At 37.4% G+C, this 62,550-nt stretch overlaps 3 protein-coding genes and 1 long non-coding RNA gene across 6 annotated transcripts; 2 read left to right on the top strand and 2 right to left on the bottom strand.

Moving 5' to 3' along the window:
- Positions 1 to 29,084: 29,084 nt before the first annotated feature.
- Positions 29,085 to 35,093, bottom strand: LOC148274199 (uncharacterized). Of its 2 annotated transcripts, none has more exons than XM_088237453.1 (2): positions 31,069 to 35,093; positions 29,085 to 29,332 (listed from the first exon to the last, which is right to left on the bottom strand). In XM_088237453.1, exons 1-2 carry the CDS (start codon positions 34,478 to 34,480, stop codon positions 29,115 to 29,117), a joined length of 3,630 nt encoding a protein of 1,209 aa, XP_088093579.1. In that variant the 5' UTR covers positions 34,481 to 35,093; the 3' UTR covers positions 29,085 to 29,114. The 2 variants fall into 2 exon arrangements, with proteins under 2 accessions (XP_088093579.1, XP_088093580.1); XM_088237454.1 differs by having other exon boundaries at positions 29,131 to 29,332; positions 32,786 to 35,080.
- A 226-nt stretch (positions 35,094 to 35,319) lies between these two features.
- LOC148274198 (uncharacterized) lies at positions 35,320 to 46,380 on the bottom strand. The gene is made up of 4 exons (XM_088237455.1): positions 46,028 to 46,380; positions 45,754 to 45,889; positions 41,570 to 43,570; positions 35,320 to 40,456 (listed from the first exon to the last, which is right to left on the bottom strand). Exons 1-4 carry the CDS (start codon positions 46,042 to 46,044, stop codon positions 40,217 to 40,219), a joined length of 2,394 nt encoding a protein of 797 aa, XP_088093581.1. The 5' UTR covers positions 46,045 to 46,380; the 3' UTR covers positions 35,320 to 40,216.
- A 2,459-nt stretch (positions 46,381 to 48,839) lies between these two features.
- Positions 48,840 to 50,726, top strand: LOC148274197 (uncharacterized). Of its 2 annotated transcripts, none has more exons than XR_015824357.1 (2): positions 48,840 to 48,949; positions 49,195 to 50,726. It is a non-coding gene; the product is annotated as an uncharacterized LOC148274197 (long non-coding RNA). The 2 variants fall into 2 exon arrangements; XR_015824356.1 differs by having other exon boundaries at positions 48,841 to 49,047.
- Positions 50,727 to 53,161: 2,435 nt separating this feature from the next.
- GPHR (Golgi pH regulator) lies at positions 53,162 to 62,441 on the top strand. The gene is made up of 7 exons (XM_088237452.1): positions 53,162 to 53,314; positions 53,546 to 53,709; positions 56,793 to 56,899; positions 58,163 to 58,266; positions 60,288 to 60,409; positions 60,843 to 61,039; positions 62,094 to 62,441. Exons 1-7 carry the CDS (start codon positions 53,273 to 53,275, stop codon positions 62,282 to 62,284), a joined length of 927 nt encoding a protein of 308 aa, XP_088093578.1. The 5' UTR covers positions 53,162 to 53,272; the 3' UTR covers positions 62,285 to 62,441.
- Positions 62,442 to 62,550: the final 109 nt, after the last annotated feature.

The following is a 62,550-nucleotide window of genomic DNA, read 5'->3' as shown; positions in this document are numbered from 1 at the left end:
GAAGATGTCGCGAAAGCGATGAAACCAGTCACTGGATATTCCAAATTTGTTGATTAAAGTATCACTCGTGTTTTATTTATATAATAAATTACAATGAACTTCCATCAAGAATTTTCACTTACAAACTTAAATGTCTTAATCATATCCTTGAAATGTGGATGCACCGTGTTTAAAATTATATTCACGGGAAATACTCGCCCACTTTCGGGTACTTACTATTAAAGACGCATCTATGCTATCGTACTAGCCTATTGCAGAATGCATCATTGATCTCGAATTTTCTTGAATCCTGGGATTTTCAGTTATATATCGTCTGCTTAGAGGTAAAACTCATTATTTATTTCTTTATTTGACGGACTTATGCAGTCCATTCTAACAATGGTAATTACAATTTCTTATAATAAATACAGGCACTAATATAAATAAAATACAATTGAATTCAATTAAAGCTAGGACAAAAAAATAAAAATTACTACCTCAAAACGAGATCCGGTCTAAGTGAATTTTTAAATCTATAAAGACTTACACCAAAAAAGTCCAGATCCTGTCTCGAGTTTACAATACGACACGATCGGGACATTGGTGCATGCGAGCTATAAGTTGTGCTGTGTTGATCGAGGCACAGCACATTATTATTTCGCAACAGGCGGATCGGAACATTGAATGCCACTTGTTCCATTGACGATGGTACACCAATTAAGCCATTCAGCAAATTAAACATAAATATGGAGTCAATGTTATTTCTACGTTTTTGTAGACTTGAGATTTTGAACATTGACTCCATTTCTCCGTGAGTGTACTCCCCCCTCTCGAGGCCAATCATCCGTGCTACTTTTCTTAGCAAATGATGTTGCACTGATTCGATATGATTTATCCGGCCTGCATAGAAGGGAGACCAGATCACGGATGCATATTCTAAAAGAGGACGAACAAGTGAGCAATCTAGTGTTTTTCCCGGGTACATATTAGTAAAGTCACTAGATGTCCTGCTAACAATTATTTGCAATATTGAGTTGAGTGTACAAAATTCATTATCTACATTCAATGTATGATATGCAAGTCATTATCTGCCTAAAGTGGCCGTACAATTAAAATAAAATCACACAAAAATCATTACTTACATTATTTCGAATTTTAGTGAGAAGTAAAATTAATTATGATTTTTACCTGTTTTTGAAATCGATATAAATTTTGCAGGTAAAAGTCACTAAATGACTTAATGAATTTTACTTGTCTATGGTTTAAGATGTATCTATTGCTTCCTCCTGACAATGGCCCACTAAACGCCATCTTTCGGGGGTATCGCTTTCTCTTAAATATCAGCGCGATAGAAAGAGAAAGTAATTTCAATTTATCCATTTTATAAACTCATTAATTACATTATGAAATATTTCAATTCATACATAACACGAAAAAATTTATACTGAAATTTAAATATACAAAGATATTTTTAAAAAAAATCACTAATATAATAGATGTCGTTATCCGAAGAGATACGGTTGAATAAAGACATTGCTCTTTCTCAGATGGGCCATGTAGTGAGCCATTGGCCATTAGCCATTCAATAATTAATAACATTAATTGACAAAAGTAACTTTTTTTTCCGGGCAGATATAATTTATTAATTGCGATTTTTCAATTTTAAAGCAAAAACAAAACTATAATTAGGTAAAAATTAACAAAGATCTGTAGACAAATTCACCGCACTTGCCAAAAAAATTTTTTTTTAATTCATTAAAAAATAAGTAAAATATTTGAGAAAATGTAAAAAAAATTTGAGCCTCATTATCTCAGAAGCATGATTTATGCAAATAATGAGTTTTACCTCTAAGCAGACGATATAATAATTAATTTGTTTACATTTCATTTTGATTGTAGAAATTTGCATCTTCTTGTCAAATACTCGGAGATAAATAAATTAGCAGGTACTGAGTCTTGAAATCCGACTCCAACGTCATCAGTATTTATCCTCCCTGAAGTTCTACGCACTGATTCCTTTTTGAAGTTCTTTGGTTCTCGAAGACATCTTTATTACTATGTACAGAATATTATGTCATTTTTATAGAATTTTAAATGCTTTACCACTATCCCCATATAATGTATGAATCTGATTAATGTAATCACAGAAGATGTGTAAATGTACCACTTCTTTCGGCCAAATTTTAATTATTATTATTTATTATTTTATTAACATAAACGGCAAATCTGCCTTTTACAAAAATTTATAATACTAACATATTTGGCCTAATATTTTTTTTTAAAACTGAAATTTCCTTTTACTCAAGATTTATAAAAAAATTAAACCTAAAAATTATACAACATATTCAGTAGAAAGTTTAAACAATTTAAGAATAAATGTAAAAAAACAAATTAAATACTAAAATATTTTAGAGTAATCAACAAGAAAATCATGATTACTCTTTCATACAGCTGGGCAAACAAAAAACTGTATATATTATGAAATGCATGAATAAATAAATATAATTACCATTCACCATCTTTGAAAAAGTTCAAAAGGTTTTGGTGACGCGAGAGAGAGGCGCAAAAGTTAATTCCTCGATAGCTTAGAGAGCGCATGAACCGATCCAAGATGGTCCAACAAGGTCTGCCAACACACACGCTATTAAGGACGTTTACTGCCACTTAATTTATTTTTTTTGCACCACAACAGGCCAGGAGGCCCAATTACAGTGGTGAATTACATCGCATTTTAATTTTTGTGTTCTCTCCGGGAATCGAACCCGGAACCTTCCGTGCGTGAGTCAAGCGTCTTGACCACTACACCACGGAGGCCGTTTCAATTAATATATTTTTTTTAAATTTTTTTTTTTATTATATTGAAAACATATTATACATAATTATATACAATATTCCCAAGGAGTTTTTTTTAATAAAACTCATTTAGGGACATACAGATAATAATTTTTTTAGAGACATTTTTAAATTTTAAACTATAATATTATTTAACAAAAGCAGAAAAATTAAAATTATGATATACTACAAATTAAAAAGGGTATGAAAAATACTTGAAAATAACAGAATAAACAGAATACTAGGCATGGAAATAAATTCAAAATAATGTTTACATTATGCAATCTGGGAAAGAAAATTGAAAAAGTTTAAAAATTACATGTATGTATATATACATACTGAACTAGTACAAAATAAAATCATTTTTTTTAATTAACAAAATATGCGCACACCCAATACAGGTTAATTTTATTTATCAAAAACGTTGAAAAAATTGAAATTATGTATACAAGCCAAAAAAAGTATATAAAAAGAAAAAAACACAAATAACATTTAAATAGTATTAAAAATTACATATACAAGCAAAAACGGTGAAATATTAAAAGGTATATGTTCAAGATGCGCATTCTCTAATATAATTGAAATCGACTCGCCTGTTTTGAAGCGTTTTCCGTCGCTCCACCAGATAATACATGCGGGAATGATGCGGATGTTGGGTTCTTTCTTATTCCGCTTTGTGCATCAGTATTTTTGAATATTGGATGCGGTGATGGTAATAATGCTGACACTTTAGCAGTAACTTTATATAGCAAGATAGCGGTACGAATATATGTTGTTGTTAGTTTTTCATGCGGATCACAGAAGACTTCATTTGTTTGAAGAAAAAAATACAGCTGTCAGTTTTATTTGAATATGGAATTTGTCAATTGTTGCAATGCGGTAGGTACTGCCAGGCTACTCAGGTTCCTACTTCTCAAGGAAACGCCGACAACCAAAACATATAAATGGCAGTAAACATTCACGCGTAACCAGGTTTGTTCTATAGGAACAATACCCTACACTAAATATATCCGATACGTAGGAATAACTATTGCCGAGTTCATGAAGTCTGTTCAATACGGCATTACAAGTATACACTGCCCGTGAATTGTTACTACAAATCGGTGGCACCTGTCTAGTCATTCTTCCAGGCACTTCTATGTAATGAAATCGTAATAAATATTAAAAAATGTAATGAAGTCGTCGGTTGTTTTGCGTGTTTTCTCCACGTTATTAAATTCCTTAACACAGCCAACTTTCGGTTATAATTATCACATCGTAACATTTACTAAAGCGATTTTGATAGAAACCTGATAATTTGGAGGAAGAAGAAACTCGGTTCATCCACACTACTGCAGCGTATGCCAGCTGCGCTACGTAGGTCCCCTTATAGAGCGTTCGGACTCCCGCACCCCCAATACCCCGATTTGCTCTGCTTATCCTTCTAACTTTCATAAAGAGGGAGCAGGCTTTCGTGAAAATCGATTTTGCGTGCGCCAGAAACGAACCTGTCGTGTCCAGCTGCACGCCAAGGTATCTTACCTCGGTAGTTTTTGCCCCCGGGGGCTACTGGTAGCATAAAAACTCCGTACAGTAATTCAAAATTGAATGAGAAGCATCCAAAATGGTACACCCCGCGTGTGATGTTTTTTGTTAGGTAAATATTGAAGAAGCTGAGTATGGCTTTTAGTGATTAGTGATAGTGACCAGTGATTCGTATTTATGAGGCAAATAATGATGTCTGAATAGAACATTTGCATGCTTGATCAAAGGCTGAATTTTCGCAACGGGCCGTATTCTTGATCACTTGGAGGAGGCAAGAATTTTGATGAAAGAAGATATCTGTACCTTGCCGTCATTTTTCTAAACTATGGAATGTACCGATGATTGGAAGACCAATATGCCATAATATTTGGTCTGACAGTCAATCCCATCTCTGTGATTATAGCCATAAAAACTTTAATTTCTTTTACTGTTGTCGGATACCATTTTTTTTACTCTTGAGTTGGTAGATATGGAATTGGAATCGATAAATTGTTAAGCATATCCGTTACTTTCAACAAAAAGCCAATATTAATGTCACAGAGCCGACTAATAGATCTGTAGAAAGAGTGAACTCGCCTTTTTCAGGATTTCGATGGATCTCGTCAACTCCAAACTCAACATGTTAAAATGTCTATTTTTGGACTTATGGCGATTTGCACTTAATTTTTTTGTTATAATGATGTGCGGAAGCGATGTATTTTTAATTATATTATTTCAGTAGAACTCAGTTTATCCGAACTACAGTCATCCAAGCTGCCAAATATCTAAATCGTTATTACGAAATAAAAAAATAAGCAGGTTATGGGAGTTTTACTGCACTATGTTTATGAAGCGTTTAATGCAAATTGATTGGAGTCACAAATGTCTCGAGATTTGATATGACAAAAATTGGACATTGGTACATTCAGGCCATAGCAAATGATTCAAAACGTTTTTATGGTCGATATTAAGCTCCTGGGGGATGCTGCAGAGTGTGTAGCTTGAGAAGCGTGTGGTGTGGCTAGCATGGCGGGTGGTGGTGATGATGTGTGATGATCTGTGGAAGTGTTAGGGTGTAAATGCGCACTATTAGTGAGTGGTGTAGAATTAATGTAGGTCGTCGGTGTACCTATTGGTGTGGTTGGTGTTAAAATGTGTTAGTGAAGTGTTAGGGTGTGTTCGGGATGTGTTGGTGAAATGTTAGGGTTTGAGGAAGTGTCAATAAAGCCATCTATGATATCCACCTGGAACATCAACTCTCTGAACAGGTTGGTTTTCTAATATGTATTGATATGAGATGGGATGTCGACCGCGCGAAAAATAAATAAGCTAACACTTTGATACATTGACGTTAAAACGATTTTTTAAATAGTATTCTGCCAAACGGTTTAGATCATCTTGAAGTTTATGACAGTCAAAGGGATTTTTAACTTAGAGGTATATTTTTTTATCAGCTGCGTACATTAAAAACTTTGCATTCCTAAATACAACATAAATATCATAGAGTTACGCGTTGTAAAACAATGGTCCCAAGTGCGATCCCTGGGGTACTCCGGAGGAAATATCAGTAAACTCAGATCTAAAACCCCAAAGAACAACAGCTTGGCTTCTATTGCTGAGATAAGATGAGATCCACCTGTGAAAGTCATCTTTTACACCCAAGTTTAAAATTTTTCTCTAAAGAATTATGTGATCCACACGGTCGAAAGCTTTTTCGAAGTCTGTGTAGATTACATTAACCTGCTCGAGTTTGTCCATGCAACGAAAAACATAATCTATATCAAGGTTAACTATGATTGGATAAATTCTATATTTACTTATTAAATCTTTGAATTTACGCGACGTGAACTGGCTTCCATTATCCGTGATGATTGTCGCGGGGACTCCATGTGTCAAAAATATATCGGTTTCTAAATGTTGGATAATGTTTTCTGTAGACGATTTTTTGAGTGGGAATAACCATAAATACTTCGAGAAAACGTTTACCACGGAAAATATTTACACATTGCCAGATTTTGATCAGGGAAAAGGTCCCACTAGATCAATCGAAATACATGACATAGGTTTATCTATTTTTTTTTGGATTTGTTATCAGGCTCAAAGGTGCTTGTTGACAATGTTTATAGGCCTTACATTACTCGCAATTATTGATAAAGGTTTTGAAGGTGGAAAACATTTTCGGCCAATAATAAAATAGTTGGATTTTCTTTAGGGTTTTGAATATTCCCATATGCGCCGGTCAGTTGCAGTGTGGTTTTCTTGTAAAATTTGTTAACGGTCCTTTTCTGGAACAACGGTTTTCCAGTAGTTTCCGGTGTGAAAATTGTCTGAAGGCTTGGAAAAGCGTAAGAGTTTTCCATTTTCTATACTGAAATTTGGGAATTCCTGCGTTTTATCTCTACACCCCTGTGGTAACTACCACGCATCTTTTACTGAATCTAAACTTGTCAAAGCAGTAATTTCAATTCTAGATAAAGCGTCAGGGACTTTATTCAACGTGCCTTTCCTGTGTATTTCATCAAAAGAATATTGCATTAATTCTGTGCTCCAGCGAGCTAATCTCCCGGTAGGATTTTGGAGTGAAGTAAGCCATTTTAGACTCGAATGGTCCGTTACAATAGTAAAGTGGGATCCTTTTATATACGATCTAAAGTGTCGAAAACTGCCTAAAGTTCTCTCTCGGTAACCGAGTAAAATCGTTCGCATTTCGACAACGTCCTAGAGTAATAAGCTACGGCATACTCCTGCTCGTCGTGAGTTTGTCCCAACAATGATCCAATGGCAACAGCGCTTGCGCATATTGTACAGCACACAACAGGTAATGACGATTTGATCGGCTACCTTTGGTTGGTAATGAAGGACTCTGTCTTTTCGTAAGCAGCGAAATATGGCTTTAAGAACGCCAAACAATCGCTCAATGCAAGATCTCGTCTTACAATGAGCTTTTGTATAGCGTTCTTCGGAAGAACCTTCCGTGGCATGCAATATGGGTGTCAACATCCAAGGTTCACTCGCATACCCAGAGTCCCCTGCAAAAAAATATTATATGTTATTTTACAAGCCAATGTGTTACAGAAATTCTAAAACTATCTACCTAATCCGAAAGCAATAGAGAAAAAATATAATTAGCTGAGCAATGTAATTAAAAATAAATAAAAACAATATTATCCTGCAAAGTAAACCATGCTTAAGTTATATTAGGAATAATAAAGAAAGAATAATAATTATTTGTTATGATTCTTACCCAGTAGAAAGTAAGTCCCCATGTGATTATTATGAAGTCTTGCCATTTCCACTTTTACTACACTATCGTTCCATATAAATTGGTCGTGGACACTTCCCGGAAACTTGGGGTTCACATTCAAAATTCTTAATGATGCATCACATACCTGTAAATAATGTATTTATTTATTTACTTTCAATTTATTACAATTTACACAAAGCGAGTTTGCCAGCAGATTCTCCTAATAAGTATGTAAATAGGTGCGACGGTCACTGTAATCGATATGTATCTTTTTTTGGCGACCACGTGCCACGTGTGTATTGGATTTGTTCTGAGGTTTTGTTACACGATGTTGATGATGACAAGATAGCTCCTGCGATGGTAGCTGATACGTCGTAACAACTTCTATATACACAGAATCACCCAAAAAAAGATACATCATATTAATAAGTGTGTAATTACCTAATTTGCTACTATGCAGTAGGCTTTATTTTATTGTATTGTATTTATTTAGATAGTTGTTATTTACTATCCGGTCTATAACCTTAGTTAGACTAGCAATGATACAATAAAAAAATTGATATAATGTATCTACCTACTCTTGACCTCTATTTATGTATTTTGATCTGTTTTTTGTAAACTAATAACATAAAAAAATAAATGCTAACTCACCATCTGAACGTTTAGGGAATGAAATCCTTTATGATTTTTGTAGCATTCCTCGTGCTCAGTGGGAGTAAAAATTGCGATATGAGTGCAATCGATACACCCGAGCACATGGGGAAAGCCACATTTCCTCATAAACTCCCTTTCTATTTGTACACGAGCGGCAGAAGTTCCCGGGAAGGATATCCACGTCCCATACAAATTCTCGATCACGAGGCCCATAAAAGAATGCAACAATTTGCAGAGGGTGGATTGTCCTATGGCTACAAAATAGTCTTGACTGGTCCCCCTTGGGTAGCTGCCCGTAGCAAAAAACCTAATTGGCGCTAGAATCTGAAATGAGAAAAGTACAGTTTTGATTGTCTGGCATGATATTGTCATTGTATGGAAATGAATAAAACAAAACCACCCAAAATGAATAACTTTAACACGCGGTTAATAAAAGCATTACTTACTTGCACATACACCGGTAATCCAAAAGTTTAATTTCTTCTCATATGACTCCCTAGCGTGCGCATTAAGTCTCGAGCCATTTCACGAGAGATTCTAAATAATGTACGAAATTCAACTTCGGTCAGTTCAAGAGGATTGGTTGAATCTCGCACACGCCTTCTTTCAATTTTTCTCGAGTGCCGTATTGCATTTAGCCGGCGGTCGGCAAGCCAAATGTTAAGAAAAGCAGTCGCCATAGTAATTGTTTGTAACTTGAAAACGAAAATACAAACCGGCACGAGATTACGCGCGTGTTGACTTTTTTGATTTGACGTTTGACTACGGAACTTATCTATGGCGTTTTGCAACGCGACCGCGATAACTTCAGCGTGTTCATGATTGTTCGTTGTGATCGCTCAAATACTTAGCACGTTTTTTAGCATGTCGATAGCCATGTTCGTTGTGATCGCTCAAATACTTAGCACGTTTTTTAGCATGTCGATAGCCATCTGTGATTGAGCTCCAGGGGTTATATCGAAAACACTTTTTGATTAGGACGTTACTTTATTTACTCTAAGTTACAATATATTACTATATTTACTAGAAGTTATTATTAATGCCTCGTGGCGTGGCTGGGACCTACTCGCTTCAGCGAGGCGGCGCACGAGTGCATACCCGTGTACACACGTGCTAGCCTCCTCGCGTGAACTACCAGACTATCGCTCGCTCGTCGCTCCCCGCGCGACGTTCGTCTCTCTTATCTTCTGCCCCCACAGCTTGATGCCACGATAGTAATCACAGTTTGATGAATAACCCTTTCTGTGCAATGCGGTAATCTCCCCATTTACCCAGTCTCTCGAGCACCTCTCTTGTTTTCACACCTTGGTCATAAGTTGGTGTAAAGGGCCAACAATGCCGGTGATGCTGCTTTTGAAAAATTCCAGGTGTATTTCGTCAATTCCTGGTGCCGTTCTGTTTTTCAAGTTTGACACGGCCCATTTTAATTTAGCCAGTGTCGGAGAACCATCAAAAATGTTGACTGCCCGCGGAATGTTTGATGCAGTCTCTATTGAGATATCGAGGGTAGAAGGAGGAAGGGGGCGATTAAGTACTTTCTGGAAATGACCACGCCATATTTCCTTTACGCGGTCTGTGTATGATTCGATCACTCCATCTGAGTTTTTTATCTAACTTCTGGGGTGATCGTGCGTTTACCACAGCTCTTACGCGTGATTTAAAAAAGTTTCTGTGTGTCATTTCTTCAAGCAGCTTGTTCCGCAGTTACAATGAATGAATCTAGATGAAGGCGTTTATCCAGTCTTGCAGAACGCTTGACTAAACGATCCTGGTGTCTACGGGTGTCCACTTGGTTAGGGTCATCTTCACTATCTCTCAGTGCTTTAAGTTTGGCGCGTTCCTCTATTTTCTCCCATGTGCTATCCGAAATCCAAACGGCTCTTCTCCCTCGTTTCGGGCCAAGAATATCATTCGTAATATAGCGTAAGAAACAAGTACTGATTTGAGATTTCCCCACTCCACTTCAACAAGGTCTGTGGTGGGGGGTTGGTCGTCAATCAGCTGAATGTGTTGACTGACAATATCCTCGAATCTCTGTCTCGTGTCATCAGATTTTAGTTTCTCCACGTCGACTGTCTTTCGCCGAGGAGGTTTTGGAAGACGTTTTAGCTGCAGCCGGATCTTAGCAACGACCAACTCGCGGTCACTATAAATGTCGGCTCCTCTGTAGGTCCTGACATCCAGAAGTTCTTTTCGGTTAGTACAGCCATAAAGAATATGATCTAGCTGCGCTTTCGTTCTTCCATCAGGAGAAGTGTATTTATAGATAGATTTATAAGCAAATAGGGTTCCACCAATGAAAGATCGCTGACGGTGACACACTATCAGTCTTCTACCATTATCATTGACTTGCCCGAGCCCGTGCCTTCCCATCACCGATGGGCCAAGTGATGAGCCTATTCGAACCTATTCCGACTCTAGCGCTCAAGTCTCCCATTACTATCGCACGGTCTCTTCGTGGTAGAGATGCGATAATCGCATGTAGAGAGTCATAGAAGGCGTCCTTTACTAGGGCATCTGCAGTTTCTGTGGGCGCATAGCAATGAATGATAGTGATCGAATCGGTTCTGAGGGTGGCGCGTATAAGGCGCTCAGAGATGGGCGCCCATTTGATAAGGCATTTAGCCGCTCTCTCTGAAAGCAAAATCGCTACACCTTGGCGGTGATACTGCTGTCGACCAGAATGTATACAAGTGTGGTTTTCCAATAATCTCTTCCCAGATCCTTTCCAACACGCCTCGCCCATACCAAGAATATTTAAATCATATTTGTCCATGATACGAGTTGCGTGGATATCTTTTCCAAGGACCTGCATTGTGCACACGTTAGAGTTATTGGATAGGAGTGCTTTTTTCGAATTCATTGTCCTTTTGCCGGGTTAGGTATAAAGGATGCCGGTGTCCGGGGCATTTTGTGGGGCTTAGTAATCAATAGATTGTAGGAAGGTAAGGTGATTAGCCCTACACTCCCGAGGCCCGAGGTCTGCGGGCAATTGCCTTGTAACCCCTGAGGTCGGCTCAACCTACCTACTTAGGCGTGGGCCACCTTTCGATTTCCTTTCGTCAAATTTCTCAACGCGAACCTGTCTGGCATGGGGGCCCTTTTTGGTAGATACTACCGCCAGCATAGCTTGGTGAATCGTTGAAATACTTAAGCCTCCTGACCACAACATGGTATATATCTAGAGGTTTCCAAATTCGCATTTACAAAGGTGTTTTCTTCTGCAGCTCGGATCTTGTCTTTTTCTTTTTCAGCATTGTATTCGTTATTTCTTATTATGTGGAATGAGAACTCTGACTCCATTTGTTGCTTTTGCTCGATAGAGCCTATTTGCTATTTTGTACAGGCTCCTACCGAGTCTACCCCTCTCATGTTAGTTTTTTTCTTTTTTAATATTTTCATATGAGAGTTGCTTATTATGTACAAGGTTTATCTACAGCCTTGGCCAAATGTATTAGGCACCCTTAATGTTTTTATTCAGTGGAATTTAAAAAATAATAACAAGTGTAATATTAAACTGGTATATTTATAGACAACATTTAATATTTTGTGCACAATCCTTTCGCCTGTATAACGGCACACTGAACATTTGTGGTCAATATTAAAAATAAAGATTAGTCAAAGAAATGCAAAATCGAAAGAAGATTAAAAAAAAATAATTTTCGAAGAATGGGAGAAAATTATATAAATAAAACACGAGTGATACTTTAATCCACAAATTTGGAATATCCAGTGACCGGTTTCATCGCTTTCGCGACATCTTCGAGACTGGTATCTTTATTAAAGAGTTAAATGTATTTATACAGAACAGAGGTAAGGATAGATAATTCAAAGTTATATGTAAGTAAATTCAATAAAGTTATTTTTATCTTAAGGATCATTATCAACTAATTTTCTTTGGGTTAACTAATGAATTGATATAATGCTATTTTAATGAGTTTAAGTATTTTATTTTATTTTTGGTGTCCCATCCTTCGTGAGTGTGGTTTTGTAAATAATGATTTCTGAAAAACAAAGGGTAAAAAGTCATTACTAAAATTATATTACAATGGAGAATGCACATGTGTTATCTGTTCATTAAGTAATTCGACGTCGGGTTTATTTTTCAATCTATTAATTTCGAGAATTTCTAATTTGTCAAGTTTATGGCCTTTGGGTGCAATATGAATTATTTTTTAATTCGAAGGAATGTTTGTTTTCTATTAAATGATTGGCAAAATTTGAATTATCTTTATTATTAGACCATGATTGTATGTGCTCTTTTATGCGTATTTTAAAGGCTCTACCCGTTTGGCCGACGTAGCATGTATTTTTACAGTCGTTACAATTAAGAAGGTAAGTTCCTGAGTTGGAAAATTTATCTTTTTTGTCTTTAGTATTTACCAACAAATTAGCTAAGGAATTATTATTGTAAAAGGCTGCAGTGCATTTATTTTTATTTAATATTTGTCCAATTTTATCACTAGTTTTTCCAATATACGAAAGTTTGGCCTACCACTTTCGGTCTTCATTATTATTGTTTGTTGTCAAACTTTGGGTTAATTTATTGTTTACGAGACGCTTTTGTTTCTTTCTTATTAGGTTATCAACTAATGTATTGTTATATCCGTTATTTATCGCGATAGATTTAATTATGTTTAACTCATTGTTATAATTATGTTTGTTAAGCGGTACGAATAACAGTCTATGAATTAAGGAATGAAATACAGACAATTTATGTGAAATATAATGTCGCGAATTATTATGTATAATGTTATCACTATACGTTGGTTTCCTAAAAATATTGAAATGCATTTTGTTTGATTCTATATTTAACGTTAAGTCTAAGAAGTTGAGTTTTTCCCCTCCTAACTCCATTGTAAATTGGATTGACTTATTAACGGAGTTTAATTCTAAAAGGAACATATCAAGCTGGCGTTTCGTTCCGACCCACAAAATAATGATATCATCGACATATCGACGATAGAATTTAACATATTGAAATAATTTTAGGTTTACTATTTTATTTTCAATAAAGTCCATAAAAAAATCTGCAAGTACAGGTGAGATCGGACTCCCCATCGATAATCCACAAGGTTGTATATACAATTTATCATTGAATTTGAAAAAGTTTTGGTCAATACAAAGTTCTAAAATATTTTTCATTTCTAATTTCTCTACAGGATTAATGTTTTTGGTGTCCATGTGATTATCTAGGGCTATTTTTAATTCTTGTGTTGGAATATTTGTAAATAAGCTAACTACATCAAATGACACTAAAGTAGCGTTATTTGGCACTACAATATTTTTTATTTCGTCAATTAACTGCATCTTTTATTTCGTCAATTAACTCTTTCGATTTTGCATTTCTTTGGCTAATCTTTATTTTTAATATTGACCAAAAATGTTCAATGGTATTTAGGTCCGGTGACTGTGCAGGCCAACTAATAAGTTTAATTCCCCTTTTTTTTAACCACTCCATACTTTTTTGAAGTGTGGCATGGAGCGTTGTCTTGCTGGAACAAAACATTCTTTTGGGACTCAATATCGAATAATTTTCGCATGGAGGGTTCCAAAACATCATCCAGCATGGTAGTATAGGTGTCGGAATTCATTCGTCCCTCGCACACGAAGAGTTTTGCTACGCCTGTGGATGTCATAGACCCCCATATCATGATGCTTCCTCCACCATGTTTTACCGTAGGCACCACACAGTCAGGATGATACTCTTCACCAACTCTTCGACGAACGTACACAGAACCAGGAGACCCAAAAACCTGTAAAAGAAGAAATAAAAAAAATATTAAATTATATTGTTTATTTTTTTATACTTGTAGGGAAAGGGTGGGATGGTTGATCCCTGTTTTAGTTTTCATGAATTATCTCAGAGTGTAATAGCTATTTTGTTCTTTCTTTGCACCAGGTTCATAATGTGATGTATTACCTTCCACTAGGCGTGCATTTAGAACCTTTTTCTCGTGAAACAAATGTAGTAGATCAGTTCTTGTAAGACACTCGCGGGGATCAAGTATCCCTGTCCATGAGGGATACTTGATCCCCACGAGTGATCCCGGTGATCAAGTATCCCACCCATAAAAACAGCATTAGTAATTATAGCCAATTAAGAATGGAAATTATATTATTTAGAAAACAGCATCAAATTTTTGTCTAAACTTGATGCTAGCTGTCCTGGTCGTTCCGCTGACGGACGGCTTTGACGAATATTCACTTTCAAGGTATTTTCATTGTGACTAAAAACTTTCCCAACATAAAACTTAACTGTTTTTTTGGTGGAAAACTTGACTAAAACGTAGTCATCATTCTCTGGTTCGATGTCGTCAATAAGCTCTTCATCATCTGAAAGGAAATCAGAGCCACCGCTACTATCTGGAAGGCTGGAAAGATCATCCTCATCTTCATCAGTGGAATTGAAAAGTTCAGTGTTTCTAAGTTGCTGAAGTTTTTGTTCTTTTTTCTTCATGATCGCAGCTTCCTCAGCTATCTTTTTGAAAGCAAGTTCTTCAATTTCTGCCTTTTCAAGTGTATCAGTCAGGATACGAGAGCGCCCCCGTTTTCTACCTCGAGATGATTGCACACGAGGTGCTGCCTTTGGATATGGCATGATGTCTTGTGGTGAAAGATATTTTACAGATATATTCGATGTTAGAGTGCAAAGTTCCAGGACCCCAGATGATGTGGGTTGTGAATAAACTGATGTACTAGGTGCTGACTTTATTGGATCTGGAAGAATATTTGATGTTGGAGTGCAAGGTTCCAGGGCCCCAGATGATGCGGGCTGTGTAGAAACTGGTACCTATATTTTTATGAATAAATTATTTTTATGTATTTATTTTCGATCAATATCACTCACTTCAATATTAGTTTCATCGGACCAAAGTGTTTTGTCCCAGTCTTCTGTCGTCCAGTTTTGGTGTTCTCGTGCCCAGATAAGCCTTCTTTTCCTGTTGACCTCAGAGAGCCATGGCTTCTTTCTTGCTTTGCAGCCTCGTAACCCAGACTCCAAAAGACGTCTTCTAATGGTGCGTGGTGAAATTTTAAGACTAAATTCATTTTCCAGCTCGGCAGACAGCTTGGAAGATGCACTTTGTCGATTTTGCAGCGACAAGTTTGTCACAATTCGGTCCTCGCGATTAGAAGTCATCCTCTTCCTGCCAGTTTTTGGCCAGTTTTTAAAGGAATTAGACTCAAGAAATCGTTTAAGTGTTGTTTGCACTGCACATCGGGAGCATTTAATTTTTTGGCTATTTTAACCTGACTTCACCCTTCCGAATTCAAAAAAATTATCTGAGATCGCTCACTTTCACTTAACTCACGTATTTTAGGCATTGTAATATGTAATAAGTAAAGGGCAAAAGAAAAAAATAGAAAAACTCGCTCTTTCAACCTGTTTTAACTTACTGCAGACACTTCGCACATAAAACTAACTCGCAAAACAAGTAAATTGAGTATTTTTGAATAAACCACGCCCCTAAATGGAGAAAGTGGGGGGTAGCAGGTAGCAAATTCCATAAAAGTACAATAGAATTCAAAAGGATTAAAAGGATTGGAATGGGTACCGTCCCATTAGGTCCAGAGAAATCCATTCCCATGGATTTTGAGGCTTGTGACTACCGAGTGGCGCAGCGTCGCCCGCTGGGGTGGCTTTCGTTAAAGCACACGTGAGGCATCGTCTTACGTGGTCGCGGATAGTCGAGCATCCCGGGCCAGAAATAAAGTCGCTTTATTACCCGTACGGTTTCGCGCATTCCCGGATGACCGGCGATTTCGTTATCGTGATAGGTAGCTAGTACGCGTGGAATTAACCTCTTTGGTACGTACAAATTAAGCTCGTCTAGACCTCTAGTTTTCCATAGGACTCCGTCAATGACTTAATGCGCACTTAGGTACCGAAATTGAGTTCGATTTGGCCCTTTGCGGTGGCATAATTCTTGAATTTTTCGTATTCGTACCTGAGCGCCGTTATCGCTCAGTTGACTCCTTTTCGCCTGTTCTGCAAGTGAAAGTGTTGTATCTATCCCTTCGTTACGATCAGGTCCGACTCGAAGGGCGGATCCGATAACATCTCTCTCCTCTTCTATACCTACTAAGGGCACCGCGGCCCCCGTTCTCGGATTCGGTGGATACATTGCAATATCCTCATTATATGGGGCATCTCCTACAGGTGTATTCGCTGGATTTCGTGACAGTAAGTCTGGAAGTTCATTTTCCTTTCTCGCGCAGTGTTGTATTTTGAAATTAAAATCTTGGAGAAGTAGCGCCCATCTCGAAATTTTCACGTTTTTCTGCTTCGTTGAATGTAGGTATAATAAACCCCGGTTGTCCGTTCTTAATATAAATCTTCTAGCCTCTAAATAAACGCCATATTTTTTTATGGCCCATATGTCCGCTAAGGCTTCTAATTAATTGGAGTGAGTTTTTTTTTCCTTAAACGTGCGATCGCGTATGAAATTATTTTTTTATTACCACACTCATCAAGTCGAAATAACACTGCCCCGAGACCTTGTTTTGAAGCATCCGTTTGAATGACAAAACTCCTTCGAAAAATCTGGACGAGATAAATGTAAGGGTTGCGAAAATACGTTTTTAATATGGTCCATGGCGTGTTGAGCTTCAGCGTCCCATTTATAGGTACTCGGTACTCAACAAGTTGGTCAGCGGCACTGCCAATTCTGCATACCTAGGAACGTACTCTCGAAGCCAATTGCACAATCCGAGAATCCTCCAAGCTCCTTCCGAGTCCGCGGTGATCTTGTGGCTCCAATTTCTAAACTATGCGTCTCTTGAAGATGGTTACCTGTATCGTCTATGAGGTGACCGAAATAATTTACAGACTTGGTAGCAAATTTACATTTCTCTGGGGCGCATTTTAAACCAAAGTGGGAAAGGCGCTCTAAAACCAGGCGGTTTTCAGCCAATACAAGACTTTCTAGGCATTCTCCTGATGCTAGAACTTACTACTTCTAGTAAATCAATACAGTTTGTGGCGCAACTGTCGGCGGCGTGTGCCCAGCCACGCCGTGCCGGCCGGCGTCCTTCTAGACGAACCGCCAATTTATCCCAGGCAGTTTTCAGCCAATACAAGACTTTCTAGGCATTCTCCTGATGCTAGAACTTACTACTTCTAGTAAATCAATACAGTTTGTGGCGCAACTGTCGGCGGCGTGTGCCCAGCCACGCCGTGCCGGCCGGCGTCCTTCTAGACGAACCGCCAATTTATCCCAGGCAGTTTTCAGCCAATACAAGACTTTCTAGGCATTCTCCTGATGCTAGAACTTACTACTTCTAGTGAATCAATACAGTTTGTGGCGCAACTGTCGGCGGCGTGTGCCCAGCCACGCCGTGCCGGCCGGCGTCCTTCTAGACGAACCGCCAATTTATTGCTGTGTCTAAAACTAGTCATATATGTGTTAAATGACTTTCCCAGCTGTTTGAATATATTAATATGTCATCAGTAAAAATAATACAAAGTTCCCTAATATAACCCGCCAACACTTCTTGCGTCATCGTGGACTGCAATTTTCCCGGTGCACCTGACAAGCCAAAGCGCATAACCTTGAACGCATACTTTGACCCATCAGGCATCGTAAACGCTGTTGAGTCGCTAGATTACTTATCCATAGGAATCTGCTAATAACCACTCTTCATATCCAATACCGAAAATATAGTGGCACTTCCGATGTCCTTGAGCGTTTCGTGAATTAACGGTAGCGGTGAAACTCCGAATCGACAAACATAATTCAATTTCCTGAAATCAACACAGAAGCTATATATATCGGAGTGTTTCCTAGATGCCATAACAACAGGTGAACTACAAAGCGAATTGCTCGGCTCAATTACACCGTCAGCCAACATGCTTTCTATTTGTTCGTATAACTGTCGTTTTTTCTCCCCTGCGATTCGGTAAGGCGGTAACCGAATTGGTCGTGCATCTGTTAATTGAAGTCTCATTGGGCTGACTTTCGCGACGCCGTTGTAGTTTGCGAATACGTGGCTAAAGTCGCCGTAATTCGGTTTTCCTGCCGTCTGCTGGCCCCGTTATCTGTGGCAGGCTCACCTCTACATGATTTGCACTTGTCCGATCTGGCAATAAATGTGCCGCGGATCGGCTACTTGCACCAAAATAAAGACAATTGCGGTGCAAATCGAGAACGGTGTGATTGCTTCTCATCCATGTGTATCCTAAAATGACTTCTTCACTCAAACCTTCGGTGACAAGAAATTCACTTTTTAATTCCTGCCCGGCCAGTGTAAATTTAATGTCTGCGACGGTGTTTAATTCCAATACAGCGGAGTCATGGGCCATCTTAATACGGTGAGAAGGGACTTTTATACATTCACGGGAGTCGATTAGGGTTGAATTGACCAAATTGAATGTAGATGCAGAGTCGATAAGCGCGTGTACGACTCGAGGTCCAATCTCTTTACGCACCCTCGGTAAGTGAATTTTCGCCACCGGTGACGATAACACAGCTGAGATTCCCACTGGGTCGGACATGAGATTCTGATTCGGCCTGAAATGTAGGTCAGTAGGTTCCCGTACTGTTGGCGAGAATCCTACTGGATTCGTAGGGGTGTCAAGGTGTGATCCGGGGCCGATTAAATCAACTGGTGTAGTTTCGGGTTGGATCACGGGACATTCCGCTGGATCGTTCTCTCACTATAACGGTTATTCTGCCGAGGTATAGGAGAGTGTCCGTGATTGTTTCTTACTGGGAGCCCTGGACTGGGAGATTTCTCCCGTCCGGGCGGTTGGCGTTTCCCAGACTTTGTCTATTAGCTCCTACGTTTCTTGCTGGAAAGCGTTCTCTCAGCACTGGACAATCGCGGTGAAAATGTCTCTGCGGACAAAAGTGGCACTTAGGTGGAGGTCTCTGAGTATTTGTTTACGTTGGGAAGCGTCTTTCGTCGTTAGAGGGTTCCTCGCGTCGCATAGCATTCCGTGGTGTCTCCTGCTTATATCCTCCACTCTTAAAACATTAAATTCTTTGAAGAGTTCGGTAGTTGAGAACAAGGATGATTTATTTGGTTTTTTTTTTCTGTAGAACATTTAAGGGTCATCTAAGATGAGCGATAAAAGCCCCTCCCCATCCAACTATTGCATATTGAATGATTGACTGTACTAGAGCATAATAAACTGTCTTCAATTGATCCGTCGATAAGATACCTCTAAGCTTTAAAAATATCGCTTAAGTTTCTTTTATTAGATATACAAAAAAACCACTTGGCTGTGCAAACAACGGCTGCTTCGGGAAGTCTAATGCCGAAACCCGGGCCTTTAACGCGGCCATGGTAAACTTACCCGGTCCTCAGCATTGTAGCAACTCCCTATACCGGGGCCTCATTAGAGCAATCACATCGCCACAAACGTCGTCCGCGCTCTCGGTTCTGGGAAATAATCTACGGTACACGGCATGTTTCCTTCGGACAAAGGCCACTCCACTCTCATTTTCCCGCTGAGGATCTCCATACATGTTCACAATGAGGGAAGCACGGGCTGATTCTGCGCTGTACCTCTGCAAGATGACTTCCTCGAAGTCTTCCCAGGTCCAACGTCCACTAGCGTGGGGTCGGAAGAACTCCCAGGCTTCCCCGCTCAGTTGTCGGACGGCTCTATTTACTTTTATGGACGGGCTTGTGCCCGCGGCAGCGAAATATGCCTCGCAAACCTCTAGAAATTCCCGAGGGTCTTCTTCCGGCAAACCCGAAAATGTGTCTTCCAGAACACGATTTCCCCGACAAGTAGATTCTTTAAATGTGATCCGTTCCCCGTTCTGCTCTTTCACGTCAATGCGAGCAGTTCTATTCCTCGTTTGCGGCATTGTGAAATATTTCATAAGAAGGTAGGTACAAAAAAATATTTTATAAAACCAAGATTAATTAGTAAGAACTCTACCACAAAAACAAGTGAGGTGATTTTTACAAAAATGGCGCTATATAAATTATCCAAATATATATATATAAACATAAGAACACAGTAATGTTGATATAACGTGGTATAAAAATTATGATTCCCAAAAAAAATTCTAAGAAAAACAATTAGACTACCTATACGATAAACGTCGCTATTAAAAAACAATCAAATTTAAACTGAAATATAGCTAGAAATATATGAAATACGAATATACGCAACTGTGATTATATTTTTGGTTAAGATAAATTCCTCTATGATTTGATTGCGCAATAATGTATCCCCGTAAATTTACTGATCGTTCTAATTAATTATTTAATTAATTACTTGTCTTCTTATCTCGGGGTAGCGGACCTGCGATTTTTCAAAGTCACAGAGCCCCACGTTGGGCGCCACTTGACAACCTCGAAAAGTAAGTTAAAATAAAAATATATAAAATAAAATTTTAATCTAAAAAAAATCATCGATGAAGAGAGTGAGAGATGCTTGGTTTTTGTCGGGCGCCAATTATTCGTACAGAATAACAATTAGTTAAGCTTGCATTCAGTATAATTATGTCAATGTGGAGGGGTAAGATTGAAATAAAAATAAGTTGCGTAATTTAAATGTAATTTAAATTAATTCTTATATTAAAATTTGACTAACCTAACTTAAACAATAAACTTAAAATTAACCTTACGCCCTGATGCGGTGGCGCGGCGTGGTGACGCGAAGGCGGCGTGGGTCCTTGTCGTGGCGCGTGGGCGCAGGACGCGATGTGGGCGGCGGCGTGGTGCATCGTAGGGGGGGCAGCGTCTGGCGGCGGCGACAGGGTAGCTGGGACGGCGGCATCCAGCTGCGGTGAGGTGTGCCGCGGGGTCGGCTCGGAATGAGCAGCGGTGTTGCTTCCTGTCCCATGGCGGGGCGCGAGGAATGACGTCGGGTGCGTGGAGGGACGCAGGACGTAGGCGGCTCGTCCTGAGCAGCGGCGCGGGTGCGTGGGTTGCGTCTCGTGGTGCGGCGACGTGGGGTGCGTAGGATGCGTGGTAGGTGGCAGCGTTGGGGCTGAGGCGTCAGGGCTGGTTAGTCATCGTGGGCTACTGACTGGGCCACGGGGATGGCGAGGCACCCGCTCGTGACCCTCGGGGACAAACTCACCCACGTAGTGAAAGTATGGTGGCACAGGAGAAGAGACAGCGGAGAAGAGTTTGAACCAAAGAGAGTTCGGGAAGCGGGTGTCACGGTTTTTATAATCTTCCGGGCGTCCCCACTCCCGGGTTGGGATGATGCCTCCCGCTTCCGTCTCTCTGATTGGCGCCCGCTTCGGTTAAGGGTCGATCCACTTTTCCCGCCAAATTTCTTCCTTCTCGTGGCCACTTATATTCTTAAAATCCAACTTATTCTAATGAACTTAAAATATAAAATTGACCTAGCCTTATAATTAACTGATATTATCTACCAGAATAATCGGCGCGCGTGCACGAGAATATGTATGAAGGTAGAGGAAGCGAAATCTATATGCTCAGATAGTGACGTGGCGTTCCATCCTCTCTGCCTACTCTTACGGGGAAACGGCGTGATAGTTGACGTTATATGATTCTACAAACATGAGAATAAATAAGCTTTTAGTGTAAATAAATGTTACATTGATTTTAAAATATTTATATTATGTTAAACTCGCGTTTTTAAAATTGTATCTAGCTTCAAAAATATTAACATGTGGCCGGTTCTTGGAGGTACCTTCTCGGTAAGAACAATAGGCTCTCGATTGCCTGAGCGGACGGACATTCATCACTTAGCTTCAACGACCCTTCGAAAGGCGCATTACGGGTCCTTGTTAATTACAAAAAAAAAATCTAACGGTAATTTTTTAAGATAGACGCGTTTACAGAGAATTATTTTTATAAAAGAAATTATAGAATTGCTGGATTTGGCACAGCGGTACTTTCGGTCTATATCAAACTTTTAATAACATTACATTTTTTTTATCAAAATTTCTCAATAACATTTTTTCTCAAATTAATTTAAAATATTTTGATATTTTCTATTTCCTTTACTTTTTCAGGTAACTCATTGTACAGCTTCAATCCCTTGTACAATGAGTTTTGAGATTCTGTTTTTCTCCTCATTGCTAATCTTATCTTTTTTTATCCCTTGTTTCATATGTATGACATTGTTGGTTAAATTTTAATATTGTTTCTATTTATTCATCCCCTTAATTATTTTATGTTTAAAAATCGCCACATTATATTTAATTTGCTGCTTTACTGTGAGCGAGCCAGTTTCTTTGTGCATCCTTTCTAAATTAGAATAGATATTTCTTTTGAGTATAATCCTCATTGCCTTATTTTGAAGAATTTGTATATTTTTAATTTCTCCTTCAAATATGCTCGGTCCGACTATTGAATTTGCATGTGTGCTGTCCCACTATGGAGAACGAAAGTATGGAGATAACTAGAGACATCTAATTGATGTCAAAAATAATCCAGAATTTGACTGCAAAAATTTGGACATTCCCAAAATAATGTTAACGTTAATACTATGATATGTTAATTTTATAACAAAACATATTTTCGACTCTGACTTCAGACTTGAGACACACTCGGACTATGATTTGTTGTTATTTTATTTTAGTATAAGGTCGTACTTTTGTATGAATTAAGCCGCAAAATATTTTTCAGTCTACACTCACTTAGAAGGTTGCAAAAATTCTTACCCATTAGTACTAAATGCGCCCTTGTACAAGCATTACTACTACCCATTCTAGATTACGCTGATGTTTCCATGACTGATTTAAGCTGTGAGCAACTCGATAAACTTGAACGACTTCAGAATACATGCATAAGGTACATTTTTGGTCTTAGGAAATATGACCACATTTCTGATTATCGTAGGCAACTGAAATGGCTCAAAATTAGACAGCGGAGAGACTATCACTCCCTCTCACTTCTGTTTAATGTACTTCATAGTCCTAACGCTCCTATATACCTGTGTGAAAAATTTCAACGCTTATCAGTTCATGGTTTACCTCTTCGTTCTCATTCTCAAGGCACTCTCTTAATACCCATACACAATTCCTCTTTCTTCTCTAACTCATATAGTGTCCATGCGGCTCGACTGTGGAATCATCTCCCATCCACCATCAAAGATGTTACTACATTATCTCTGTTTAAATCACGTCTGAAGAAACATCTCCTTTCTCTTCCTTAATATCTCCTCCTTTCCTTTTTCCTCTTTCCTCTTTCCTTTTTTTTCCTTTTTCCCATTGAGTAATAGTTTCGATTTAAGGTAATTTATAAACAAATACGTTTATTTCTATTTTTATATATCTTTAAATTTTTAATCTTTTTTTTCTATTGAATATGTTCTGTAACTTGAATTACAAAAATAAAACTTTTATTTTATTGGTTGGTTGGAAGAAATTGCCATTTGGCAATAAGCCCGCCAATGTACAAATAACATTATGTACAAAAAGTTAAATAAATAAATAAATACTTTTGTATAAAAAATGAAATATAAAAAATGTATGATATTAGGGTCAAAGCACCGGTAAATGACCATTTGTTAATAAACACAATATAATAAGAATTGCTCCATGTGTCCACTAAAAAAACTTTTAACACTAGAAACTATGACAAAAGCGGTAAGCGGACACACCTTTTAGTAAGAAACAAATCTATCAGTTTTGAACTGTGAGTTGTCAAAGGGTAATAGTGCGTCTTCCCGCTATTGTTCTGAGATTGATATAAGAAAAGGTGTGGTTAGTGTTTTATTTGATGATATTTCTTTGCTTTGACGCTCCTGCTGCTGCAACCAAATATTCTGCAATTTACCATTGTCGATTTTTATTTATTATAACGTAAATGTACAAATTATTTACAAAGAAAGCCAAGTACAGCGACAAAAGCGTCCGTTAGGACCGTTACGCGTCTGTTGTCAAACAAAACAAAATGGCCCCCAGCAGAGTAAAGTTGTCGCTAACCAACAACGCTTCCGTTCTATAAAACATGGCGATAGGGCTTTTTTGGGAGGTTTGGATGCTTTTTTGAAGGAAGAAGAGCTTGGACAAAAAGCAGTACGCGAGACATCAGCAAAGGCTGCCTGCCTATAACCAATAATAATAAACAATTGGCTGTAGGTCGAGAATCTCAAGCGCAGCTTGTCCGTTAAATGTCTGTTTTTAAACCAAACCAAACAACGCCTTTGTTCTATGCAATAGAGCGGAAGGACGTCTAAAGCTTATTATTATGGATAACTTATATAGCGCCATTTTCGTAATAAAATACCTCAAGGGCGCTTTACATAGTGATTCTACTGTTAAATCGATTTAATTGAAGCTTTTAAATTTGTAATTTAATTAAAACAATTTATTTTGTTGTCACATGCTACGGATTTATTCAAATGATTTAGAGAACAAGCGGGTTTTAAGTTTTTTTCCGAAACATCACTTCACTTTCACAGCCTCGCACCTCTGCTGGGAGAGCATTCCATGCCATAGGGCCTGCGACCGCAAATGCGCGTTCACTAAATTTAGTGCGCTGTTTGCGTAGACGTATAATAACTTTTCCTCTCGCCGTAGACGTAGCTGATCTAAGCGTGAGACGCCTGTCAGCTAGTTCATCTGGAATGCATAGTTCTCTTAGATATTCCGGAGCAGAGTTGTGCAGTGACTTATACATAAGCCAACATAGTTTGTATTCGACCCTCTGTGGAAAACGTAGCCAGTGTAGTTCCCGATTAAAGCGCGTTATTACTCTGAGTTTTTGATCAATAGTCTATCAAAAAAAATAAGTTATATTATGCAACCATATTTTATCGTTACCTTCTATTAAAATTTATAAATATGTTTTGTATTTGTTTAATTTTTACTGTGTTCAAATAGTTTATGAAAATTTATCAAGTGTTAAATAAAATACATTGTTACTTATACCTGTTTTTCATTATTGTAATATGAGACCAAGAGCCCTGTGTCGAGTTGGAATACAACACAATGGAATGTGGAAGCATGCACATTATTAAACAATAGCAAAAATTAAAATTAAAAATCATTACATCTATATATTATTACTCTAGAAATGATTGATTGCGTCTGTCCTGTACGGGCTTATTTTTCCCGCTGGTGAAAAAAACATTTTTTAGTATGTTTTTTTATAAATATATATTTTTATTTATTTATTTATACTTTTACATTGTTTGTATTTTTTATATACAGAATAATCCCTCACTGGGGTGGGGTGTCCCGTGCCGAGGGAAACATTTTACAAAATGTGAAACATGCCTAAGATTAGCTATTTAACAAAATAATAACAATAAAAAAAACGTTATTAAACCAATTAACCTATATGCCCACAAAGACTTCAGCGTCTGAGCGTGGGCCATTCCTTTTTTAATTATTAATAAGATTATAGCATATAAATATGGTATGACATGACCGTGAAAAGAAAAACAAAATTAACATATGCTGATATTACGAAAACAGGATTTATTTGCAGTATGCATTTTATTTTTTTAAATGTGTATCTGTTCCTTCCATGCTAATCCAAGCCCTGAAACCTACTTTAAACTGTACCGGTGAATTAATGTTTTGTAATTCCTTAGTTAGAAGACTGAAGGATCTTGGACCAACGTGTAAGAAGTGCCTCTTGCCTTGAGCAATGTGTTTTTAATATGTTCATCCAGGACATTTAATACTCTCGGGGCCACAAAAGATAAAATTACAGAACAACTTCGTACGAGCATTCTGCTGGGATCTCCTCTTGTAGCCGCATGACCAGAAATGTGTCAATGACTCTTTTTAAAAAAATAGTCTAATGTCTAGTACGTAAAATACATATTTGTTACACAATGAATTCCCGGGTCGGGGTGTGAATCAAGTCCAAAATTGTCATTTTGAGATATATCTCATAGCAAAATGCTATAGCAAAATTATTTTTTTTAATTTCCTACATTCATATAATGATGTTCGTTCATAAGCAACAAATGACTATTCATCGTATAGACTTTTGATTGTGTGTCTAATATGCTGATTTATGTATATATTTTACTATATTTTTTAAAAATCTGACTTGACAGTGTCAATTTTGGACTTCGGGATTCACACCCGACCCCTGGAATTGTTTTAGACTTTTTACATAGATATACAAAAAATAATTGATACAAACACATTGTTACAAATCCCAACTGAGTGTAGGTAGCTTGTACTAGCAGTATTGCAGTCATCTTTGAGAAACCATCCAAGCTGATTTCAATCAATCGGTAAGTTATTTCAGCCCGAAACCGAGGTGGAACCGGGGAGGATAGAGCTCGGGTTGAGCTGATACATCGCAGAGGGCGGTCATAGTCACCGCCAGCCAGCCATTCACACGAACGGAGTCCGGTTGGATTACGTGGACCACTTGAAGGTGCTAGGTCTTACTATAGATCGCAACCTTAATTGGTCCAAACGCGTTGACAGTGTTTGTATCGGACATCAACGCTCGTATAGCGAAAAAGACGGAACGCGGCGGCAAGTGCCGATAATTTAAAACAACATCGAGCCTAGCGGCCCTTCTTCGGGCTTATAGACGGAGATGATTGCTGCACGGGGAAAAATGTTCGACAGGGCACCGAGAAATTGTCAGACCCCGATGACAGCTGGAGCTTTTTGAGTCGTCGCTAGGGCTACACGCGGCGCTCTAATAAGAATAACCGGCACCGGTGTTTTTACGAACTTTTTTATATGTTGGTTTTTTATGTTTATTTCGGCTAGGAGTCTCGATTTCGTATTCTAATAAGCTGCCCCTTTAATAAAGACGGTTAATTATGTCACTTGCGGGGGCAGGCGTTAGAATATCGAGACTTGCCACAAATATGTATAGGATTGTGAGGTTCTAGGCCTTACTAAATACCACTAAAACGTGTGTCACCTTTTTAATCAGTATGTAGGATCTTTTCCCGAGTTATTTATGCATTAATTAAGACATGGGGATGATGCCTACATACTTCATTTTTATGTGAAATATATACCGAGGAAGTTATTTGACTTCAAAGTAATAATGTAAAAATAAAATATAAAAATGTCCAACCAATAAGAGGGCGCGCTACGAGTTAATCCGGGGTAGCCCGATCCCTTCTCGCTCTTTCCCGCAGCTTATGTATGCTGTCCCGTACCCTGTCCGACCGCGACACGGTACAAATGAATTAATAAAACCTGTATGTTTTTTGTAAATAAAGTTGTGTATAAATCAATACTAAGCGTGTTTTATTGGAGTTACGCCCTCCGCCTTCGACTCCGCCGCCTGCCCTTCTGGAAGGATATCAGCCGGACTACAGCAGCTACAGAGCCACCCCTATCTACAGTTCAACTATACATACGGCGAGGAGTCGTGTATAGTGTTTGTAAAAAAGCCGCAGGCATTACATTACAAACAGATGAAAGAATTAAAGGAATATAGATTTTGAAATATGGTCAGAATGGTGAATTTTACAGTGTGTAAAGTGGCCACTAAAACTAGCCAATTACAGGTCATAAGCCATAGGTGGATGCCTAGTCTTCTATGTTACCTTCTCTAAAATGTTCTTCATCTCCGTTGTAATATGTTAATAAAAACAGCTCCCCGGGGTATTGAATCCAGTCCTTGTCTACGAAAATTCAGACAAACTCAAAATATTGTTGAGAATTCATTAGTTGAGTATACCTTGATAAAGAAGCTTCTGTGGCTTTGAAACCGGTCGGTAGAAAAATAAAAAATAAGTGGTTGAAAACAAAGATGTTTTATGTTTATTTTGTTAAGTTTGTTTTTTTAAAAATCGCGCAATAATAAAACATAAATTAGATAAAAGCAATATTTTTCAAGGTATTTCTAGACTAAACTTTGGGGCCTCGATTCTCATATACATACTCAAATTGAACTAAAATTTGTTGAAATGATTTAAAGATAATAGATTGAAAATGAAGATAGCTGAAGCAAATTTTTTTTTTTTAGTTTTTGGATGAAATACAAGCATTTTAAATCACATAAATATTTGTACGCCATTTCAAATTAAGGCTAAACTTTGGCCTTAAGCCTTAGCTTTAAGGACATAGCTGTCACTTTAATTAAACGAACGCCTAGATGTGGAAATAATGTCGCTAGGTTCTCTCTTATTAACAAATAAGAGTATCTAGGCGTCAGACACAGATTATATGCGTCAGAAAGTTACCACTCTAAAAAAATAATTTAGTTATTATATTTTTTCCATCTGTTTTACTATCTTTCCGAGTGTATGTATCGAGACGTTAAAGGAGCCGGCTTTGTAGTCGATCGGCAGATACATACAGACGATCGTTAAACGTACTATCTAGGTGAATTTCAAAAGTGATGCAAAATTCATGTTCAAGCGAGCATTTTTTGCTTGAATTGGCATTTATTGGAATTTATAATCGCTTTAAAGTTAGCACTTTTTGTTACAGAAGCCCATTTAAAATAAAAGTGAGAACTATTTTTAATGTTAATGACGTAAAGAACGCGGAGTAATTGTTTGCGGTCATTCCATTGGCTTGTTTCGATCATATGATGTCGATATGACAAGTAGGTAGATTATACCGACGTAAGATACAGATAGTACAGAATTTAAGTATACCGTCTCGATATATACAGATGAAGATAGCGTTCATAATCGAGGCACAAAATTATCTTCTTTAAAAAAAGGAGAATACATTTCTATAAAAAAAGGTTTCAACTAAAACATTTCAATAACAATTTTTTTAAGTACATATTACCGAAGGCATAATTTTACGTAGAAATAAAGAAAAATTTCACAAAAAAATATGTGATTTAAAATGATTGCATTTCTTTTCAAAAACAAAAAAATAAGATTTTTCTTGAGCCATTTTAATTTTCAATTCATTATCTTTAAATCATTTTAATAAATTTTTGTTCAATACTTTGTCGTAATATGAGAATCGAGATACCAAAGTTTAGTCTAAATTTGAAATGGCGTAATCTGCCGGTCGAAAAGTAATTATATTGTAAACAATAAGAGGATCTATCCCAATTAATAAAACTCGCAGTTCTTAAAACACAGTTTATTACACAAAGAGAAAATAAGCACGGAGCAACACAACAACGATGCGTACGCGGTGAGTTCTGCAGGAGGAGAGAGAGGGCAGAGCTTCAGGCTGCTGGCCCTAGGGGTGGCGGAAGTGTCTGAGTGTTGCCATCCTGACGGGGTTGCCATCGTTATACTCGGCCATCCTGCATCTTGATTGTGACCTCACAACATAAAGCAAACAACATAATTAGTTCAACTAGAAAAAAATAAGAAGGGGTACTGAAAAGTAACCAGAATAACACCACTAACGGCCACCTATTAGCGACACATAACACAGTGTTATTCTAATAACATTTCAGTTCTGGTGATTACTAGATGGGCCATCATATAGCTGTTTCACACAGTCAGCTCATATGTGCGCACACCATCTATCAACTACACTTACAATGGGAGATAGCATCATATAGCCAGTTCACACAGCAAGCTCATATGTGCGCTCACCATTGTATTCCAACAATGCACAAGGTGGGATATTCCATCATATAGCTGTTTCACACAGAAAGCTCATATGTGCGCTCATCACCCTTTAAAACTCCACATCCAATGGGGTCTTATCATCATATAGCCAGTTCACACAGCAAGCTCATATGTGCCCTCATCATTGCAATCCAATAACAGACAAAATGGGGTCCTGCATCATATAACCGCCACATCCTGTGACTTATCATATATGTGCACCCACCATATTGTACAATATATAAATGATATATATAATATAGAATGTATAATATATATTTTGTTAGTAATGTATAAATAAATAAATAAAAATGAATAGAATTGTATAAATAACAGTTTACATGATACAGCCATTATACACAGGCTCAGCGAATACATAGGTAGTCACATATATGTCTAACCTTCAAGAAGGTCTATCAAATCATCTCTATCCACATCACTACCTTGGCTGTCAGATTCACTGGAATCATCAGGTACCCCTTTATAAGGTCTCAAAGCATCTGGCGCTGCCAAAACCACAAACTTTTTGTAGCCTCGCATCCCCTTGATGCTTCTTATCTCGTAACGGTCAATACCCGAGAGAACTTTAGTTACCTTATATGGCCCACCATACACTGGATCTACCTTGTGATTGACTCCCGCTCCCCCTTGTACGCCACCATGTTTCCATAGTACAAGATCTCCTAACCTATACCTGTGCGCTTCCTTGCGACGTCTATCATATTGTTCCTTCATACGTTGGGCTGCTACTTCCATGGCTCTCTTAGCTTCGTTTCTTCGCTCCATTAATAAACACTCTCTGTCTGAAGTCTCTATTGCGCTATCTTGTTGATGTATGTCACCCAGCAAATTACTACTGTGTCCAAACATCAACTGAAAAGGGGTGTATTTAGTACTAGCACTAACGGTGTTATTGATGCCCCATATTATATCAGGTATGCTCAGATCCCAAGATCTTGCATCCATGTCAGTAGCTCGCATGGCATCTAACAAGGTCCTGTTCATCCTTTCCACCTGACCGTTTGCTCGAGGGGTTGCAACTGCATTAAGGACATGTTTAAACTTTTTCTCAATTGAAAATTGTTTAAAATGCCTACTGCTAAATGATCTTCCTCTATCTGAGATTATTCTACTGGGAACCCCAAAACTGCAAAACATCTCATTTAATTTTCTTATGGTCTCTACCGACCTTAGAGTGCGTACAGGGAATGCAAACACAAACTTGGAAAATGAATCTACCGCTACTAGTAAATAATTATTCCCTAGTTTACTCTTGGCAAAAGGCCCTAAATGGTCCACATGAACGGTGTTCATAGGGACATCTAGTTTGGGTATCGTGTGGAGCTTTCCTTCCTTTTTGCCATACTGACCCTTAGCAAATGCACAATTAATGCATGCATTAACATATTTCTTTATATCATTTTTGGGAACCAAAACTCACTTTTAACTAATTGTTCGCATCTATTCAGTCCCGGGTGCCCTATATCATCATGGAACTTCCTTATTAACATCCACTTAGCCATTCTGGGAACGACCAATCTGTCACCTGTTAACGTCTTTCGATACAACCTCCCATTATTAACATTAAAGTCATTTTTAATGTCTTTATTTGCTGTACCACTTCTTAATTGCTCTATGATTGAAGTGACTTTAGGATCCTGTAATTGTAAGGTGAGTAACCAATCATCTGTCTCAATCATATTTACAGTTATTTCCAAAGGGACAGGGTTTCGACTTAAAGCATCTACATGCTGCATGCGGTCACCAGGACGGTATTCTATTTCCATATCATAGTCTTGGATCATAAGCCACCAACGGGCTATACGTGGTACCATATCCTTCTTCACAAAGGTTGATCTAACTGCGGAACAATCTGTGACTACCTTGAAATGAATGCCCACCAAGTATACACGAAAGCGTCTTATGGACTCAACAACTGCTAGTGTTTCTAGTTCATAACTGTGATAGAAAGCTTCTTCTTTTGACGTGACTCGACTAAAATAAGCTACTGGTTTAATTTCTCCACTTAACTGATTTTGCATAAGAATTCCGCCAAGACCTAGTTTGCTCGCATCTGTATGTAATTCAGTGACTAGTTCTCTGTCATAAATAGCTAAAACAGGTCTGGAAACTAGCGCGGACTTCAAGGACTCGAATGCCTTAATCTGCGTAGGGCCCCATTCCCATGCTACATCTTTCTTAGTTAGCCCTGTGAGGGGGCGAGCTGTGGTAGCAAAACCTTTAATAAACTTTCTAAAATAACTTGCCAAACCAACAAAACGGCGTATTTCATGAACATTTTTCGGAGCCACAAAATGTTCCACAGCTAAAATCTTACCTACTCCTGGGGCTACCCCATCACTGGTAACCTCGTGACCCAAATAGGTAATCTTCTGCTGTAGAAAAGAACACTTCTCAATCTTTACTTTCAGATCCGCATCAGCTAAAAGTGCCAATACTATCTTCAATAAATCCAAGCCTTCCTTTACTGATGATGACGGGATCAGGATATCATCCATGTAAACCAGAATACTTTCCTTTGGTACTTTGCTTAAAGCTTTCTTAATAGTACGCATAAATACTGATGGTGCATTAGCTAATCCATAACTCATACGAAGATATTCGTACTGTCCATCTGGAGTTATGAATGCCGTCTTGGGTATCGATCCCTCTGCGATAGGAATCTGGTGATAGCCTTGGGTCAAATCTAAACTTGTAAAATACATTTTATTAGATAACTTACAAATTTGATCATCTATGTGGGGTAACGGAAATCTGTCTTTAATTGTGATGGCGTTAAGCGCTCTATAGTCAACACACAATCTATAGTCACCAGTCTTTTTACTTACTAAAATTACCGGACTTGCATAATCTGAGTCGGATTCTCTAATTATCCCATTAGCTAGCAAGTCATCAACCTTTTCTTGGACAATCTTTCTCTCGGAGAATGATAATCTGTATGGCTTATGGTACACAGGTTTATCCGAGCTTGTCTTGATTACCATCTCTCCAAGATGTGTGCACCCAAGGTCAGAGGTTGAACTCCCAAAACATGAATTGAAAGTGTTCAGTACCTTTAATAGCATTTCCATCTCCTGAGTACTAATGCGTCCAACATCCAAATCAGTTGCTTTCAAAGAATAACATAAGGTACTTACAGTTTCACCAGGGGCCTGACCTTTTGGGGCTCCCTCACACTCAAGAGCCCTGGTCAGCAACTGGCCTTGGCTCCAGGTAATCGGCTCCTGACCAAGATTATGCACCGTCAGATGAGGGTCATCGCTGCTCAAGAGGGCGCCTGGCATCATGTACGCCTTAGGTCCCATCTCGTAGCATCGTGGTGCCGTTGTCAAGCATTCAGTACCTGAAATGTTAACTTTTACCCGGCAAACCGTGTTGGGCATGATCATAATATCTTCCGAACAGGTCACCGGATACGATATATTAAAATCGGTGGCTTCAAGCCGAATCTGTTGTCCAAAGTCAGTTTGAATGTCTTTGGACAGCTTGACAGTTTCTCCTCTGACCACCAGGGAAACGCCCTCCATATTGATAATGGGTTGCCCGATCAATAAGTCAATTCCCTCCATGTCCACATCTGTGACCAGCGCGGTAGTGTGTGTGGTGACATCGTCCACTGTAACGTTGAAGGTCACCACTCCTTTGGTAATTACCACCCCTCCTGTGAAGCCTTTAATTGCAGTGGACGAGGCTTCCATCTCCAAGGCTAGTGCGCTACATGCCTTCAATGCCATTATGTTGGATTGGCTTCCAGTATCTATGTAGCCTCTTAGCATCCTGCCATGAATGCATACCTCCTTGTGGTAGGCCCGATTTGCCTGTCCTAGGCATACCAAGCGGACAGCTGTTTCCACCTTCTTACGTCTAAAGCAGGCCTCTGCCACGTGTCCCATCTTCCCACACACTCTACATTGCTTTATTTCTCTGGTTGGCATTGCACTACCCCTACATTCTTTAGCAAAGTGGCCTTCTTTACCGCATGTAAAGCATACAACTTTCCGTTTTTTGAATTCTCTCTTATCATTAATTCGTCCATGAGGGACACGTTGCCTCGATGTGTGCTTCGACACATCCCTATGTCTTGACATACCCATTGACGGAGACTGGTAATTGTCTTGGTACGCCAAGAAGCCAGAGTACAGCTCATCCGGGGAACTACATCGGAAGCTCTTAGCGTGGGGCTGTAATTCCACTGGTAATCCTCGGATAATTACAGCGATCGCTGCCAGGTCGTCCAGGCGGCACCTCCTCACCAGCAGAAGCTTTTCATGGTAAAAGTGAGTCATGGACTCTTCCGGCCGTTTTCGCCTTCTCATCATCTCTTCCAGGGTATCGGCGTAATCTATGCATCTGGGGAATGCTCCTTCCAGGGCCTTCTTCCATCCTTCCCAGGACATGTCATACTCCGACAACTGGTCATACCAGCGGCGAGCCGACCCTCGGAGCTTCGTTTGCATAAAGCAAGACTTTGAGTACTCGTCCCAGCCGTGAACCTTGCCTAGGACGTCAATTCTATTTAGCCATCCGACTACCGAACACGTCTTGTCGTCGGGATCAAAGCTGGGGACGATGTTGTCTCCTCTGACAGTTGGCGCTGACGTAGACGCTCGTGGTGCCGATGTTGACGGGGTGACGGCCACCGTAGCTGGTCTTGGCGCCGATGCGTCCCGCTTCTCGAGGTATCTTTCAAGCATTCCCTCTAAGCGCGTTTCTAACAATCGTTCGAAGACGACCCGCGACGGTTCCATGTCTTCGTCCGAATCGTCGTGATTGCCGTGAGCGCGTTCGGTAGTGTTCGCCGACTTGTCAAATGCACGTCTGCTTCGCGGCATCTTCGAGTAACCGACGAAAATAAACGAAGCACGAGAATTTAACACTAAAGGATCAAGTCGTCCGACAATCGATGTGGCGATAAAACGTCTAAACACGATCGAATTGTGGCGTTGCTTGAAAAACAAAACACAGAAGTTTGGCGACAAGCGTCCGAAACAAACACAGAAATAAATCTAAATCGTCCGACAATTGATGTGGCGTAAAACGTCTAAACACGATCGAATTGTGGCGTTACATAAAACAAAACACGCAAAACACATAAACAAAATGGCGGCTAAGCGTCCTTTTTTCCGATCTCAAAATGGCGGTTGAGGGTAAAACAAAACAAACAAAATAAGATTTAAAAACTACGACTCGTGGTTAATCCCACTTCTGATGTGTAAACAATAAGAGGATCTATCCCAATTAATAAAACTCGCAGTTCTTAAAACACAGTTTATTACACAAAGAGAAAATAAGCACGGAGCAACACAACAACGATGCGTACGCGGTGAGTTCTGCAGGAGGAGAGAGAGGGCAGAGCTTCAGGCTGCTGGCCCTAGGGGTGGCGGAAGTGTCTGAGTGTTGCCATCCTGACGGGGTTGCCATCGTTATAATATTTTAGTTACCTATATAAAACTTTTAAGTATATTTTTTAATAGAAATACTTTAATAAAAATATTGCTTTTATTTAATTAATGTTTTTTTACTTTTATTATTGCGCGATTAAAAAAAAAACATTAATTTAAAATAGCAAAATCGTATGATTTCCTAATTTTTCGTGCGTTTTACCCGACTACAGCCTTAAATGAGATAATAATCCAGATGGTTGAATACACAATAAAAAAAAAACAACACATTGCAAGAGAAATGGCATTTATTATAATAATTTATGTACAAAATAAAATCATATTTACAAATGGCTTTTTCTTTAATTTAAATAATCGATTTTTACTTCTAGGCTATGGTTTCCTAAGAAAGCGGCGCCGTTATCTAGCGGCCGTATGTCGTGATGCAGTGAGCGAACAAGGAGGCCGTTCTAACGGTGACCAGCGATGTCAACTTCAGAGGAACATTATAAAATTCATTGTTATAATTTGAAAATCCATTGACTCCAGTTAATCCTTAATTAATTAATTAATTGATTCATACAAATACATACAAATCAAATATATTACAAATAAATAATAATAACGTATCCCAAACTCTATGAGGCCAGGAGCCCTGTGTTTAGCTGGGATACAACATAATGGAAAGTGGAAGCACGCACATAATTAAATAATGGCTAAAATGAAAACTTACATATGTATATTTTAAAGGGCATCTTTGCTATAGAGTTTTATGTTCTTCATATAACTGTAGGATTTATAATGCATAATCGATGGCACACGCGTGCTAAAAACATTTCACCTGAAATAGTGCGTTAACCGAAGAAAGCAATGTCATCATTTTCTATAGAATCCAATACGACATATAATGCAACTCTAACAGTATGGCACATAACATCAGGAGCATCGTTCTGCAGTACATTAACATCGTCCCCACCATGAAGAAATGAACTACAAAGGAACGTCGCCTATAAAAAGATTACGGGGCGTGACAACGCCAGTCAGCCCAACAAGTTCAGTCGACCAGTCAAGTCAGTCAGTCTAGTTCACTCAGTTCCAGTGCAGTTACTTTAACTCGTATATTTGTAATTTATTCGCCATGTAATAAACAAACATCAAACAGCAACCTCGTTTCTTCTCTGTCAATCTCCAACTGGGGTAGGAGCTCAACCCTTAACAATATCATCCTACATAACTGTTGTAATTGGCTTAGACCGTGTATATAATAAATAAATAAAATATAACTGAGACATACTGCGGCGGAAAATAGACAAACTATCATGTAGAGGAGAGAGGTATTTAAAAATCATGCTGGTGTGCATTTTATTATTATTCCATGTCCGCTCCCTAGTTGGAGCATATGGTGTCCACAAAGATCCTCCAAGCATCTCTGCCGGCTGCCAGCTCCTGTACATCCTCCCAAGTCAGGTTTGCATCCCGTAGTTCCGACACGAACTGCCGACGAACAGTCAGCAGTGGACGTCCAGGACGCCGAGAACCTGATGTCTTGTAAAGTAGGCAAGCGCGGTTAAGGCTCTCGGGAGGCATCCGCAGCACATGGCCAAACCAACCGTATCGCCCCCGCTTGATGACAGTTGTCACCGGAGTTTGCTGCGTCCGTTCTCTTATCACTTCATTCCTCACAAAGTCAAACCACCGCACGCCTAATATTCTTCTGAGACGCCTATTTTCAAAACTCAGAATTTTGCTGCTTTGGGCCCGAAGCCCATGGCATTTTATTATTACTCATGATTTTCTTTAAAATTAATAAAAATTTCATCATTTTTAAGTCCAAATCACGTTTATATTCAATTTCAGACACAAAACACACTAGTACACGAGAAAAACGTTTTAAAACTGTTTGTACCGCTGACAGCCGTCCTGCTAATGATGGCACCGCTGTTTGACATCGACGCTCTCTAGGAAACCTGCGTCATCTGGTTTGTACAGACGTTTTGATGACGTCGTCGGCCGCTCTGTGACGGCCGTTAGATGACGGCACCACTCTCTTAGGAAACCATTGCTTCACATTCATTGTTTACATGATGAGAAAGTCATGATGGGTTAAAAATATCACTGCGGTACAGTTGCACGACAAAAGTAACATTAAAATAATATATTGAGAAGGAAATATGGAAGCCTGGGCATTTCTTGTCATTGACTGGCTTCAGTGGCCACTTTACACACGGCGTAATAATCACCATTCTGCCTATCTTTGAACAGCCATATTCCTTCAACTCTTCCGTCTGTTTTTCCTTCATTGATACGGGTGAGATTATATATTGATATTATACAGGGTGTTCTTAAAACCCTGTCACATCCGAAACCACAATGATCAGTATGGGCAAGAAGACATTTTAGCATATTTAGAACCAAGAATTTTTTTTAAAATAAAATATTTAAAATTGCAGAAGTAAGCAACCATTCGTTCTAAAAAATAATTTTATGTGCCAATATGCCTTTTCACTCATACTGATCATCATGGTTTCTGATGTGACAGGGTTTAATGAACACCCTGTATATCAATATAAAATCTCGAATATATACCAATAAGATTCATCTGGCTGAACCAATTCACCTCATCTACTAGGCAAAGCCTGAAAACGATTTACCATTTTTTCACTTCCTCATTAACCAATAAGTTTATTCAACAATGTTTCGGGTATGTCCAAATGTTTGCAGACAGGCTGGATTTCTTCCCTATGGATTTGTTTAGATCTAAGTGTCTCAAAAGTGTTTTACTTCTCGGTTGCTACAAATTTAGATATAAATAACTCCCTAAGGAGGAAATCCGGCCTGTCTGCAAACATTTGGACATTGCAACATACAGTAAAACCTCGTTTTCACGTTCCTCAATTTTACGTTTTCCCGCCGAAATGTTTGGGTTCCATTTTTTTCCCTACATTCTCATTCAAATATCCCCCCCAATCAACGTTTTTTATGTTTTTCATTTTCCGGTTTTACGTTGAAAATTTTTCGAAACTCATTTGATCTGTCAAAAGACGCCGAGCCGCGCGTTTGCGCAAAATGCTCAATATATTTAAGATAAATAAAAAAATGTGTAAATTGTTGTCTCAAACTAAATTCAAAGTAGGTTCAGTGTGGTTGACCATTTTTTTTAAGTGTCTAATTTTTTACATTTAATAAATTGTGACATGCGGTTGACGCATGAAGAATAAAGTCTACATGAATAAATTACGATGCAGAAAGTTTAAAAATTTTGTAATAAAAATATTATTTGAAGTCATTAACATAATGTGAAAAGACAATAGTTTAAACAGTTATCATAAAAGTGTGAAACAATTTGTCGCGATGTAAATGACAGTTAAAATTCTGTGGTGCCATACGAAAAAAAGTGATCCCATATAAATAAAATTTATATGATACCCAATATTTAGGGAAAAAAATATTATATGCATTTTATGCAAATCAAAATCATTATTTTCGTGTTTTTAAGGTTAAGTACCTACATAAAATTATTTAAACTTATTTTTTAATTCAATAAAATGAACACTTTGTGGTATTGATTAAAAAAATACATTTTTAAAAATGAAATCTTGTTAAATATTAATAATCCCCAATTATGACTGTTTTTACAATTTTTCTGCAGTTTTTAATTTCCCCACTTTAGCGTTTTATTTATTTATTTTTGGACCACAACAAGCCAGGAGGTCCAATTACAGTGGTGAATTACATCGCAGAAAACCCAAGCTTGAGAAAATTCACATTTTAATTACTGTGTTCTCACCGGGAATTGAACCCGGAACCTTTCGTGTGTGAGTCAAGCGTATTGACCACTACACCACGGAGGCCGCTAGTTTTCCTCAGTTCAACACTTTTTTTGCTGCTCCCTTGAAAAACGTAAAACAAGGGTTTTACTGTAGTTATACTAATCATTATTGGAATGCCCAACATCGCTCTTTTACTTGCTTGGGAGTGTAATATACTCGGATGCACCACAGCTGAAGAGACGGATGTTGTCCTATTGCACAGAAAAAAAGTGATGCAAATTTTTGGTTCGGTTTTTGCGATGCGCTTGAGATTCTCGACTTGAGTACCAACGGCCCACTGTTTTGCTGTAAACTATAGCTAACTTCGTGATTGATTTTCCTAAAATGATTTTTGTCCGTATGGGCGGCTCTACTGGGGTAGCGCCACATTACTTTGAGACGAGTATTTTGATGATGCGTTGTTTCAAGACTGTTCAATGATCTCCCACAAACCATCATTAACATGAAAAATCTTCAAATGAAAAAAAAAGAACTGAAGAAATATCTTCTAGATACTTTATAGTGCCTGTTTATAAATAAATCTGTAAAATATAAATAAAATAAATGTAATATAAACCTGTCATAAAAAAAAAATGTGTCTTACCGAAAAGTCTTTAGACTTAGTGGGTAACAAATTATAATATGTATTTTTTAATTATAAAATAAACGCTGCTCTGCAGCACTGAAACTGATGTCATGTTAAGAAAAAAAATTAGGTACAATACATCAGCAATATTTTGAGTTTGTCCAAATTTTTGTAGACAAGGACTGGATTCAACTCCCTGGGGAGCTGTTTATATTAACATATTACAACAGAGATGAAGAACATTTAAGAAAAGGTAATATAGAAGTCTAGGCATCTACAGGGCCTATGACCTGTCAATGGCTGGTTTAAGTGGCCACTTTACACACTGTGTAACATTCACCATTCTGCCTATACTTGAACATCTATATTCCTTCGATTCTTTCATCTGTTGATGTTTGATGTTTACACAGTGTGTAGAGTGGCCACTTAAACCAGCCATTGACAGGTCACAAGCCCCGTAGATGTCTAGACTTCTATATTACCTTTTCTTAAATGTTCTTCATCTCTGTTGTAATATGTTAACAATACATCAGGTTTCCGGTACAAGTAGCTCACTCACTCAACTCAACGACAGCAAGACCTGGACAGTATCCATGAATGGACCAAGAAATGGCTTCTCACACTCGATGTTAACAAATCTACAGTTCTTCACATCGGCTAGAAAAACCAGCCATATATTTTATATTTTTCAAGCCATATACTTTATATATTGTGTCCCATCAAACGGACTTACTTTCTGAATATACCTCGTATTATAGGTATAATTTAATGATGTTTCGTAGTTGAGTTTAGTTATTTGAAGAATATCCTCGTGTTGGTGTTGTCGCCGGTGGCAAAGGTGAGGAAGGGGTGGGTGTCCCGGTGTTGGGCCATCTCCGCGTGCGCGTGGAACGAGCGGCCGCACACGTCGCAGGCGTGCGCAGGGGCGGCCGGCGCCGGGGTGGCCACTCCCCGGCAGTGCAGGCGGCGGTGCGAGGACAGCTCGCTGCGAGTCGGGAAGCTCTCGCGGCAGCGCTCGCACTCGAAGCTCACCTGGGGAGAGAGAGCGATGTCACGTGAGGGGATAGAGAATGATTAATGTCACACGATTAGAGAAGCAAGATCACATGAGTAGAGAGACAAGATCGGATGAGTAGAGACAATATTTTTTATACTTATAAGTATATGTAAATGTATTTATTTTTTTGTTTGAATTCTTTACAAGTTATTTACAATTTGCTTTTTAATTTAATTACTTTTCTTATATCCATTTAAATTTTTTTTTTCTTTTTTACTATGTAAAGTTTCACTTTTTATTTTGCATGGCAGTATGCTTTTTATTGTTTCTACATGTATACAAAAAAGCGTTGTTTATGTTTGTACTTACCTGTATATTTTTTGTAAATGCCCCTTGGGCGTATTGTAAAAAAAAATATCAATGTCACATGATTAGAGAGACAAGATCGATTTTACAGGATTAGAGAGGCAATACTGATGTTACATGAATACAGAGACGAAACCGATGTCATATAAGTAGAGAAAGTGATGTCACATAAGTAGAGAGACTAGACCAGTATCACATGAGTACAGAGACAAGACCGATGTCATATGAGTACAAAGACAAGACCAATGTCACATGAGTAGAGACAAAACGGATATCAGATGAGTAGAGACACAAGCCCGATGTTACATGAGTACAGAGACAAAGTTGATGTCACAAAAGTAGAGAGAATGATATCACATAAGTAGAGAGACAGGACCGGTATTACATGATTAGAGAAATACTGATGTCACATGAGTACAGAGACAAGACTGATGTCACATGAGTACAGAGACAAGACCGATGTCACATGAGTAGAGACGAAACAGATATCAGATGAATAAAGAGACAGGACGGATTTCACACGAACAGAGCGGCAAGATTGATATCACATGAGTATATAGGCAAAAAATATTCTTAAATAGGGAGATAATTACTTTTTTTTTTGATAAATTTATTGGTGATCTTCAAGTAATTGTTTACAGACAGCAGGAAAACTCCGCAGGTCTTAGGTTTTTAATAATAATGGGCGCAGTGGCATCCGGAGAGTATGGATAGGATAGGCTTAGCGTCATCGTGAACAGACAGACTAAAATAGTTATAATATTAGTAACTTTGTAACATACCTTTCCTTTTTTGTGTTTCGATTTATTGTGCATCGTGAGCGCTCCCAGTGTAGGGTACCCTCTCCCGCACGTTCTACAGTTAAACTTGAACTTGTAAGACATCTCTTTCTTCACTGAAAGATCTTTTTTCCTGGCCGACTCGAGATCCACGACATCGTGAATAACCGGGTGCTTCCTGATCAAATGCCTCTTCAACTCGGCACTGTTGCTAAAGTCGATATTGCAAAACTTGCAAGACAAGTGCGAACTCGTCGAGTCTTCTTCGGAATCCAGAGATATGACTTCTGGCTCTTTGACTATCTGCTTTTTTTTCGAATCGCGTAAGTGTACTCGGGTGTGCCTCGCGAGCCCGCGCTTGTGCGTGAAGGACTTTTTGCAAGTGAGACACCGGTGCTTTGTCACCTTAGAGGCGTGTTCCTTTTTGCAATGGCTCTTCAAATTGAAACGGCTGGAATAGATAAACGGACACCATTGGCAAGGATACCCCGCGGTCCTGTGCGCTTTTAAACACGCCATCGCGCTGCTTCGTCGCCTGAAATCCTTACCGCACGAGCAAGAATAAATGCCTTCTTTGTAAAGCATCACGTCCGAGACGACCTTTTTTTTCGGCAATTTTTTTTCTACAGTTCCTAAAATAATGACATTCTGATGCGTCTTTTCGTGGCGCTGAAATGTGACAATATTCTGATATTTTTTCTGGCAAATGGGACACTCGAACCCACGCGGCGCGAGCAAGTTGTCTACGTCCTCGTCCATATCTTGCAAGATGTGGCCTTCGCCGCTAAATGCGATTTCTTTATTTTGCTGTTTTAATTTGGCTCGTACTTGACTTAAAATCACGACCGGGGGTAAGATGACCTCGTCCTCCATCGAGTCAGGCTTCAACAAGCCCCCGTTTTGAAACTCACTGTTACTCTTGAGGGAAACGGGGACGACTTGTTCAAACGATGAAGTATCATTGAAAATCAATTCGTGTTCTCGGGATTTTTCATCAAAGTACGGTACGATAGATCCAGCGATTATCTCCTCCTTAACGTGGACCATTTGATCGAAATCGAACCCGCTACATTCCTGCTTGACATCGGTTGCGATTCTAATATCCTGATCATCGGTTTCTCTTTCATTAATATCTATAATTTCTTCCTTAATTAAAGGTACAAATAAATCGGCATTTTGTTCCGACTCCACGTTCATTTCAGACTGGCTGTCGCCATCCAAAGCATCTTTTTCTATCGTCTCTTGTTTGATATATAGTTCGTCAGTTTCCTCCGATTGTTGTCCCGTATCGAGCACATTACCTTCACTGGGGATTAAATAACTCTTGTGACAGTCCTCTATTGATTCTTCGAAATTTATCGCCTGTTGGCATTCACTATCAAAAATTTCTTGTTTAATTTCTGACTGAGGAGACAGAGACTCGTATGGAATACAATCTTCCTCAGATGCTCTAATTAAATTTCTAGATTCTAACTCTACTTGACTCAATTCCAAACAATTACCATCTTCTTCGTCATCATTAGGGCCTAACCGGTTATCCAGTAAATCATTATTCCTTACTAACAATGTTTCTTCATTGCATTCTCCTAAAATAGCACTTTCAGTATCTATTTGTGATGTAATCTCATTGACTAAGTCTGTTTTTATAAAATCATCGTCTTTCTTAACATTCATCATTGCGTCATCAATACGCAACGAATTATCATTACAAATCTCAGCAGGTATGCTTATTTCATCATCTATTTTATCTTCTAAAGCGTCATCAAATACTTGTGATGATTTTGAATCATGTTCATCAAATATTTCATATTCGTTTTTTAAATTCGAAGGATTTTTACATATTCCTAACTCCTCATTTTCAATATTTTCTTTTATATCTGATATTTCTAAAGAAGGTGTTTGGTTATTTTTGATTGATAAATTTTCTTCTAATGACTTGTCAAAATTGTTTTTGATTATAGTAAGCCTTTCATCAATGTCTGAGATGCCGGTGGGAATAATTTCCTGAAATAAAATGAATTAAGCATTAGTTTTGTGGTCAAAAATTTTAATAAATTAACCGCTCAAGGAGTACACTCGGGCGGCCATTATGTGCGAAAATTTCCACTCGTGAATATTAAAATTTGCGAGCGGACATCAATTGTAAATTATTTTTTTTAAAGGAGATCATTTTTTCGTCTGTTTTCTAATGTTTGTATTGTAGAGGGTAACACCAACAGTTGGCAGAGCCGAATGCCGCTTAGGCCCGCAATGCGTAATCCGATACAAAGTCAGTTCGGACAAGTTATTAAATGTCGTACATCGGAAGAATATTCACATTTTCATCTTGGCATTTCGTGTCCGCCCACTAGCTCCTCGCCAGTGTTTGCTGTTGTAAATTCCTTCTATACAAAATAATGGGATGTAACTCGTGTGTAACTGCTTAATAAATAACTGTAAACTAAACACTTAATCCTCTTAATGTCAATGGTACCAATATTCAATACAGGAAATCCGTAAAAAATCTAGGAGTACAAATGGATGAACATCTCAGCTGGCGAGCTCATACTAATGAATTAAGCCGCAAAATATTTTTTAGTCTACACTCACTTAGAAGGTTGCAAAAATTCTTACCCATTAGTACTAAATGCACCCTTGTACAAGTATTACTACTACCCATTCTAGATTACGCTGATGTTTCCAAGACTGATTTAAGCTGTGAGCAACTCGATAAACTTGAACGACTTCAGAATACATGCATAAGGTACATTTTTGGTCTTAGGAAATATGACCATATTTCTGATTATCGTAGGCAATTGAAATGGCTCAAAATTAGACAGTGGAGAGACTATCACTCCCTCTCACTTCTGTTCAACGTATACTTATACTTGTGTGAAAAATTTCAACCATTATCAGTTCGTGGTTAACCTCTTCGTTCTAATTCTCAAGGCACTCTCTTAATACCCATTCACAATTCCTCTTTCTTCTCTAACTCATATAGTGTCCATGCGGCTCGACTGTGGAATCATCTCCCATCCACCATCAAAGATGTTACTACATTATCTCTGTTTAAATCACGTCTGAAGAAACATCTCCTTTCTCTTCCTTAAACTCTCTTCCTTTCCTTTTTCCTTTTTTTTCCCTTTTCCCATTGAGTAATAGTTTTGATTCAAGGTAATTTATAAACAAATATGTTTATTTCTATTTTTATGTATCTGATTTTGATTATGTTCTGTAAGTTGAATTATAAAAATAAAACTTTTATTTTATTGGTTGGTTGGAAGAAATTGCCATTTGGCAATAAGCCCGCTAAAGTACAAAGTACAAAAAGTTAAATAAATAAAAAAAAAATAAAAAAATAAACAATTGTAATCCATCTTTCTTATTGAACCTAAAATCAACGCACCCATCCTATAGTATAAAACTAATAAATAAAATACTTTTAAAATATGCATCGAAATAAAACTAACCTCTATTATGTTCAAATAATCATTCAAGTTTAATTTAACATATTACAACAGAGATGAAGAACATTTAAGAGGAGGTAATATAGAAGTCAAGGCATCTACAGGGCTTATGACCTGTCAATGGCTGGTTTAAGTGCCCACTTTACACACTGAGTAACATTCACCATTCTGCCTATATTTCTGCCTTCTATATTACCTTCTCTTAAATGTTCTTCATCTCTGTTGTAATATGTTAATATAAACAGCTCCCCAGGGAGTTGAATCCAGTCCTTGTCTACAAGAATTTGGACAGGCTCAAGATATTGTTGATTCAAGTTTAAAATTAATAAAATGCAAAAATTTATGCTGAACTCTTTCGATGTCCTTAACATGAACACCGTAATACGGTGACCATATTTTTAATTTTTATTTATACTTTTGCATTGTTTGTATTCTTTTTTCATACAGAATAATGTTCCCTCACTGGGGTGTCCCGTGCCGAGGGAAACTTAAAATTAAAAAAAAAAAACGTCAACAGATGGAAGAGTCGAAGGAATATAGATGTTCAAATATAGGGAGAATGGTGAATGTTACACAGTGTGTAAAGTGGCCACTGAAACCGGCCAGTGACAGGTCATAAGCCCTGTGGATGCCTAGACTTCTATATTTCCTTCTGTAAAATGTTCTTCATGTCTGTCGTAATATGTTTATAAATATATTTCAGAATAAAAAAAAAATAATACTTCAGTTAAACTAGCTTACTTGGTAGTCATTTTCCGCGGGTATTAGTTCTCCCATATTTACATTATTTAAATTTATTTCTTCAGAATTAAAACATTCCGTAGAATACCAATCTTCACAATTTTCCTGTTTGGAATTCGATTCTTGTACACATACACTGAAAACAGTAAAAAAATACTACATTATTCGTTAAAAAAAAAATATTTTAACATTTATGCAAATTAAGTTTGGTCTGTGACAATTTCGACATACGGTTAAATGTGTTTAAAAATCACTTAAATTACAACTAACTCACTCTTTAGAATCTCCCATGGTTCGAAATACACGGGGTCCTTAAATAAATACTTAAATAAAGTATTGCTTATGAATTAAGGCTTTTGGTTGCAATTTTGCTTAATCGAGTTGTGAACTTAACCAAGGAATTATGAATGAAATATTATTTCAACTATTGTAAATATAGTTTAAACGTATAGCACAGACGGAGGGCATTTTGAAAATGCTTATCACAAAATGAAAATAGAATCTTCAAAATAATAAACGAGATAATTATGGCAGAAAGGACGAAGATTCCATTTTAAGGACGTTAGACAGCTGTCATTTTTATGTTATGAATTGTTTTGTCTTTCGTTTTGAAGGCTGTTAGGTGTTGGGTATCACAAATTTGATAAAAGTACCTACTTTTATTGTTTATTTATTTTTTATTAATAAATTTCATAAATGGTACATTTTTTTTTTTATTCTATACAAATCTACTTTCATTTATTATATTTACGGCCTATGCCAATTACAACACTTACATGAAGAAACATAAATGCAAGAAACTGAACAAAAATAACATAAAACTATGTAGCAAAGACAAACAAGGGGGCAAGGGCAAAACAATAAAAGTATACAATTTATTCATAAAAACGAAATAAAGGTCAAAAGTTACATAAATTGGAAATTTTAGAAATAAATGGGATAAAAAATAATAGCTATAGAATTTTAATAAATCTGCAGATAGAATTCAAAAACTCACCCTTATTAGCCCCCGTAGTCGGACCCTGTACATTGTAATAAAACAATAAATGTTTTTCATATAATAGAATCTTCTCTTAAAGTAAACCGCCAACACATGTTCCAATAATTTGTTTCACTCTGTTCCATTGAAATATTGCATATTCTATATTTTTCAACTTATTTTGAAATGTGCCTACACTCAAGATAACATTTAGTTTTATATAAATTATCCTTACACTGTATAATATTCACTAGTCTAAAGATGCCCATTAGAGGGTGAAAGCGCTAATTGGTCAAAATAAATAAGTGGAAGTGTACCAAGTCTTTTAAAATTAATAACTTATATGTAAATATACGTTATTACACCATTCAATTAAAGTTTAATGCAGTTTTTACACTTGTTCAAAAAAAATATTTAGATTTACTTTGAATTTATTTATGGATATATTCGTTTTTATAGTTTTAAGTTCATTGGGTTTCATTTTGGTTTATATATGATAAATTCGAATATTTTTTATAAAAATGCTGCAGCTTGCCACCACTTACCGCACATAGCATTGAGGATTTAGTCTCCTTGGCAGTGTCCACGTACAAGTAAATATTTCTCATTGCCAAACGAGAAAAGCTGTCCAAGGGAGCGCTCTGTAATCTGGTAAATGGTAAATAAGAAGGTCGTAGGAAAACAAATACACAGAACTCGTTGATGCACCGAGCTGTACAGTTATATTATAAGGAAATACCATTAGAAATAAGAGAGCAAAAAAATATTATTTCATTTAAATGTCAGTTTTAAAAACATGTGTTTAGCGAATAAGTTAGTTTTTAAAAAGTAATTTTATTCGTGTTAGCTTTATAGAAGTTTTCTTTTTAAGTGTACGTATATTGTTTAGAAATGTTAATAATATTGTATGTGTTTTAATAATAATTAGATATAAGTTAATAAAAGGACATTCATTTATTATGTTTGTACTATTTTAAGACAAAAATAAAAAATAAAAATAATAAATAAATAAGGTAATCTAAAAGTACGTACTCTACGCATTTCATTGGGTAGAGGGAAGTGAATTTTTCACGTAAGTGGTCCAATCAATTTAATCCCAGTAATGAGATTAAATTGATTGGACACGAACAATTTGTCGAAATGATTTTTTTTTAATTTAAAAGGTTGAAATTCTTTTTGGAAGCCACCGGATATGTATATCCGATAGGAGCTATAACAGAGCTAGAGAGAGGGAAAGGGAGAAGACCATAGAAGTTTGATTAAGATATCCGCAACAGTTTTTTTTAAATTTTACCATAATTACTAAAAGTCCTGTGATTATTGATGTCGGGTAACTATAATATTTTTCATACAAAACAATATATGGCCGTTTCCCTGTAGGATCAGGCAGAATGGATAAAATCCCATTTCAGTCTATCTTTGCATACAGATCTCGCTTCCTCCGCATTAATTCTTATCATGTACGCGCGCTGATTATTGCTACTTTCGACATGTCTATCTTCAAGTGTTTGTTTTGTAAATACCCAGACTTCCATTTTCCTTTCTCAAAATAGTTTTCGATTCATACAAATTAATAGATTTATTTTAACCCCCAAAGAGGATTTGACTAGAAAGATTTGGACATTTTATAAATTAAAATGTCATTTTTCAGGTGGATGTAGAATACAGTTCTTTGAGCGAAATATAACCGGAACCCTGGATCAGTGTTTTGGACTCGACGGCTACTCTCAGGTAAAAACCCTAAAAAGGGAATTCGGGTAAAGATATGTCTGCCTTGTAGGGTAGAGGTTAACACGTTCATCCACTATGCTTGAGGTCCTTGGTTCGATTCCTCGCAGAGAGGAAGGGAATCTAAAGCGTAAGACTGATCGCACCTAACCTTCCATGAAATAAAATTGATCTTGATAGCTACAATTGTAGTACCAACTATGTGGTCTATGCACTGCTGGGTGCTAATTGGGAAATGATAAATAAAAAATATTGTTCTTACTATTATTATTTGATTCTTCTTTTGATTCATAATTCAAAACTCATAACATACACATAAATATTAGCATTTATAGTCTATGGTGTAAGACATGAACAAAATGCGAAAAGTGACAGCTGTCAATCGATATCTTGTATGTTTTTCATCTATGTATTCTGTCTATCCAAGCTCCGAGCTTCGGCTAAAAGTAAACAAAATAAATAGTAAAAACAACATATTTAATATCAAATGTAAGCTTGTTAAATATCAATAATCAGCTTTTATGACCACAAAATAAATAATAACAAAAAAAAAAACACTTTTTAATTACTGGAATGAATTTAGAAAGGTAAATCGAAAGTAGATCATGCATGTGAATAGTGCGGATCAATTTTGGCAAATATACAAGTTTTAATTATCTTTTTTTGTAATAGTTGTGATTTTAATTCTTATATTTTTTATTAAAATATTTAATATACAAAATTTTGTGTTTCAGGTTTCCGTTGTGAGTTAAGAATGAAACACACGCAGGTGGCTTTCTATCCTGGAAAACACCATTTATTACATAAATGAAGTATTTGCAATACGAAGGCATTCCGTATAGTTAGATCTGTATTGGTTTTATATAAACCTAACGAGATAAAGGCTGATTTAATTCATAATTAAATAATTAAAAATGGACGTAGAAAAGGGCACGGATCAAAATGGCTTCGATGTGCCTATAAAAATAGAAATAATTGAATGCCCGGCACTTGAAATCAAGGAAGAATACATTGAAAATACTTGTTCTGATTTTGAAGAAAAGATCGACGTTACAGAAGTCAATATAAAAGAAGAAATTGAAAACAAAACTCATAATGAAATACCAAATACAGAATCATTCACTTGTAAGATTTGTTCTGTAAGTTTTAAAAAGTTGAGCAGTTTAAAACGACACAATGTCGTCCACGATGCGAAAAGAATTAAACTTAAAAAAGACAACACGCATTTTTGCGATACGTGTTCTTATTCAACTTACAGATTGAGTAGTCTTAAAACGCACAAACTGACGCATTCTTCCGAACAGTTTTCTTGCCAGACTTGTAATTACAAATGCCGACAGTTGAGAAACCTCAAAGTTCACGAATTGAAGCATACCGACGAGCGGCCATTTTCTTGCGACATTTGCCCCTTCACCACTCGTCAACTGAGCACTTTGACGTATCATAAAGCCACGCACACCGACAGAAGAGATTTCCCGTGCGATGCTTGCGATTTCGTCGCTAGAAGTAAGTGGGCGTTAAAAATGCACAAGATGAAGCACGATGATGTGAAGCCGTACGCGTGCGATGAGTGCGACTACACCGCACGATTGCTATCCAGCTTGAGACTTCATAAAATCACCCACAGCGGGGTGAAACCGTTCAAATGTGACATGTGTGATTACTCAACGGGAAAAAAGCAAAATTTAAAACAGCACAAAGAAACGCACGAGTCAAAGCGCGATTATCCTTGCGAATTGTGCGATTACGTTGGCAAAAACAAGCGCAATCTGCAGAAACATATAAATTCGCACAAAGAACCTAATTACTTTTGCAAACTGTGCGATTTTAAAACAAAATGGCAGGCCTCGCTGACTTTGCACGAGCGTACGCACACCGGTCTCAAGCCATTCATTTGCAAGTTCTGTGACTTTTCCTGCAGTCATAGCTACTCTATGAGTACGCATCTTCAAACGCACTCCAAAGAGATGCATTTTAAGTGTGACCAATGTGAGTTCGCCTGCAGGGCAAGGTCGACATTAAAAAAACATAAGTTAACTCATACTCAATAATTTTATAATGAATTTTGAAATCCAAGAAGCTGTTATTAATAATAATCCAAAATAATTTAGTTCCCTCACTAAATAAGTTTTAACTTTTGTTTAGTTAAGTAATTATTTATTGATATATTGAGTTTTTCTACTGACATTTCTTAGTGGCACTGGATATTTATTTGTGCTGACCTTGTTCTATTTGTGTTTTTGTCAATAAAGAAATATCAAATTAAGCCAAGAAGTTTCATTGATATTTGTAGCAATATTATTGTATTATGTCGATTGCCATGACTCAGACGTCTTGAAATATTTTCATTTCTTAAGTTGGCTTATATTACAATACCATATTATATATTATACTATGACGCGTCACAAGAAATAACTATTTATTCCATCTGCCAGTCTGTAGCACTAACTATGCACAACACTCTTTCCTCTATCATCCTTGCTCTAACTATGTTTTTTTTCATCTATTGATATATTTAACACGCCCCTTAATTTATTAAAAAATATTTAAATTTATTTCAACAGAGAGGGAAAACATTATTGAGAAGGGAAACAAAAGTCTAAGCATTTACAGGGCTTATGACCTGTCATTGGCTGGTTTAAGTGGCCACTTCACACACTGTAACATTCACCATTCTGCCCATGTTTGAACATTCACATTTCCCCAACTCTTCCATCTGTTGACTTTTGTGAAGTAAAAGAGCTGAAACATGGGCAGAATAGTGAATGTTACACAGTGTATAAAGTGGCCACTTAAACCAGCCAATGACAGGTCATAAGCCCTGTACATGCCTAGACTTCCATATGCCCTTCTCAATAATGTTTTCATTTATTGTGTATGCAGACAATTGGTAGAATTCCATATTTAATTTGGTAATGTACCTATCCAAATAAAACAAGTTTATTGGATTATAATTCTACTTTATTTTTTATAAAATATACAAAGGGTATATTGTGACAAAATTCATTTTGACCTTAGTTGACATTGAACATAAATCTTAGTTATATAATGAAACCTGTATAAAACACCAACATAGAGTATCAACAATATTTTTCAAAATAAACCTTTATAAATTAAATCAATATTTACATTATTATTATATTAATTTTAAAGTTATACAAATATTTTTAAATAATGGAAGGTTTTCCCCAATATAACCAAAATATATCCAGTATACCCTAATTGATTTTTAATTACTCTACTTATTTTGGCTTGCATAGAAATCCACAAACATAAAACAGTAATTATTTTTAGTATGTAAGGAAACTTTGTAAATATTTAGTTAGTTTGTTTGAAAATGTCCTAACTAGATGAAACGCGTCACAATATACCCTTTGCATATTTAATAAAAAATAAAGTAGAATTATAATCTAATAAACTTGTTTTATTATGGATACATTACTAAATCAAATATAAATACTACTGTTGAGCAGTAATCTATATGTGGAATGATTATAGTTTTATATATGAGTTCTGCAGTATTTCTATCTAATTTATTTCTCAATCTACCTAGAAATAATATTTATAAAAACATGCTCAAAGGTAGCATTCATAGTTAATTTTGAGTCTAATATAATACCTAAATACTTCATATCATCCACTTTCTCAATAGTTTTTTTCTCAAGCTCAAAGGAGCTGGCGATCGAAACGGGATAATTTTGCTCGCTATCGAAACGCATACAAACCATCACGCATTTCAAAAGAATTAACTATTGCAGTTTAATCAAGCCCAGGACCTCAAGCATGATAGGTGAACACACTAACCACTTCACTTCGAGGCTGACGTTTCTCCACTTGATTTCCTTTTCAGAATTTTTACCTGGAAACAGCCATTAAGTCGAGTTGAAATTGGTCATCCGGGATTCTGGTTCTAATTCACAAATAAAACTATTTTTTATCGGCTCGAGCACATTTATTTATTTATTTTATTCACATAAACGCCTGGAGAACTTTTTCAAATATGGTACATTATTACTACTACTACCATTACACAGTAGGGGTAGGCAGAGAGAATGGACCACCACACACGTCTATCATGGCATATACTCTTAGCTTCTTCAAAAGTCCGAATAATCGGCGCGCGTGCATGCGATGATGAATGAATGTAGAGGAAGCGAGGTCTGTCATTGACGATAGAGTGATATGGCGGTCTATTCTCTCTGCCTACCCACCCCAACGCAAAAACTGCGTCATGGTTTGTTGTTCAGTGGTAGGCAGCGTTGTTAACTTCTATCAAGCTAACATCGATAGATTCGTTGTTTATTAGCTGGAACACTTTCACAAAAAAACACTAAACTGTTACTTGACGAGCCAGTCTACCAATTTTTTTTTTTTCATTTACACTATTTTGCCTTGATTTTTTTATTTTCGTGGGGAGCCGGGAGAGCCACGATTTTACCGAGCTACGCTAAAAACTGTTTTTTGACAAAACAGTTCAAAAATCGTGGTGAGCAGTGAAGGGAAGGGGTGGCTGCTGTTAGCTGTCACGAAAATAGCCAATTGTTCAAGATATTTAAAAATTAGTGTAATTACCATCGAATTCGATAGATTGCTCCCAAAATCGGTGGAGTTTACAACTCTGGCGGTAGGTACTAAGCCTAATAAATGTTTCGGTTATTGTTTATGGTACAGGAATTTAAATTTTGCACAATTGTTTATGGTACTTAAAAACCGGTAAACGTCAAGTTGACATTTCCCACGTCAGTTAATTTTAAAAATAATATTGTCTCATATAGTTTATTTTTAAATACAATCTAAAATAAACAATGCACGATGGGATTTATAGAAGATACTCTGATTATTCTGATATCCCAGGTAAGATTTTAAGTCTATGTATTGTTTTTAGCTCTAAAGAGTTTAAATAAACTTTCTGCAAATTGTGAAAAACATAGTTTTTTAACATTAAATTTCGTAAACATATCATCGAATTTTTCTTACTTAATGGTGCATAGTGCATCTTTAAGCAGACTTTAAAACCTTCATAATGTGGGTGAGATTTATCCGGCTGAACCAATTTTTTTTTTCATAATTGAATTATTTTTTCAGATATTTTTCTTCATCGGCGGCTGGGTTTTCTTCGTCAAGCAACTGTTCCGAGATTATGAGGTCCATCATTCCCTGGTCCAACTAATATTCTCCATCACCTTCGCCCTGAGCTGCACGATGTTCGAACTCATCATATTCGAGATCATCGGCTATCTCGACAGCAGGTAACCTCGGGTTTGTTTAAAAAATCCGATGAAAACTTTATTGCAAATAAAGCATTAAAGCTTACATCAAATTGGAATAATTCTTCTTTAAAGTACTCTCCTTGGTTAGCGATTATGATTGGAAGCATTTCTGTTCAGCCGTATGAATCTCACCCACATGATAAAGGTTTCAGCTCTTTTTTAAAATTTATTTATTCGTCAGCCTCATGGTGTAATGGTCAGCGCGTTTGCCTACCACGCAAGAGGTCTCGGGTTCGATTCCGATTCGATTCGATTCGACATGGTTGACATGAAATAATTATTTAAAAAGGGGTTTTTACACTAGAATATTGACTGGTACCTGAAGCGTAAGACTGATCATCTTATTTAGTTTTTTTTGTGCACCACAACAGGCCAGGAGGCCCAATTACAGTGGTGAATTACATCACAAAACACCCAGGCTTGAGAAAAATCACATTGAATTAGTGTGTTTTCACTGGGAATCGAACCCGGAACCTTCCGTGAGTGAGTCAAGCGTCTTGGCCACTACACCACGGAGGCCGCCTTACCATCTTACCTTCATGTAACAAAAAATGATCGAGATATGCTGCGATTGGTGCCCTATGCACCATTAGGTGCGGATAGGGAATAATAATGATTTATTTATTCATTAAAAGATACTAATTTGATGTCTGAGTTGAGGTTACTATTACTCTCCACCAGAAGGACAATTGCTGACCTCACTCTCATGCACAAAGTGGCATGTACCATAATAGATTGCCCAAAATTACTGTCCCTAATAAACTTTCCTGTACCCACAAGGACCCCCAGACTCCGACACATATTCCAGCGTTAGTACAATAGGACAAACTTCACCCACCATTCTCCCTCCCCTAGTGAGCATCCACAGAACAGCTGATAATTATGCTGAGCTGTTGGACTCGCTCCACACCACTCCTGCTGCTATCAAATTAGCTATCCTACCCATCGATGGCCATCCCCTCAATTCTCCCCTATTTAATGTGTATCTCCATTCATCTTCACTTTATTTCCTTTTTCTTTTTTAAAAAATTAATTACATGTTAAGTGTAATAGTTGTGAGTTTATTTTTGTTTTTTCCATAATATTTATATGTACTTTTAACTGTACAGTGGTGCCTCGCATAACGAACGCCTCGCACAGCGAACGCTGCACACAACGAACTTCCTTTTCGTTCATTTCACGATTCATACAACGAACTTCGCTTCACACAACGAAGTCGCCCACTTCACACGATCACTGCCGATTTATTGCATCCTTCCGCGCAGGCAGTCGTTAGTCACTGAGCAGTACGCTTAACTTACGCACGTGTCGCAGCAATCGTTCATCATTACAACGAAGTCGCCCGATCTTCTACGATCACTGCCGATTAATTGCATCCTCCCGCGCAGGCAGTCGTTAGATTAGAATAGAGGATTCAGGAAGAAGCAGTAGTTGATGACACAGAAGTGGTGAAGGACATCATCACAGTGGCCCAAAGGTTGGAATTAGAGGTAGAGGAAGAGGATGTAGAGGAGCTTATTGAGGAACACAAAGAAGAGCTGACAACTGAAGAGCTCCAAACACTTCTGGCCCAACAACAGGACAATGCTCAAAGGGAAGCGTCATCTGATAACGAGGAGCAACAATCAAACAATCAACCAATTCCAACTGCTGACATCAAGAACATCCTGGTCAAATGGAAAGCAGTTCAGGAGTTTACCAATGCCCACTATCCGGATTCCGCTGAAGCAAACAGGATCAACGACCTGTACTCCGATACTCTTGTCCGTTATTTCCGGCAGATGTTGAAGAAAAGAGAGAAACAAACGACTTTGGACAGGTTTTTCACTGCACCATCGGCCAAAAAGCGGAAAATGGATGAAGATGTGCAAGATTCGATTATTTCTTAAAATTAAAAAATGTGTGTTTTTTTCATTATGTTTTTAGATGTATCTAAATAAAAATAATAACAAAAAATTTATCTTTTTTTTATGTCATCTTACCATATTTTATGCTACAGAACGAATTATTTTTTTTAACATGTATTGTTATGGGAAAACGCGTTTCACATAACGAACTTTTCGCATAACGATCTTGCTCCTGGAACGAATTAAGTTCGTTGTGTGAGGCGCCACTGTATATTGTAAGAGCCCTCTGGGCGTTTATTAAATAAATGTTACAAAAAAAAACATATCCCTAGCTCTATAAGGATACAACATAATGGAAAGTGGAAGCATGCGTATTATTAAAGAATACTACAAATATAAATTATAACACAAACATAAATTTTAAAAAACATCTGGACAACACGCCTAATAGTACTATATATTTATTTTTGTTTATTTATTCATATTTTTCTCTTACAAACTATAATTAATAATAAAAGTAATGTGACCTCACTGGGGTTACCCGTGCCGAGGAGACTTAGCGATACACTTTTAAAAAAAAAAAAATTATGTTTGAAAATACGAGTAAACAAAGAAGACTAACTTAATAAACAGAGATAATTAATACAATTTTCAGACAGTTTTAAACACTACGTATTTATGTTTATAATTAATGTATGTACATCTATATTATTTATATTACTCAACGCATAATGAAAGAACAAAAACCTAACATAAGCTCTACACTTGTGTAGCAGTTGATTCAATATTGGTTTGGGCAAATGAGACAATTTATTTTACTTCTACCTAGCTCTACTATCCATTTTTTATAGCCTTTTTGAACATTTTCTCTTTAATAATGGTTTTAATAGATAGTGGAAGTAGATTGTAGATTTAAATATAAATCTATGCAATGTCTCGCAGCAGTCTCCTGCAATGGTCTCTTCCCTTAGACAAAATCCAAACTTGTACACTTTTCCCGAAAACGGCTTTTGTTTCGGAGAACTTAATATGTTCATCTGGGATATTGAACACTCTTAGGGCCACAAAAGTCAACTGACGGAAGAGTTGAGGATATGTGGATGTTTAAACACGGGCAGAAAGGTGAATGCTAAACCAGCCCTGTCAATGCCTAGACTTCCATTTTCCCTCTCTGTCGCAACAAATTGAGACGCAAGTAATGATGATTGGTTCCAGCTCCCGCTATTTCCACTGGCACCTGGGCCTCTACCTGATGCTGGTTATGGTGATCGCGGTCATCCCCTTCTACATCGCCTACTTCTGTTTGAGTAACATTAGACTGAGTGAGTATTTATTTATAATATCTGTACCTCAGAGGCAGACGGATGCAAATCCAAACGTCAAATGTTCAACAAGAGCCTAAAGAATCTACTTTCTCTAAGAGGTTTCTAATCATTTATAGTATTTATCTGTATTTTCAGTATCTTAATACATTGGTTCTTTTATTATTAGACTTACATTTCTTCAAAATCAATGGACATGATCATAAACTGGATCCGAAAATCGTAATGTCATTTCATCAAATTCTGGATTTGCATCCGTCTGCCTCTGAGGTACAGATATTAATGGCCTTAGCATTGAAAACAGAATGAAGTTTATCAGTTTGTAGACACTTATTTTTTTTACGGACAGGTTTAATAGACATTTAAAAGAACAACGTGACAAAAATACTGGACTTATTTTTACCGACCGGTTTTATAGACATTTACAAGAACAACATGATAAAAAGACTTAACATATTAGCTCCAAATGTGCTTGATTTAATATTTAGTAAACACTGTTAAAATTTAGTAAAAAGTAAAACACTGTTAAAATCCAGACTGTAGAAGGGCTGTTGTTATGCCCCTATACAAAGGAAAAGGCTCAAGGGTGGAATGCGGAAATTATAGAGCAATCAGCTTTTTGAGCGCTGTTGGCAAAATGTATGGAAGAATACTGATTGAAAGAGTAAGAAAAGTTATGAGTATAGAGTGAGTATAGAGATGCAGAAATAGAGGAAGACCGAGAAAGACATGTCATTACCAAATCCAACAAAAACTTGAAGATGGACATGTCAAAAGTCGGAATAATCGGCGCGCGTGCATGAGAAGATGTATGAATGTAGAGGAAGCGAGATCTGTATGCAAAGATAGAGTGATGTGGCGTTCTTACGGGGAAACGGTGTGATGGTTTGTTGTTGTTGTTGTTGTTAAAATTGATTATTAAAATGGTGGGGAAAAACACATGGAGACTACAGCAGAGTAACAGCGGAGTGGGAAATACAAATTGTAACATATTAAGTTAGCGCAATACATTCATTTTACGACAAGGAAGCTAACATTGGCGGCCTCCGTGGTGTAGTGGTCAAGACGCTTGACTCACGCACGGAAGGTTCCGGGTTCGATTCCCGGTGAGAACACAAAAATTAAAAATGTGATTTTTCTCAAGCCTGGGTGCTCTGTGATGTAATTCACCACCTTAATAAGGCCTCCTGGCCTGTTGTGGTGCAAAAAAAAAAATGTAACATTTAGATCTCTACATATATCTATACTCTATGTTCATTCTAGTTCGGCCTAACTTCATCCGCCCGATGACATTACTGGTGTGGTTCATATATCTTTACTTCTTCTGGAAGATTGGGGATCCCTTTCCGATACTCAGCCCTAAGCAGGTATGATTTTTTATTCCAATTGTTTTATTATAATTTTTTCTTTGCATTTTACAATAGGTACACATAAGTTATAAATACAAAAAAACTATTACATAAACATTAAAACAAATCCCACAAAGGCATGGCCTGTGTGGGTATACATCTTATTTTAATAATGGATACTGGAAGGATACGATAGATATCAAAGAATAAAAAATATTTTTTTATGTTAGTACATGATTTTTTGGTCAATAAAAATAAGAAAATAATGATAAAAGTATTCGCTATTCATGAAAAAGGGAGCTATTTAAATCTGCTTTTCTTATTTAATTATTTATATATATGCCCAATGGGCATTCTTAGGACATATTTATGCAAAGAAAATTATTAGAAAAGAAAGTAGAAAGATACAATGGTATTTTATTTTATTTTATTTTCTTTTATTCAGGAAACATACAGTACAGTTACAAAGTTTAATATTTTAACAATGTTTGATTATGTCCAAATGCTTGCAGACTGGCTGGATTTCCTCCCTAGGGAGTTGTTCATATTTAAATTTATTTCAACAGAGAGGGAAAAATTTTTGAAAAGGGAATATGGAAGTCTAGGCATTTACAGGGCTTATGACCTGTCATTGGCTGGTTTAAGTGGCCACTTTACACACTGTGTAACATTCACCATTCTGCCCAAGTTTGAACATCCACATTTCCTCAACTCTTCCATCTGTTGACTTTTGTGAAGTAAAAGAGCTGAAACCTTTATCACGTGGGTGAGATTCATCCGGCTGAACCAAATCACCTACTAGGCAACGCCTGAAAACAATTTTTCAATTTTTATACTTCTTCTTTTACCAGGTAGTAATTCAACAATGTTTGATTATGTCCAAATGCTTGCAGACTGGCTGGATTTCCTCCCTAGGGATTTGTTCATATTTAAATTTATTTCAACAGAGAGGGAAAAAAATTTGAGAAGGGAATATGGAAGTCTAGGCATTTACAGGGCTTATGACCTGTCTTTTACTTCACAAAAGTCAACAGATGGAAGAGTTGAGGAAATGTGGATGTTCAAACTTGGGCAGAATGGTGAATGTTACACAGTGTGTAAAGTGGCCACTTAAACCAGCCAATGACAGGTCATAAGCCCTGTAAATGCGTAGACTTCCATATTCCCTTCTCAAAATTTTTTTCCTCTCTGTTGAAATAAATTTCAATATTTTACACTATTTCAGATTTTAGATTTAGTGCTGCTTTTCAAGTTATTCAATAATGTTCTTGACAGTCCCGAACTTTTGAATTGTGTAAATTTTTATATGAGACAGCGTGGGACGAGACAAAATACTTCTTTTGCTGTTGATTTGCATAGTTCAAACTATGCTAAATACTCACCTATTCCACGGTTCCACATTATCAAACAAACATGGAAACTTAGATTTATCTTATACAAATTAAAATCATTACTTTTTAATCACTTCTTTTCTAAATTATAAAAATGTACTAAGTGTTATACTTGTGTTACTGTTTATGCTATGATACATCGCCTCTGTTACTTCAATACTTTTTATATTCAAATCCTTTATTTATTGTTAATTTTCTGCATTCCTATGTTATAATTTTTATATTTAACTATTCTTTATTATTTCCTTATTTTCTGCTGATTTTATTTCATGGATCTATATTTTCTATACTTGTGTACAGGTGTTTTGTTTCATTATAATTGTTTTTCAATATTATTTTATACTTTGTCAAAGGCGTAAGCCATCGAAATAAATAAATAACTAAAGTAAACGGAAGCTATCCTTTCTGAACATTCTCTTCCTGTAATATAAAAGGTGTCGATATCCGAAGAGATACGGCTGAGTAAAGACATTGCTCTTCCTACTGGCATTACCATCGGCAGGCCGGTTCTGCAAGCGGGAAGATAAAACAGTTAATGGTATTAGTATTGTTACCGGCAGAAGCGCGTATCGACGCAACCCTATAAAATACTAATGATACTTTTATACCATATGAAATATAGTCATTCAATTAGGATTTGTTTTACAGGGGATATTGTCCATGGAACAAGGTGTATCTAGAGTGGGGGTGATTGGAGTGACAGTGATGGCAATTCTCTCTGGTTTCGGTGCTGTCAACTATCCGTATACTTCTATGGCCATATTTATACGGTAAAAAATGTACATTTTTGTAAACACTTACTGGGCAATGCCTGACAATACTTTTTAATTTTTTATAATGAATGTAAGCAGATGGAAGAATTGAAAATGGATGTTCAAGCATAAGTGGAATAGGGATGTTGCACAGTTTGAAAGCGGCCACATATAGACTTTAAAAAATGGATCGATCTCTAAATACCTCTCAATCTTGATATCTCCATAGAAGGTGGCATTGAGTCCTTGTCTACAAACATTTGAACATATTAAAAATATGTTATCTGAAATTTTCTGAGTAATTTTTTAAAATAATTTCTTTTGAAGATTCTCTTAAATTATCTTCAAATAAATCCCTTAAAGATTCCCAAATTTTATAAATAAATTGAATGGCTCGAATATTGAAATATTCGTTTAAATACCTAATCGTATTATTGTCTATTGTTTTCAGTCCTGTCACTCAGTCGGACGTGCATTCCATAGAGAAAAAGCTGCTTCAGACCATGGACATGATAGTCGTAAAGAAGAAGAGAATAGCTATACACAAGGCGCAGTCTGTGGGAACGAGACAGCCATATCCCAAGGGCTCGGCCGGTAGTCTATGGACGTCTTTTGTTGCCAGCGTAGCGGGAAACAACTCCACTGAAAGTTAGTCTGCTTGAATAATATATCGATGGTGAAAAAAACTATTATTCCACTTTCATATAATGCCAGTTTAGAACTCCTATCATCATCATTGGCTGTAGAGTCCGCTGTGGGCGTTTGGCCCTTTGCCTCTTCTTCTCACCTGCGAGCTCCCGCTATCCTGGAAGACCTTCGATGACAATCCTCCGGCTTTATTCGATGGAGCTAAGGAATGCGGGATTGACGTGGGACGAGGCGAGAGCGCTAACTAGCGATAGAGTCTAATGGTGTCCACATGCTCCACTTAGGAGCGGATGTGAAAAAATAAGAAAAAAGAAAAAAACTTACTTACTTACTTAACGTGTCCGGTTGGATCATATCATCATCATCATCAGTGGTGCTACAGCCCGTTGTAGGCCCTGGCCTCCTCTAGAATTTGTCTCCATTCTTCCCTGCACCCCGCGGCTCTTCTCCAGTTGGTCCGGCCGATCGCTCTAATGTGACTTTCCACATTATCCAGCCACCTTAATTTTGGCCTGCCTCTGCTTCGTCTGCCTTCTGGAGTGGTATAAAGAATCTTTTTTGGGGTACGGTTATCATCAATTCTGTGCACATGGCCCAACCATTGTAATCTTCTTATTTTGATGAATTGTGCAATGTTGGGTTCCCCATACAGTGCCTCTAATTCGTGATTAAACCGTCTCCTCTACACTCCGTTTTGGTTGACAGCACCAAATATCTTCCTTAATATTTTTCTTTCGAATACTAATACCATATTTTCATCTCTTTTAGTCACAACCCAGCATTCGGCACCATATACAATGACCGGTTTATATACAATGTGGAGAGTTTTGTAAATAATGGTCTTAGATTTTCTAGTGAGCAATTTGGATCCCAGGATCATATCCTGCTATCCCAATATACGGCGACGAATATAGCCTTTTCATTTGTCACAATCAGGTCTTTAAGAGTGCAGCCTTCTCCCGTGAGAAGGCGTGTCAGTAGGTGGCTGTCGTCCAGGGTCACACAATATATCATCACCCACCTACCTGCGAAAATTAGTGTTGTTTGTTTCTAGATATAAGCCAGTTGAAGTCGGAGATATCGGCTCTGGAAGAGCTGGCCCGGCAACTGTTCCTTGAGGTCCACGGAGCGAGGAGCATGATGGAGAGGATCCAGTGGTCGCAGACCCTTCAGGGAAAGTATTTCAACTGCCTCGGCTACTTCTTCTCGCTGTACTGCCTCTGGAAGATATTCATAGTGAGTTGAAACTCTTCATTAAGTAGTGAAATGCTTTAAATTTTTTATATTCCATAAACAGAGAACCTCTTTGTGAAGGTGTTAGAGCAATAGTCTAGGCTTTCATGTGATATCACAGAAATATCTCGAATGCTTTTTATAAAGATGACTAAACAAACTAGAAAAATAATTTTAAAAAGAAACTTTGATGTAAACGGCATAAATGTATTATATCCGATGGAGATTTCTTTGCTAGAATATTTGGGTCGTCGGGCCTCGGTTGTTTAGGATCTTGA

This window comes from Micrasema longulum, unplaced genomic scaffold, assembly GCF_059751315.1.
Source record: "Micrasema longulum isolate JH-2025_06_02 unplaced genomic scaffold, ASM5975131v1 h1tg001724l, whole genome shotgun sequence".
NCBI lineage: Eukaryota > Metazoa > Arthropoda > Insecta > Trichoptera > Brachycentridae > Micrasema > Micrasema longulum.
Note: the sequence above shows the minus strand (reverse complement) of the source record. Positions and strands in the feature narration are given on the sequence as shown.

Excerpts from the sequence above, each read along its gene's own strand:
- LOC148274199 (XM_088237453.1), bottom strand. The coding sequence starts at position 34,480 with ATGCCGCGAAGCAGACGTGCATTTGACAAGTCGGCGAACACTACCGAA. Across the intron at positions 29,333-31,068 it reads ATGCGAACAATTAGTTAAAA|GTCACAATCAAGATGCAGGA; the intron begins GTGAGTTTTGGT and ends TTATGTTGTGAG.
- LOC148274198 (XM_088237455.1), bottom strand. Across the intron at positions 43,571-45,753 it reads CCGCGGAAAATGACTACCAA|GAAATTATTCCCACCGGCAT; the intron begins GTAAGCTAGTTT and ends ATTTTATTTCAG. Across the intron at positions 40,457-41,569 it reads CGAAACACAAAAAAGGAAAG|GTGAGCTTCGAGTGCGAGCG; the intron begins GTATGTTACAAA and ends CTCTCTCCCCAG.
- GPHR (XM_088237452.1), top strand. The coding sequence starts at position 53,273 with ATGGGATTTATAGAAGATACTCTGATTATTCTGATATCCCAG. Across the intron at positions 56,900-58,162 it reads TTTGAGTAACATTAGACTGA|TTCGGCCTAACTTCATCCGC; the intron begins GTGAGTATTTAT and ends TGTTCATTCTAG. Across the intron at positions 60,410-60,842 it reads TCTATGGCCATATTTATACG|TCCTGTCACTCAGTCGGACG; the intron begins GTAAAAAATGTA and ends TATTGTTTTCAG.